Source organism: Cucumis melo, chromosome 4 (assembly GCF_025177605.1).
Source record: "Cucumis melo cultivar AY chromosome 4, USDA_Cmelo_AY_1.0, whole genome shotgun sequence".
Lineage (NCBI taxonomy): Eukaryota > Viridiplantae > Streptophyta > Magnoliopsida > Cucurbitales > Cucurbitaceae > Cucumis > Cucumis melo.
In genome coordinates this window covers 26,209,557-26,281,645 of record NC_066860.1, presented here as the reverse complement: position 1 = coordinate 26,281,645, position 72,089 = coordinate 26,209,557, and the positions used below count along the sequence as shown (strand labels likewise).

Genomic DNA, 72,089 nt, shown 5'->3' with positions numbered 1-72,089 from the left:
ATAGTTTATATGGGTTAGATTAGTAACATGCATCTTCACAACTAACTAGATTATATTTAGATTTATATCCATGTAAACTAATTCTCAAATAAAACATGACATATGTTTTTATCTATTTCACTGGAGGAATATTATATTGATATGTAACAAAATTATTAAAAATGCTACAATTGGTAACATATAAACTAGTAAAAATATATATAGGTACATTTATGTCTTAAAAATTATATAGTTATTCGAAAGTTCTTTATTATCTTTATGATATCATATTATATAACTTTTTCGCATCGAGAACTACCATAAAAGTATTCGATAATGCAAGTAATTCATATAAGATTTTATATGTATAAATTGATGCATTTCCATCTTCTTTATTCTTTCTTTGCAAACTAAGACAAAACTTATCATGATCTCTTATATATTTGTTAGGAAATTTATCTATTTGCTTCTAAAATCTGTTCAAGGTTTTTGCTCAAATCAACATATATATATATATATATATATATATATATATATATATATATAAATAATACGTAGTAAATCTCAGGTTGTAATTTCTCTACAAAATCAAATAGACAAATAGAGGTTATTTTTATACTCTTATATCAATAAATATTTAATAAAATAGTATCTTCAATCCTTACATGACATGAAGTAAAGTATACAATACAATTATATTGTATCCACCCAACAAAAAATAGAAACCTTAGGATATTTTTATATTTAATAGATACATTAAGATATTTTTGTAATCTCTAGTCTATTTAATAATTAGGATATATATATATATATATATATATATATATATATATATATGAAGAAAGCTAAAAAAAAAAGAAAAAGAAAAAGAAAAAGAAAAAGAAAAAGAAAAAAGATTTGGAATGAATGAGAAAGTGTTGGGCAAAATTTTATTGTGCTTTTGATGAGAGATAGGGGCGGGAGAGTGAGAAAAAGAAAAAACCAACTTACTTCTTTTTCAATGATTTCTCATCGTCTTTCTTTCATTTCTGTAATCCATCTTTACTATTAACTGTTTTTTTTTTTACATCATTTTGTTGCCAATTATGTATTTTGTTAATCATTGCTTTATTTTATTGTATCTTCTAATTATCACTATATAAGAAACTATTGTAACTCAATATTATACTTATTCGGGAGGCTTTTACTACTGATCCACTCTTCTTTTTTTTTTCTCCTTATGTGCATGTGCTTTATCTTCAAGAAATAAATAGGTATTTTAGTTGTAAGTTACACCTTCTATTTTCAACTTATCTTATAGCACGAATAAACATTTACAACTAACAAAGAGAATTTTTCACAATAAAAATAGTGTCATGCTATTTACGGGAAAAAAGTAAATTAAAAACCGGTAATAAATATTAATAGACATCTATCAACCTAGCTCTTAGTAATAGATTTGTGTCCGTTTCTATTGACAATATTAATAATAGACTTTTATATTTAGTTTCTATTATTGATAGATATTAATATACTTCTATCCAATGTTTACCAGTAATAGACTCATATCAATTCCTATATTGATAAACTTCAATCAACGTTACCGTAAGGAATGTAGAAATTTTTGCTATAACTTGAGGCATATGGAGCACCGACTAGACTAAGACTATAATGTCTATATTTTGCTACAGTCAACACTATTTCAAAACTCTCGCTTGCTATAATATTTATTATTTGTTTCAGTTTTTAACATTCACAATTTTTCTATTATTTGCTACAATGTTTACTATTTTCTTATCAAACAAAAATAGTTTACAATTCAAACACATACTATTATAAATCCAAACTAAAACAATCTATATTACAAACAAAAAATATTATAGCCAAACTATAATAACCTAAACCCATTATAACCAACTCCTTGTCCATACGCCCAACTAAAAAGTTTTAACCCATTTTCCTATATTTAAAAAGTTCCTATTAAAATATAGGGAATTTTTTTAATTTATATCCTTAAACTTTGGAGTTCATATGAATTTAAACCTTAAACTAATAATTGTATCCATTTAAATATTGAACTTTAAGAGATATAATATAAATCTCAAAGTAATAATTGTATCAATTTAAACTCTAAGGGGACGTTTGGGGGAAGGGTTAGGGTCATGTAATCCAACCCTCGTTTGAGGGAAGGGTTATGTAACCCTAGTTTTAGCCCCTTAACCCTTCCTCAACCCTTCTTTAACCCTTCCTCAACCCTTCCTCAACCCTTCCTTAACCCTTCTTCAACACTTCTTAACCCTTTTTCAACTTTTCCTTAACTCTTATTCAACTCTTCCTTAATCCATTTTGTTTTCATTTATAATTTTTATATTTATGAGTTTTGTTAATTTTAATCTTTTTATTTTAAAATCATAGCTTATTTTTAAGTTATGAATTTCACTACAAGAAATCGGAATTTTCCCGACGCCGAAAAACGTCGGGAGAAGTGAAAAATACGTCGGGAAAGGAGCTCCCGACGCAGTCCTCAACGTCGGGACAAACGTCGAGTCGGGATAGGCTTTCCCGACGCTGTGTTGGTCACGCGTCGGACAAGCCTCTCCCAAAGCAGTCTTTCCCGACGCAATCCACGACGCCCGACGCCATGTACTGCATCGGGAAAGCCTCCCCCGACAAGCTTTACCGTACAGCTTTGTTAAGGAACATTTTTGCCGACACTATACTGAAAGCTCGAGAAAAGCACTTGAAAAGGTTTGTTAAACTTGAGATTTTTCTTGTTTGTCCAATGTTAGGCCAACCCTATGATGCACAGACGCACACATATTATTCAATGAAAGTTGTTTCAATAAAAAAAAATTCATTTAAGATATATTTGTTTTGAAAGTTATTGACTGACTTAGCTACAGGGTGACAAACGCGATCCTGAAAAAGTGAGAATGGAGAGAGAAGAACTTGAAAGACAGCAAAGAGAACGTTGGCGGCGAGCTACGGATGGAGGAAGGCTGAAGCTGAAGTTGCAGTCACTGCGACGGACCACAATGACGATGGAAGAGACGACGGCGAGCTACGGACAGCGACGAATGTTTCTCTCTTCTCCGAACTCTTTTCCTTTCGTTTTCAGTTCTGTGTAAAACAGAAACGAAATAAATAATCAGGAGATCTCCCGACGCACTACATACGGCGTCGGGAAAACCTAGACCTTTCCTGACGGACACTTACGGCGTCGGGAAAACCTTACCCCTTATTTCCCACGTGAGGCTTTTCCCGACGCACACTTACGACGTCGGGAAAACCTAGGCCGTGGGAATACCCCTTATTTCCCATGTGAGGCTTTTCCCGACCATTACTTGCGGCGTCGGGAATACCCCTTATTTCTCGACGTCTTCTGCCCGACGCATGAATTGTACGTCGGGAAAACCTCTTATTTTCGACATCTTACTTTATGCGTCGAGAATAGCTTTTTCTCCCGACGTCTTACTTTATGCGTCAGGAGAACCTCTTATTCCCGATGTCTTTTATGCCGACGTCTTTTTTGACGTCGGGAAAAGTCTGATTTCTTGTAGTGTTTGGTACAATTACATTATTAAAATTTTAATTTCACAAGAAATTAAAATTTTAATATCAATCTCAACCTCAATGTATTTTGTTAATTAGCGTAAATATCTAAGGAATGTCAATTCAATAAAAAAAAATGGTAACATTTTAACAAACTACCATAAATTTATTACAACAATTAAAAAATTATGAGGACTATTTGATTAAATTAACAATTAGTGGTAATTTCAACAATCCTATTATTTAGAGGCGATTTATCTATATTTGTTATAGAGGCAGTAGGATCATGAATTTTTTACCCAATAATTGTTGCAGAATGACTGAAATAAATATTTTGAAAGTATATAAATCACCGTTAAAAAAATAAAAATTTAATTTAATATTTTAAAATTAGACTAAAATAAATTGAAGAGAAACCTAAAACTAGATTTATTGTAATTTTCACTAGAAAACAAAATTATAGTTGGTAAAAGCGTTGATTGTTATTTTTCGTTTCCAATATTTCGTATTTCCAATTGTTATTTTCACTTATTTACATGTTTACGGGTTGCGTGCGTGTCATATTCATAAAAATCAATTTATTGAAACGTAACGTATACTTAAAAAAGGTTGAAAATGAACATTGTAGTTAAATAAATTAAAGCAAATTGTTTTATGAAAATTAGGACGATTTGGTAAATTAAATATACGAAATTCGTGTATTGGATTTAGAATATGAATTTTAAAAACAAAAAAAGAATATTCGCACGTAACGATTACTTGAAAGATGTTAAAAATGAACGTCGTATTTAAAGACATTAAGGCAAATTGTTATAGGAAAACTATGACAATTTGGTAAGTTAATATATGAAATTTGTGTATTGGATTTATAATATGAATTAAGTATATATATTTAAAAAAAAAATTCATAACACTACTTACCTAACTCTTCCCCCAAACTCATCTTATTATAATACTATCATAACCCTACCCACATAACACTTTCCCTAAACACATCTTATCATAACACTTCCTCAATAACTCTTCTCCCAAACACATCTTATCATAATCCTATGTTTATCATAACACTATCATAACCCTAACCCCCCATAACCCAACCCTTCCCCCAAACGGCTCCTAAACTTTTACAAATGTATCAATTTATACTCTGAACTTGTACGTATATTTTTACTTGCATAACTTTATAAAAGTTAAAAGTTTAAATTGATACATATATGAAAGTTCAAGGTTTAAATTAATACATTAAAAAATTTTAAGATTTAAATTAATATATTTATTAATGTATGATTTAAATTGAGACAACTCCCAGAAATTCAGAATTCAAATGGATAGAATTGCTACAATTACTTGCTAGGTAAAGGAAAAATTGTGGAAATAACATATTTATGGATAGAAAAAAGAAAAATAGCAAACGGTTAAATTATTTTGATTTATGGCAAAACTAACTGACATAATAGTTTTTCCATTTTTTTTACTCGAAATTACCCCTCCACAGATGAAAATTATCCATATACAAATACTTGTATTTGTTCATATCAAAAAATCAAACAAAATATCATATATCTCGAATATACACTCATTTATGATAATTATTAACTAAATCAAAAAATTATTATATATTAGTAACGATATGTCATTAGTTTCAACATCCTCTAATTATCAGGATAAAAATCAAGAAATTAACAACAAATAACTTAAAAGATTCAATTTTTTATTTTTTGAATAATAGATTCAAAATTAAATCACTTCCTAAAATCATGTCAAAGATAATGCAATATCATTAATTTTATTATTTTTATTTTTTAAATTATTTACGGAAAAAACATACATAAATTAAGTGATTTTAGATTCAAAATTGACATTTTTTCTTTTTTAAATTATTTACGAAAAATATACATAAATTAATTAATTTTAGATTCAAATTTGAATCTCTCACTAAAATCACGACAAAGATAATGCAATATCCATTAATTTCACCACTTTCTATTTTCTAAACTATTCCTAAAATAATGGATATCTGCTTAATAACCAACCGCTACATCAAACTAAAACCCGAGATCTACAAAAAATGCATAGCAGAGTAAAAAGAAAAACAAATAACTATTATTGAATCTATAGAACAACCATAAGTCACGGAAGATATAGTTCCCATCATAATTTTACTCCATACAAATTGTATGGAGTAAAATAGAAATATAATGTTTGAAGTTGTAAAATACAAATTATACACCTTAATTTAATTAAGATTATTGCTTTGAATCCCTAAAATTATGCCAATAGTATTTGTTATGTATCACACCAAAATTACAAATTGGTTTTAACTTAGTTTGAATCTTTAAAATTATATCAAATATAATGTTTGAATCCCTATATTTAGTTTGTATCTTATATGAAATAATAATTTAATATACATCTTTCATATACCACGGATGAAAATTGTTCAATATATTTATCGAGGTAAAAAGATCATTTAAGGCATTTAAGATATTGCTCTCATTTATCGTTTAAAAATGACGTGCTTTACTATTTTTATCAATTTAAAAACAAAATTATGATTTATGAAAGTCTAAGTTCTAATTTCGCTATTGTTGTTGAGAATTAGACGTGAAATGGGCCGTGTTGGACTTATAAAGCCCAAACTCTATCTTCCTAAACTCTCTCTCTCACCGGAATTAATAGGAAAGTAGCATTAATTAAAACTAAAATTAGATGACAGAAATAATACATACAAATACGAATCAGAACTCAACTTTATGTTACGGTTCATGTCACGGTCCTACTTAATTTAATGGCTAACGTAAACTTTCAATAGATAACTACATTAAAAAAATCTACGTCCTTTCAGTTCGTCTTAGACTACTTTATAATTAATATTTTAAACCACAAATTTTGAAATTACGAACAATCATATTCTTATTCATCTCAAAATAATTTATTTATTTATTTATATATTTTTTTATAATTCTTTGTATTGGTTTAACCATTATTTTATTTTAAAATATCTTAATCAATTAATTCTCTTACAATTGTTTGTATTTTATAATTATTTGTATTTTATAAGAATATTATGCGAAGCTATAATAACAATTTTCAAATATAATAAATTTCTTTTAATTATAATAAACATTATTTATATTAATTATTCGATCTAGAATAATTTACCTTTAAACACATACTATTATAAATCAATTAATATTAGATAAATCAATTAATATTAGATAAAAGTGAAAACAAATGATTAAATAATTTGTTATTTATTTTTTCTGGTCAAACTCTCATCCTTGTTAAATAGGATTAACACATGTTAAAGTTTGAATTGAGAGACAAAAGACTTTGACTTTTTCAACTTACTCTGTTTTGAAAATTTTGCTCATGATAAATTAAATAATATCCACCAACTCGAAAGCAAATAATATTATTAAACAAAGAAAATTCCTACCAAAATAAAAAGGATGAATACACAAGAACTCAAATAAGGTAAAAAAAAAAAAAAAAAAAAAAGGGAAAAAATCAATCAATCCAATTTTCTCATAAATTTGAAAATCTTTGTCATCAAGATTGATTTCAAATAATTAAAAAAACGTTTCCTAAAAATGTCAATTTCAGAGTATTCCGGAAGGCAATTCCTTTCCATTAAAATAAAACTGAACAAAGGTAATAGTCATTCCTATCCCCACCTTTTTAATTTTATTCAAGAAACGGATAATATTGGACAGAAACGAGTAGACAAAAAAGCACCACGTCCAATCGGGCAAACAACAAGATAAAGAGAGTTAAAAGATAAAAACACTAATGTCCCACCACAACTTTGATAGGCCATTCTTCAAAGCCTTTTCATATTATTAAAAGACCCAAAAGGCTCTGTTCTTGACCATATGTACAACAAACACCTCTTGAAAAAAGGGTACACACAATAATGAATTAATACCAATTTTCAACCTCCCCTCTTTTCCCACCATATATACAAGCCAAACCAAATCATCACAACCGTTGGTTGTTGCTGATGTTGATAGATTAAAGACCAATTCTATGAACAACTCATAACTGATTTTTAACTTTTTGTTTTTGGGTTTTAAATATAGGGATTAATATGAGATGAATAATCACGAATTCCTGCTCCTTCCCATCCCATCCATTCTTCCCATAAGTCCCAATCTGGATCCCCCATTCCTCTCATCGGTTCATCAATCCCTTCATCATATATTGTTTCATATGTCTCTATTGGCGTTGATATACCTCTTAAGTTATTCATCACAATCTGTTTCACCAAATCAAAAATTACCTCGTTAGCAAAATTCAAACTAATCTTCATAGCTCAGAACTGTTGCAAGAATTCATTTAACATACAAATTTGATCCATTTACTTCAAGAAAAAGTTAGAATTTAGTCCTTTGCCAACAGTAGAAATTATGTATAAGACAAACACGGTGGAGGTGTTTGGGACCCAACTTCATATCACCCAAGCTGTGATAACTAACACAGCGCTAGGATCAAATTTGCAATTTACACAAAAAGGATAAACCAATTTTGGGTCAATCTGGGACCCAACAAAAGCAAAAGACAAAGTCCAAGTGTGTGTATATATATAATTTAACCTAACATGATATACGACAAATAGGTATAGGAAATTCAATATTAGAATGATCGAAAACACTATGAAACCGACATAAACCTAACCAAACACTCAATTTCACACGCTAAATATAGTGAAATTCAAACTATTCCCTCTAAATATGCATATATTTAATTCGTACTTATGTGCGGAAGAAAAGAAAATTAGTAATTGCAATAGCTGCACAATTATTATTATTTTAAGAGAGAGAGAGAGAGAAAAAAAAAAACAATTCATCGTTTCAATAATTGATCCTAATTTTAGTAAAAAATTGAAAAAAAAGGGTATGATCACGTACATCGTAAGCTTCGTTGATTTGATGAAACTGTACGCCACAATTACTCCCTCTACAAACATCAGGATGATACTGGAAAAAAAGAAGTATCAACGAAATCGTAAGAACCAGGCGATCGAACAAACCCTGTAATATAAAGAAATGGAAAGAAAGAATAGACCAAACCTGAAGAGCGAGATGTCGGAAGGCTTTTTTGACTTCGGATTCAGAGGCACCGGGTTGAATCCGAAGAGTTCGATAAGGATCGGCGACGGAAGAAGAAGAAGAACAAGAAACCCTAAGTTGATTAGAGGAAGTCCGATTCTTCTTCGGACGATTCGTATTGCGAATACAGGAAGAGGAAGAGGAAGAAGAGGAAGATCGTGCGATGAATCCAGCAGTAGCGACGGACGCCATTAAAGAGGAGGAGAAGAGGGAAGTGTAGTTAAATTTTGGAATGAGTAAGGGGGAAATGGAATGGGAAAGGGAAGGGAAATAAATAGAAGATTCGGAATTGGGAGGGTGTGGAGGGCCGAGATCGTCGGTCCTTATCCAGTGGGCCAATTTTAGAGAGAGAAGGATGACGTGTCCCTTCCATCAGACAATACTTATCTTCTTATCTGTTATCTTCTTTTCTATTATTGCTATTCTTTACTTACCTTTTTTCCCTTTTCCCTTTTCCCTTTTTCTACCTTATCCTTTTCACTTTTTACCGCGGTTGGTGCCACCTATTTGACTTACCCAATTTATCATATTTACCGCTGTCATTCTTTTCTTTATTTCTAATTTTATTTTACTTTTCTACTCCTCCTTCTCCTTTTCTTTTCTTTTCTTTTCTTTTTCTTTTTCTTTTTCTTTTTCTTTTTCTTTTTCTTTTTTAGTTATTTTTTTAACTATACATTTAATATTACTTCCATTGAAATTGTTTTTATTAGTATTTAATCAATTTTGATAATAATTACGTTTGGGAGATTCAATTTAAATTTTGCTGAGAATCACACCGATCATTTTACTTTTTTCTTTTTTATTTTAATCTCATCTACAATTTTTTATTTTCATAAAGTAATAATATAAGAGAACAATCATACCTCTAGATTTGAAGTATTTGAGGTTAATACTTCGTATGAGTTGAGCTTTATCCATTTTAAGGTTGTTTCTACGTAATGTTCCATGTCAATTTTTTTTTCTCTTGATTTTATATATAATATATGTTACTTTTATGATAAGTAATAAATAAAAGTGACATCGTTCACACAAAATTTCAGAAAAAATGTAATTCGTGAAATTGAATTTTGTATTGATTTATATGGTGTTGTAGATACATTCTCTAGTATTTACTCATTTGATGCTTTCTTTCAAACTTAGAACTTTTTTATCTTATTCGTCAATCAGAAGATTTTCTTTGATTACAATTTCACTTTTTGGTGGCTTTGAAAATTGTTCCTAAATATTCTTTGCAACCTCAAAGGGTGTCATATCCTCATATGATTGAGTCTCCCTTGAGTGGCTGTGAGTATTTGGCCGCTTGCTGATGTCGCTCAGAGCTTTGAAAGTGTTACCTTGAGATGTCATAATTTCTTTAAATGTTTTTCAAAGAGAGAAAGAGATGAAAGGTAGAGATTGTCCCACTGGGCGTGCCAAACTGTTCACACGAGATTTCAGGAGAAATGTAATTCGTGCAATTGAACTTTATATTGATTTATATGGTGTTGTGGAAACCATCTTTAGTATTTACTCATTTGATGCTTTTTTTCAAATACAATTTAAACTTATAACTTTTTATCTTCGATCTTCGTGAAGTTAGAGGTGTAAATCAATTTGAACTTCAATCTTCTAGAATCCAAGGAAAGTTTAATCTTCCAAGTGTTCATCTTTCAAAGATGATCTCGAGGTTGATAAGAACTCGCACGTCTTGAGAGCTTTTTAAAATTTGAATCTTCAATTCTTCAGAGCTTCAGCTATTCAGATATTCAATTCTTCATTCAACTAAAGATCTCAAAATGAACGGCAAAGGTCTCTATTTATAGAGAAATTTCATGGGTTTTATGTGGGTTTGGGCTCATGTGCCTGGTGGGCTCAGGCTCGAGTCCACTTGCTTGACGAGTTCGAACCTATTATTTCTTTGGCCCAATTTTTCATCAGGAGCTTGAATTGGGTTGGATATGAGAAATTTTGACTATCAAAATCCAATCAAAATATAATCATCAGATATAATGACGTGACACGATTTAATTGCCAAAATTTCTTATTCAATAGGCACGTTAGAGATTTTTTCGTCTATTCTTATCCAACTTTACTAATTTTATGGAATAATTAATTAGAATATTCTTTAGTATAACCTAAATAAGTGACAACAACATGAATGTTTGAAAGTGTGTCTAATTTTTATTGACGAGCCAAATAGGAGTCTAGGCTTTGATAGGCAATATTTTGATTTCTTTCTTTCTTACTTTTTTTTTTCCTTAAAATTATGTGTATTGACACTACTTTTCTTTTTAATTTTTTTTCTTTAATATCCACCTTTTACTAGGAGTTTAAATAACCAAGCTAGAATTTTAAAACTAAAAAAAAAAAAACTTTTAAAAACTTACTTTTGTTTTTTAAATTTAGACGGCCAAGAACTGGGTAAATGATTGACACATTAGCAATTTTATGTGTAAATATAGACTTGACACAAAATGAGTTGATATTTTTGTTAAAATTTGAATTTTCACCTTTTAGTTTACAATTGGATTTAGTAGATGTTTTATCTATTAATTTGTGCTAGAGTGTAAAATGGTTTGTGTTAATTTGAATATTTGTGTGATGTTTTTTTATTTATTTATATAATTTATTTAGAAAGATTTATTGATGTTTCGTTTAATTTATATTTTTTAGAAAGTAGAACAACTATTAGACATTAGAGATTTAAAAATTTATGATTTTCGCAAAAATGAAAATTATATTAATGCAGTTCCTAATCAATTGCAAAAGTAAATGTCTCTATTTTGACCTTTATTAGGATGAGAGATAAAACGGTTGACTATTAAAAAATAGAGGATTTACACCATGTAGAAAAAAAAAAAAAAAAAGAAGAAAAGAAATTTAAAAAAGGAGATTGGATATTACAGTCGTCTATATCATCCAACTTTTCAATATCATAAATCTACAAAAAAAAAAAAAAAAAAAAAAATAGAAATCTAAATCACTTTAATCTATTTTTCAAAATTTCAAATTTAACCTCTCCTTCTCAATTTCCCTTTTCTTTCCTTTTCGTAGCTTTTTATAGAAAAATAGCTTAATGGTGGAGGATTGCACCTTCCATCATAAAAGTGTGCTTTTTTATTTATTTATTTATTTTATTTTTATAGGTATACTGTGTTTGTTTGTTTGTTTTTTTTTTTAATTTTTAAATTAAAATTAATAAATTACCTCTCTTTATCATTAAATTGCTTAGATACTTTTGTGGTTAATTTTTGTGTTTGGTGTTTAGTTTACAACTAAAGCAATCTTTTTTGCTTTATTGAAAGTGAGATAGTTTTGATTTGACTCTAGTTCTCGTGTATTTTTTAATATCAATCAATTTTTATTTAAAGTATTAGATAGTAATTCGAGAACAATCGAACGAGAATTAGTATCATAGATCAATATGTATTACAATCATTACCATCTAATACATTCAATTTTTATTCTATATTTTATAAGTGTGAGTGATTCATTAAAATATGATAATTAATGATTAATCATGTAAGGTGGGTTGACAATTGACATCCTAGCCTAATCATCTTAAATTTTCCTTTTATTAGGAAATACAATTAGTACATAAATTTATGCGATTGGATGAAAGTTTAAACCAAATATAAAATTAGAATCAAAATATATATAAAGACTAAATGTGTAGTCCATATATACCCAGAATTGTTTAGTTATTTATTAGAGTTTAGCAACATTCGAATTTTGGATGCAAATTATCAAAATCCAAACGCCATTAAATTCTTCAAAGTTATATTTGAAAAATAGAATGAAAAGAAAACAAGAATGCAGATTTTATCCATTTATGTTAATTGGATTTATATGGATGAGTCGAATTTTTATTGAAAATAAGGAAATTGGATAAATTCAAGAGGTTGTCGGTTGGTGGAATTATCAAATGAAGGTAGCTGATTATGAGATCTTATCATTGTCGTATCTCCTAAATACAATTACCCTTTCTAAGCTTTTATTTCTATTTTTAAAAATGCCCCTATTCAATATATGAATTTTAATTTTAAATATCTAAGTATTACATTTTAATTTCGCCTTTAATGTGTAGATTTGTTTCATTAATTTTGTATAATAGGTATATAAACTTTAATTGTTTAATTATTGTTTCACACTTTTCAAAAATTTAATGATAGGTTGTTTCATTAAATAATATACAATATTTGTCATCTGTTATAATATTTAAAATTAAAAGAAATTTACAAATGACTGACTAAATTTGATATTCATTTTGGGAGCGAATAACCGAGAATCACAAAAAAAAAAAAAAAAAAAAATAATAATAATTTATGCCAAATACCATCTATAAATGGAAAAGTAATTTTAACAAGGAAAAAAAAATTAATTTTAATTCAATCAAATTCGATTTCAAAACATTAGTATTAATGTTTGAGGATGAAACCTCGGACGATAATGTAATCTAGTCAAGGAAGAAATTTACATAAATATAATAAAACACCAAACTATTTATAGATCGTATAATTCATCTTCCTCCTGTTATTTTCTTTTATCGTATTCCTCCTACAATTTAGTTTTTCTTCTTTCCTATTTTTTTTTCTGCAATTTCTTTTCATCATTTTTCTTATTTTTCAATTATTTATTTACGTTGTTTAATCTTTCCATCGTTTTTTTTCTTTTCCTATTTTTTTCGCTTTTCCATCGTCTTTCTACTTTTTCTCTTTTCTTTGCTACGATTTCTTTCCATCATCTTTATTTTTTTCTTTTTTTTTACGTCGTGTACAAAAAATAGCAAAATCTAAAAGATAGTGTATAAAGAATCTCGAAAAAAAAATCATTTAGATTGGAGTAGCCAAATTTAAACGATGGTGTAAAAAAAATAGTGTAGAAAGAATCTTAAAAAAAATCATTTAGATTTGAGTAACTAAATGTAAACTATCATTTAAAAACAAAGTAAACGGTTGTGTAAAAAAAATAAATGATCAAATGTAAATGATCGTTTAAACCAAGTAAACTACCGTGTAAAGCAATCTAAACGATCGTGTACCAAAAGAATTAAAAACATTATGTACCAAATTTTGAAAAAAAAAATCATTTAGATTTGGGTGTAATCAAATTAAAACAAAATGAAACGATGGAATTGAAAAAATAAATTGTATTATTATCTAAACGATCGCGTAAAAATTGTAACTATATCTGAACGATCGCGTATATATTGAACCATATCTAAACGATTGCATATTAAACCTAAATGATCGCAAATATATTATGGGCGTGTTATTGACGGCATGGTTGACGGGTCATTTGGGTGTCTAGCCTTTTTTTGTTTTTAGAATTGTTAATATTTTGTAGATTTTTTATATTTTTGAAAAGATTCCTAATTATTTGGTAGTAGAGGAATTATCATAACAGCATAAAACTGCTAAAAAGAATTTAATAATTTTATTATAAATTATAAATAATTTTAATTTTTTGTTATATTTAAAAAAAGGTCTCATTAATATTCAAATCTTAAAATACTAAAATTTATGTAACCACTGAAACATTATGTATGCATATATTTATTTTTCATTAGAAAGAAATTAAATATTCCATAAAACAAGGCAAGAGTCCTTTTTACTATTTGTTTTCCCTTTTGGGAGCAGAAAGTATTTATTTTGAGGTTAAATTTGAAATTTAATCCATTAACATGTTTGAGTATTATGTCTATTTAGTTTTCCAATTTTTAAAAGTGTCTAATACATTTTTAAATATTTAATATAGATACTAAAAGTTATAAAAATTAATTGATCTATTTTAAATAAATTTAAAATTTTGTCTTTAATACAAACTATTAAAATTTCAATTTTGCGTTGATAAATTTTGCTAATTTTTCTTTAAGGAAAATGAATTGCAACTCTAATTTTAAAAGCAAAAAGGTTCAAATTTATTCATTAAAAAAGAGGAAAAGAAAGATAAAAAGAAAAAGAAATATTTCGTTAAAACATTATTATTATTAAAAAAAAATTAACATTCTAATTTTTATCTTGACACTTTTAATAAATTTTAAATTTAGTGTTATGAAATTGAATACATACAAAGAGTTGTAAATGATGTGATGCAAGAAATATTTATAACTTATAAGAAGTGTTTTTTAAATGTCGAAAGGGAAGTAATGCATTAAAATTTATTGGAAGTGTAGAATTAAAATAGAAAGAAAAGTGATAAGGTTGAATATTTATTTTCAGACGTGGAAATTGTTAGGCAGCTACGAATTTTATACCAATTAAATAATGGCGACTACATGGTATTTTGTTTGAACCAAATAATTTTACCAGAAAAAAAAAAAAAAACAGAAACAAATTTGTTTGTTTCTTTGTGAGAAAGAAAAGGAAAAGTAGACTTTATGGTAGAAAGGATAAACGTGGCGGTCATTAAGACACGTGGCGTACGACACATCTTTTAATCGCCCTGAAAGGAAAAGCCTAACACGTCAGCACGCATTAAATAATGTACCAAAAATAATTAAATTTTACCTTATCTTACGAAAGAAATCCACGTCCATAACACACTATCCAAACTACTGACCCCAAATATAACAAAAACAATATTAAAATAAATTTATACAAAATTTTATAAAAACTTGTTTGTTATATTTTGTAAATGAAAATCAACTGCCTTCCCACGCTAAAGTGAGATTCTAATATAACTTTTTATTTCAATGCGTATTCACATGTTTTTTAGGGGAAAGATCAAAGTGAACATGTAAAACTTTTTATTTTATAGAAGAAAAAGTAAATACGGATAAAAACAAGTCTTTCTTAAAAGTTTTTTTTTTCAATTTCTTCCTATTATATTTAGAAATGTCTTTTATATGTTTAGATTGTAACATATTTTAATTTAGGTTATAATAATTTATAATATTTGATTTTCTTTAAATTAATATTTGTGGTACATGCTATTTTAGTATGCAACAATTAAGAAAAGAGATGATGTAAGAAAAATAGTTAATATAGTTAAAAATAGAGTATGAATTATAAATTATAAATAGTTGTACTCATTACTTTGTAATGCTTTACGCTCACGATTAGAAATTATAGGTACCAAACTTAACCTTCAATGGTCACAATGTCTCAGTAAACAATTTGTAAACAAAATGTGGACAGCAAATCAGTTTTTGAAAAAGAAAAGCAAATTGCAGAAGTAATTTCAAAATTTATTGAAAAAATAGAAGAGTGGATCAAAATAGTATTTAAATTTTAATATAAAAAAAAGGATACTGTATTTTTCTTTTTTTCTCTCTTTTGGAAGCAATTACAAAATGTCAAAACTGTTGAGATGTGAAACTGAAAGGGTCAGACAAAGATTCCCTCTTTTCTTTGAAAATGCAGATGAATCGTACGGTTTTGAAGAAGTAAACGAGATCCAGCCTCATGATAGGAGAGTCTAGATTAACATAAATAACATGTGTATCATATGCAACAGATAATTTGAATTGATAATTATCCATGTGGGAAATAAACTCGATAAAGTACAAAGTTCGAGATGGATATTTCTTTTTATTTTTCCTTTAATCCACACACACGCGCACACACACATATATATATATTTGTAATTTTTCAAGTGATAATAATTTATAAAGTTTTGAGGTTAAAACAGAATACGAAGAAGTGTACGCTACAAGGAAATAATTAAAATAAATGTGTCAAAATTAAAATGGGATAAGATCTACCTTCAAAATTGACCAAATTCTTTACTGATTTTTTATTTACTAAAAAATAAAATTGGAGTCCCAAATAAATGGTGACTTGGATTGGTTGGAAAATAATATTCTTACAAAATTTACTTTTATGTAAATTATTTTGATAAAAAAATGTTTTAAAATATTCATTCAAAATAGTCTATTTATACTCAATGTTTTTCCAAATTGATTCATTTTTAAATTAAACTTCAAGGTGACTCCTTCAAGTTCTTATTAACAACACTCCTATGACAAATTCAACCATGCACAAATATGGAATAAAATAAGAACATATTTTCCCTAATATTGGCTAAAAGAGTATGTTGTATTTTCCTAATAAGAAGTTAGACAAATAATTAATTTAATTATCTGTTTTTGTAAATGGTTGTATTTTATGCATGTGAACGAAAGGATTTGAATATTTAATTTTCGTTAATTAATTCGATTAAGTTTGACATGCATTTTAAATTCGAACGACACGATTAAAAGAACGAGTTTAAACATAAACCAAACAATTTTTAAAAACCATTGGAAAGTTAGATGGGATCCAAAAAAACCAAAAATATAAAATTATTAATTTATTTTAGTTAAAAATATCGGACCAAGTTGCATTAAAAATATATTTTTTAAGAACTTTATAATCACAAATAAAAACTGAAGAAAACAAGATATCTGGCAGAAGATATTTTTTTTTAAATAAAAAAGGGTGGATTAAATGGATTAGATTTAAGTCCACTTGATGATGTATAATTTTTTTGTTTTTAGTTTATGATTTTTGAAAGTTATGATTATAAGCAATATTCTTTTATTATTAATTTTATAACTAAAAATTATAATATTTTGAGATGAAAATATTACAAAAATAGAGTTAAAAAAGAAAAAGAAAAAGAAAGAAAGATCAATGGGGCTTTGTTTTTTGTGAATTTAATTTGAAATAAGGGGATGTACCAATCAAGAAAGGAATGGGTGTCATAGTCAACAAGTCAATTTGGAATAGGCAATTCGAAAATTAGATATTTATTACGTGGTAATGACATTTAAATTATTGGATATATTCACAACGTTGACGTTTAATACTTTAATATCTTTTCTTTAATTGGCTGTACCACACAAGTATGTTCTTTTATTTTATGTGATTGCTCATTTTTATTATTTTCCTAAATATTGTACTTTTAACAACGTGATGAAAATATGCTTCTAAAATCTAATCCACCCTACGAGTTTTTCGATTGTTTTACATGTTCACAAAAAATAGGGTTGTCATTGAAGATCTTACTAAGAGTTGGTTTTTGTTGGAGTTGGTCCCTTAAGGTAAATGTTGGTGTTGGTCGTCAAAGAATGTCTACTAGTGGAGTTGTTCATCTAAGACGGTCTTCATCAAAGTTTTGGTTAGAAGTGGTTGCCCACATCTAAAGTTCATTAGTCGAAGGTGGTTGCGTAAAGGATTTTCAACATAGTATAATTTTTCATCGTTTTCAAATAATGTCGTTTCTTCTTTATCACACTTTAACTTTTTTGAGAAGAAACAACGCGTGCGTATACTTAATTGTTAAAAACATTTTAAGGAATAATTATATAGTTACTCAAGTAAAACTTTGGGCATAAAATGAAATATATCTCACAACTCTTTAAAATCTAATTTACTTACTTTTACTCGATGAAATTACCAAAACAATATTATCGTATAGGTGCATGTTCTCTCGCTGCTATGAAGCTTTGAGAGAACAGAGTGATGGTTGAACAAAAAATCTCACCCAAAAAAATGAGAGAAGCAACTGCAAGAGAAGAGTGAGAGAAATTAACATAGGAAATACATGAGGAGCATAAAATTCTAAACCCAAACGAGTGTAAGAACTAAGCAAGAGGAGTGAGATCGGGTTAAAATAGGGAGTAGCAAGTAGCAAAAGAAATATCTAAATCTAAATAAATGTGAGGAGACCAAGGCATGCACGTTGAGTGGAAAAACCTAAACATAAAAAGGAGTTAGGAGAAAATGAGATCCTAATTTCACATCCTTCATATGATAATAGGCAAATAGCAAAGAGAAAAAAAAAACTACATTTTTTGGAACATTTGTATGGCCCTTCCATTTTCATGGGTGTTCAAATAACTCGATTGATAGGAATATTAGGCAAGCGCAACACAAAATCGATCGAATTTTACCCTAATTGTTTAAAAATTAAAATGAAACCCTAAATAAATAAATAAATTAGGGTTAAAGTACATTCTTATCTTCCTAGTTTTGATTTCTTGAAATTCTTCGTACAAACTTAGCCGGACCACTACTAGAATTGACCTACCTATTCTCCAGACGATGAAGATCCAACTACAGAAATTTAATGAATGCAAAAACTAGTCCAATATCTCTAATGGCGCAAAAGTTCTTGCAACCCTTACAAAACCTTATTTTGTAGAGGAATAACATCCAATGTTTCATGAAAGTTTCACCAAAAGCCCAACAACTCAAACTCCACTCAATTTTAGTGGCTTGTTGTCATTATCATGATCAAACCATCTAACCCACTAAGTGTTAGTGGGATTACCCAAAAAATATGAGATTTTTCCACTCACTTAAGTCAAGGGGCATATTGGTCTTTTTCTAAATTTAGTCAAAGTCAAACTTTGACCATAAATTCAACATTGTGACTTTTTCCATTTTGTCAATATTGACTAATTTCGACCTCTTAAGCACGAATTCACATTCATTTTTCCAAAATTCAAATCATATTTGAATATATTATCGATCAAAGTTTGACTTACAAACCAAAAGTCAACCCTTTGACTTTTATCAACTTTATCCATTCTCATCATTTTCGAGCTTCCAAATATGAATCCACATTTATATTTTATTATACTTAAATCATATTTAAATATAAAGCTCAATCTCTAAATTGATAACCTATATACTTGCCGATTTTTCTCCTTACCTAATAGATCATGAGATTCAACGATTCGAGATTATCTAGCTAAATTCTTTTAAATCGAGCTAATCAACATTCGTCAACTAATTAAAGGATCATTCCACTAAATTTCTGTAGTTGCATGCACTTCCCTTATTATAGATATATTTGTGTCCATTTGATATAACCATAATCAGTGAGTTAATCCTTCACTAGTTGTTTGCAATCTCAGTTGGGTCAAAAATATCATTTTACCCTCGAGATTACATCTTGTTTCTTAAGTCCCACTGATCCAACTCTAATGAACAATTGATTTAAGGACCAACCTATAAACTGAATCCTTCTCGAGCCAATGAGAGGGCGGGGCCCCTTATTCAAGACCTGAATTCAGTGCTTAAGGAAACAACATATCTACTAACCTTATAGTGAGTAGGAGTGAATTCTGTCTTGCACCCTATGTCCCTAGTTATCCACCCGATCTTATCCTTGAAACGGGGGGCATATTGGGTTAGCGCTAATGAGTTGCCCTTACCAATGCTATATACTTGAACTTGATCCATATTTATGCCCTTACATAAAGTTAAGTTTATTCAAGATATCCTCAGGATCATAGTTTATTGGATTCAAGATTATAGTATTAAATTTCACTAATAATTCATCAACAACAACTTTATTGAATAGAATATGATTTTAAGTTACAAATTACAACTTTTAGGATATAAATTCCAACAATGACAACTTGAACAACTTGAAATACCCAACCCAAATTATAAGAGTTGGGTTAGTTTTTTTTTTTTTTTTGGATTAGGTTGGGTTCGATCGAGTTACATTTTTAAAAATTTGGGTTGACCCAATCCAAATTTCTAATATTATTAAAATATATATATTATAACTTATAAACATTATAATTCATAAATATTATTATGAAGTTTGTAATAGATATTACGTTTGATTTTGATATTTAACAAAAAGTATATTTGAAAAAAGAAAAGAAAATAACTAAATAACCCAATAACCCAACAATCCAACAACAACCCAACTCAACATGAATTTGACCAACCCAAAAATTCAAGTTGATCCAAAAAATCTCCATAGCCTAACCAATTTACACTCCTATCCATTTTAAACTTTTCGAGTATATTCAAACCTACGTCACACATGTACATACCTTTTATTTAGAGGAGAGATCACAAAACTCAAAATTCGATAGAAAAGATGAACAGGGCTCCACTTTCTCATTGTGCTTGGTTGCCATTCTTTGCTATATATATATATATATATATATATATATGGTGCCCTTTATATGTATAATTTATTTATTTATCATGTTTATGTGTTAGGTCATTCCTAAAACCACCCTTTTGCCTCTAATTTATATATAAGAGGAAAGTTCTTTTCTTCACGGAAGAAATGATTCTATTTTTTAGAAACAATATTAAAAGCAACTCATGTCCCTCCAATCTTATTCAACATCTTGAGCAAACGATGCAACAATTAGAGAGAATTTAAAACAAAAACTTACTATATATCAACTTTTTTTTTTTTTTTTTCTGAATTAGCCCAACAAAGCATACACCAAAACAAAAAGGCTACCCTGCAAACCACTCGAGGAGTGAGGATACTCAACTAGAAGCAAATCCAATCCAAAATAAGAATAAGTTAGTATTATATTTATGGTTAATTTTTATAAATATAACAAACCACTAAAATATTTATTACCAGTAAATACTATGAAGTTAATTAGCCATTTTTTAAATATTTTAGGTTTGTCTTTCCATTTTTCTTCTCCCTCTTCTCTACCATTTTTTTCTATCGTCTTTCTTTTTTTCCTTTTCTTTTTTTACGTCGTTGGTCTAAATGATCGTATAAAAAATAGTTAAATATAAAGGTTTCGTGTAAAAAAAAAAACAATCGTTTAGCTAAATTTAAACGATCTTGTACCAAAAAATCTTGAAAAAATAAACGATCCTGTAAACAAATGTAAATGATCATGTACCAAAAGAATCTTGAAAAAAATTCGTTTAGCTCAATCTAAACAATTGTGTACCAAATTAGACTATTGTGTAACCAAATTAAATGATAGAATTGAAAAAAAAATAAGTTGTTTAGATTTGGATAGCCAAATCTAAACGATCGTGTAGCAAAGAATAGTCAAATCTAAACGATCGTGTACCAAATATATTACTAGATTGTTGACGGTGTGGTTGACAAGATATTTTTGGTATTTTTCATTGTGGGCTTGTGAGTTTTTTTCGTTTTTGGAATTGTTCTATACACGGTAAATATTTTGAAACTTTGTTATATTTTTTAAAAGACCCCTATATTTATAAAGTAATTTCATATTCTATTTTTCATCTAACATATTTGATACTATGAAGTCTTATCTCAAACCTAATTGATGAGGAGTGGAGTAGCTTATCTATCTTTTAAAAGAGTGTGAATTCTCTTCGTTTTTCCAATGTGAGATTCTCAACATTACAACTCTACAACTCATACATCAACTTATTAAGCACCGAGGTACATTAACTCCAAACCAAAATAAGAAACCATTTAACCTAGTGGGTCGAATGAACTCTTAAAGCTATAAGGAAACTTATATCTAAAATGGTATACATAATATTATATATGGTAAAAGATCATACATGGAGATTCTAATGCCCTTTACCACGCATAACTCACATTTTAAACATTCTACACAAAATCACATTAAATAAGAATCTTCGAAAAGAATAAAACAATAATCAAAATTAATCGTTCAAAGAAACATAAAAACAAAGACAATTCGTATGATATAATATAAGTTGTCTTCCCCAAGTGTGTTTCTTAAAAAACGGTTGAGAATTGCTCCAAATGATCAACAATAAAATAAACCCTAAAGAGAAATAAGCTTTTATAATATCAAACTCAAAACTACATCTTCAAACAACGCAAGCGTGGGAATAAGTACTTAATATAACCAGTAATTAATTTCCTTAATTATATACCATAACCAATATATAAATTTATAAATAAAAATTTCTACTACAACTAAAATTATGTACACTTATTCCATTTTAAAGTAGAAATATGTTTTCACAACAACAATTTTTGAAATATTACAAATATAACAAAATTTATTAATAATATGGAGTCTATCGTCGATAAACTCTTATTGGTAGTAGACTTAATTATCAATCAAAGTTCATATCAAACAATAAAATTGAAAATATAAAGGGACAATTAATGGTACAATATTAGAATCAGGCTTATCGATAAAACCAAATCTTAGTTAATTCAACTAACATTTGAGTGTATTGATAACATGAAATTTGTTATGTGTTTTTCGTATCTTATTACTCCAATTGTTGTATAACTAAAACAAGATCCATATATGTATATATATACACGTGTATATTGATAAATTGAGGTAGTTTGGGATTACAAAAATTTACTCAAACAAAAAGATGTATGTGTGTGTGTATATATAAATAGGTTTTGATATTATTCCATATAGAAATGAACGAAAAAAAGAAAATTTAAAACAAGTATAAAAAGGAAGAGAGGAGGAAAGTGGTAATTATCATTATGTTATTATTTGAGTTCATCAAAGTGGAAGCTGCGTTCTTCGCCTTTCCCGGCCGGTGGTTGTTGGCTCCTGCCCCGCCGGCGCCGGACCTTCCCCCTTTAGCCTTTAAAACAGTCCAACTCTCCGCCGTCTTATTATTCTCTTCTTTGCCGCGGCCTTCTTTCACTCCAAACCCAAAAGAAAAGAAAAAATTAAATAATTAAGGAACAAATTAATCCATTAATTAATTAGTTATTAGGATTCCTCATCATTCACGGATTTCATAATCTTAAATAACAAAAGTAAATGTTTGAAATAATTTTATTTTAATTTTGCAGAACTTTCTGAAAAAATAAATAAACAAAATAGTTATTGAATGGAACCTTAATTTTAAACCTCTACAAAAAAATTGTTAGTTAGTATCAAAGTCAAGACATATATGATGAAATAAAAAATAATATCAAATTCCATATGTTATTTTTGTATAGTTACATGACATAATGTATTTTTAATTATCGGATTTTGATCATTTTATTTTCTAAAAATCTTATCAAAATTAGTTAAATAATAACTATAATAGAAAAGACACAGTATGTAAATATATTCGATTGATTTATAAAGAAAATATCAACAAAATCCCCCCCTTTATTTTAATAAACAATAATAAACTCATATTAAATATTAATAATTTTAAAAGTTAATAAACCAAAATTATTATAAATATATTAAAAGATTCAAAATATTTGATCAAAATGATATTTTAATCAAAAAAAGAATATTAATCTTCCATGGAGATAAAGAAGAGTACTCTTTCTATATATTTTCGGACAAAGAGACAACAAGCACGATTTTAAACCATTTGAAATCGTGTAGTTGTAAACAAAACTTAGAAACCAATAAATAAAAAAACAAAAATGAAAAGGAAATAAAGAGGTTTTAAATAAGTATAATCTCACCTAAAAGTAGTTGTTGTTGATGATGGGTTTGAAGAGGAGGGTTGGAAAGAGATTCATATTGAAAAGAATTATTGGAAGCATTAGAAAGGGATGAAATCCAAACAGTTTGAAGAATTAATAAGAGGGAAATTAGGAGGCATGCATATACTCCCATTTTTATGATATGATATGATATTAGCTGGGCACAACCCTAATTCACCAACCCTTTTTCTTCACTAGGGAATAGCCATAGCCATAGCCATAGCTCTCATGTATACTGCCTTATATTATAGAGGGAGCTAAAGCTAGGGTTATGTATAAGTGTTTGGGAAGAATATTTTATGCTTGTATTTTAGTTTTCAATGTAATTAATTAACCAAAATAATAATAATAATAATAATGCTATTAATTAAAAAAGATTATTCTCTCTTTTTTCTCCCTCTAATGAAATGGAACAGCTTTTGAGGGTGTTAGTGGTAGAAAGTATAAATTCCTTTCTTGTTTGTTAACAGTGTGGGATCAGATTGATATATTTTTTATATTCTCCCCTTGTGCTTTTCTGAGTTGTATATGTTTTTTGGTCCTTGGTGTAAAGGAACCCTAACTAGCTAGTGGGTGTTTTCGTCACACTTTTTAATTTATTAGTTTTTTCCCATGTGGGTGGTAATTGTAAACTTAGGGTTTAGGGTTTTTTTTTTTATTTTTTATTTTTTTAATTTTATTTTTAAATTTAATATTAGAGTTCAAATTTAAGAAACTCCAACCAATTACAACTTGATGGGTAAAATTAGCGAGGTTTAATATATGGTATCAAAGTTGAAGTTTTGTTTTCTCAAATTAATACAAAATGATAATCTCACTGATTGTTTTGGATTATATTCAATGCTCTTGAGTTTGTAGTCTTTTTTTTTTATAGTATAATTGAGAATGAGGGAGATTTGAATCATAGACATCTTCGTCCCCAGTACATACAAACATTAGGTGAATTAAAGCCCTTGTTCACATTGAAATCGAATTTGTAGTTTCTACACCCTAAGGGACAGTTTGGGATATAAATTACCTATGACTATAATAACCACATTTTGTTACAGTAAACACTATTTCAAAACTTCAAATTTGTTACAACATTTACTATTTGCTACGGTATTTATTATTTACTACAATTTTTACTATTTTACGTTTATCATCTTTTTATTTTTTGCTAGAGTGTTTACTATTTCCTTATCAAACTAAAATAATCTACACATTAAACACATATTATTATAACCAAAACTAAAATAATCTACTCTCAAACGCAAGCTATTCTAATCAAACTATAATAACCAGGGCTACAGTGACTCACTACTTGCCCCAACCATTCAATAAATATTTGGAATTTGATGACTATCTCTTCGTCCTCGGTATATATATTTAGCTTTATGTAGTTTTGAAGCTAAATACTTTAATTATGTTTGACATTTGAAGATTCCATTTCTTTCTTCTTCAATTTAGGGTTTGACTAGATCTTCTTGACAAAAAATTGTTTATTGATCGATAGTGCGTAGAAATTCCAAATATGCATGATAAAGCAAAGATATGTGGCTCAAAATCTAAGCTTTTAGATTACCTGTCGAGGACATTCAACCTCTCCTAATTGTCTCTTAAGTATACGATAGCCTCTAGATTTAAAACTCATAGAAATACTATATATTTTGAAAGGATTTCAAATTAGCTTACTTTATAATGTATAATCAAGATGTTCTTAATTTTAAGGCTGGTTCCAAGACTTTCTAAAAAAAATGTTTTTAAGATCATTTTCATAATCAAGATATGATGTAAGATTATTATATTCACATTATATTTCTCCCAAGATTGTCACACATTGACTCGAATAATGGTGAATTATATAAACAACGACTTGTGAAGAATAGTATCTTTAAAACTTTAAAAAAGGTTAAGTAATTCTTAGACACGATTATGATTCATAGTTTTCCTATATGAAAATAGGCAAGTTCACATCTATACCTATTACACATAATCTACAAATTATATATAATCCTAAATATATTTGAAAACAAATAAAACATGTGTAGAAAGTTGAATAGACTTGACACATGAATGGAATATGTGTGTATATATAGAATAGTACTGCTAAAGAAAACAATCGGTCATTTTTGTCCAACAAGTTTATTTTATAAATGAAGAAAAAGTTAAAGGTGGAATAAAGGAAAAAGGGTATAATAGAACAATAGCTAAACCACTTATTGAGAGATCCAAGATTTATATATTGTGGGCTATCAAGAATCTGATTCCTATACTTTGTTTGGTCACCATATCTTTCAGTTCAAAACCAAAAATTATTTGTGCCAAAGTATGTGTTCACAATAAATAATTTAAAATCACTATTGGATGTAAAGTTACAAAAGTAAAGTATGTGTTCACAATAAATAATTTAAAATCACTATTGGATGTAAAGTTACAAAAGTAAACTAAGTATGAATGCATCAGTAATTATTTATCAGGAGCATGTAGATTTGCAAATTCATGTAAAATAGTTATTTATAATATTATAGATGCTATGATAGTCTCATTGAATAATTTATTTCTTTTATTTTAATATTGTACTGGTCTTCTATATATTCTCATTAATTATTGTTCGCATGATGTCGATTTCAAAGAAACATGTTTCATAGAGTTGAACTTGTGTTGATTTGATGTGATATGGTTTAATCTCTAGTACTTGATCTTCAGTTGAATGTGTATACTTGATGTATGAACGCGAAGTTGATCATTCGTTAAATGTGTTCACTGTTGTCTTTTGAAGATATTTTTTGGTACCCTCTCTCTCACCTAAACATATAGTTTAAATTATTACAATTCTTTTTACAAGAGTAAGTATGTTAAACCCTAAAAGTTGTTACAATTATTGTCTACCCTCAAACAATAGATAAAAACCACAAATAAAAAGACATAATAATAAAAAAAAAATATTATCGATCCATGGAAGACTCAAGAGACAAATCGAGAGGGATCTTGAAATTGTCAGCATCACACGACCTTTAATACAAAACAAATCCAGAGGGTTCGGAATACATTTTTTAATATTTTATTTTAACAAAAATACTTGAATTGTCGTGCATTTTAAATAATTTTCATCTTCAAAAATTTAAATAAAAACGAGATTTTTTTTTGAAAAGATATGAGTGAAGGGAGCTAGAGAGCAGCCACCCAATCACTAATTTTATTCCATTAAGATGTAACGATATAGATTGTTACAAAGAAGGGCAACAAAAAGCTTTAATGTTAAGGGAGATTGTGGCCTGGCTGTAAAGCTTGAACAAATTGCTTTTTGTGGACCATAAACCAGTGATGGTACAAATGTCTTCCCAAGAGTTCCGAAGGTTTGTTTCTTTATCGAAGAAAATTTGTTTGTTTCTTCCCAACCAAATTGTCCACAGGGTAGCTGTGGCGGCGTTGAAGCTAATGATATTTCTTGCATTGCTTATTTTGATCTTGCACAGGCTGAGGGAAAGATCTTTTGTGTTTGTGCAGGTCATTGGAATGCCCGATATTTGTGCTCCAAAGACGCCATAGGTTTTGTGCTTTGGGGCAGAGGATGAAAAGGTGATCCAAGTCTTCATTTGAGGATTTGCACGAGATGCACCGGCTAGGACTGAGGTAGATGTGCGGATTCTTCTTTTGTATTTGATCCATCATGTTGATTTTCTGATGTAAGATAGACCATATGAAGAACTTACATTTAGGGGGGATGTAAGATTTTCAAAGCGTTTTGAATTCGTTAACTGATGTAGCCCCCCTGTGGTTATGGTTATCTTTGAAAATCATGTCTTTTGCTGATGCAACTGTGAAATGGTCCTTGTCTTGAGAACCCCAATAGGTTTGCTTTGGCCTCTGTCGCTTTGTAAAAGGGGCATTGAGTTTTTTAAGTTTTGCCAATATTGAGCCTCCCTGTCATTGAACGGCCTTCTAGGATAGATATTCCAATCTCCTATGCTTTGATCCCATACCTCTTTAACTGTTGCGTTTTGTAAATTTGAGAGAGCGAAAAGTCTAGGAGCTATATGGGATAGAGGAAGGTTGTTGCACCACTTGCTATGCTAGAAGGAAAGACTAGAACCATCGTTGAGAGCCCATTTGATTTTTGAATCAAACCAAATCTTCCACTTTTTTATATGATGCCATGGGGATTTAGCACTGCTGAACTTACCCACAGTAGGGATATCTCCTTGATGATCTTTCGAATACTTTGCATCAATACATTTTTTCCATAGGGGATTGGGTTCAGTATGGTATCTCCACAACCATTTGCATAGAAGGGCTTTATTTGTGTCCTTTAATTTAGTTATTCCCAATCCGCTCCACTCTTTTGGTGATGTGCAAGTATTCCAGTTAATAAGGTTAGAGCTCTGTCTTTCTTGGTTGCCTTTCCAGAGGAAGTCTCTCCAAAGTTTCTCTATTTCTTTATAAACTGAGGCAAGAGCTCTAAAGGTGGATAGTTGGTATGTGGGTAGACTAGTTAGAGAGGATTTGATGAGAGTAAGTCTACCTCCTTTTGATATTTGGTTGTACCTCAAACTATTTAGTTTTTTGTGAACACTCTCAATAGTTTGTTTCCAGAAAGACTTTGAGTTAGGATTGCCACCTAAAGGAACTCCCAGATAGTTCACAGGAAGGAATTGGGTAGTGAAACCTAGCTTATTGGAAATGTAAGTTGTTCTATTTGCAGGGATGTTTACTGGACTAATTATGGACTTTGAGTGGTTGAATTTAAGTCCAGATGCTTTTTCAAAGAGAGAGAGAGGGCCATTTGAAGGTTGTCAATGTAGGTATCGTTGTCCTCCAGAAAAATTAAGATGTCGTCTGCAAATAGAAGGTGGGAGATATGGCAGCTGTTATTGAAAGTAACTCCTTTTATTGCTCCTCTAGCCTCAAGGTGCAGCAGCAGTCTGCTAAGGTAATCCATGGCCAGAACAAAAATGAAAGGGGATAGAGGGTCACCCTGTCTAATGCCTCTGCGAGCTAGCTTTAAATCTGCCTTTCGGATTGCCATTGATGAGGATTGAGTAATGCACATTGCTTATGCAAGCTTTTATCCAACTTCTCCACTTGTCAGGGAAGTTCTTCTTTTCAAGGATGAAATCAATGAATCTCCAACTGATTTTATCAAAAGTTTTCTCTAAGTCTAACTTGAGGACAAAGCCTTTCGTTTTCTTATTCTTCCACTAGTCAATAGCTTCATTTGCAATGAGGATTGCATCACTGATTTGTCTTCCCTTGACAAAAGCCATTTGATTTTCAACAATAGTTTCAGTGAGGGTAAGTTTGAGTCTATTTGCAAGTGATTTTGCCATTATCTTGTATAGGGAAGTGGTTAAACTGATAGGCCTGTAGTCGGATGGGAGAGCACACTTTTCCTTTTTGCTGATAAGAGCAATATAGGTGTTGTTGACAATACCTTTATTGTAAAAATCCTGAAAGACTCTTGATAAGTCTCTCTTAGTCTATTTGCATTGTAAATGGAGCAGGGATGAAATTGGCTTCAAATCTAGGTTATCAATGAGGAACTCCTCCTTGTGCTTTTTGGAGAATGTGTTTTGGTAGTAGGATTGGAAGACATATGTGATGGCCTTTTTTGTGTGTACCAGGCTTCCATTTATGTCACAAATAGAGTTGATCATGTTTTTTCTTTAATTGATAGTACACACACTCTATGAAAATATGCACTATGTTCATCCCCTAGGAGGTTCCACTTCTGTCTTGATTTTTGGTACTAATTCTGCACTTGTTTTGTTTCAATGCTCAACAAGTCGGATTTGAGGGAGATTCTTTTCATGTGATGAGCTTCAGAGAGTAGACCTTGGAATTCCAACTTGTCAATTAATTCAATTTCTACCGTGAGAAGTTTTTTGTTTGCCTCAATTTCTACCGTCTTGACATTAGAATTAGTCAAGACGGGAAAATTAGTAAAAAGTCAAAAAGTTGACTTTTGACTAAGAAAAGTCAAAGTTTGACTTTGACTTAAGTTGGTCAAATGACCAAAATGCCCTTTGACTAATTACTATATTAATTAACGTTAATGGGAAATGTGGCAGCCGATTATGAATTGAAGGCCACTAAATTCATTAAAGATTTAATGAATTGATTAGGTGTTGATTAGATATGAAATAATTTAAATGCAATTTACATGTAAAATTCATATAAAACTTCTCATTACCGAATGAGAAATGGATGAGTTTTTTACTCTAAAAAAACACTTAAACGATTGACTTCCATCTCTCTCAAAATTCTCTTCACATAGTCGAGTCCCACAACTCAGTCCATGGTCCTGAGCGTAGTAGGTCAGCTTGGTGGTTGTCCTTGCTCGTGATTTTCAAAAAGAGAAGAAACTTTGGATCAGAAAAGAAGTTGAGAACTACAAAGGTAAGTTCATCGTTTACCTTTCTCTCTCTTCGTTTAGGTCCATCGCATGGTAGTAGCATGTTAACTTCTAAATCATTTAGATGCATATAGAGTAAAGCATGATCTTTATCTTCCGCTGCAACATGTCTTTTGTTTGTTTTGTCCTTCACTTGCCATTCTTTAATGTGCTTTGACAGCGCTTTGAGGCTTTGTATAAAGGCATAGCCAGGGTAACCTTCTTGCTTAGAATTGATCCACCAGCCTTGTAGGTTTTTCTTGAAATCTTCGTCTTGTAAGGAGTTGTCATAAAGTCTGAAAGGGCAGGGGCCCCATGTAATATGTGGAGTTTCCAGAACAATTGGAAAATGATTCGAGACAACTCTCTGAAGTGTTCTTAAAGAGTGAATATTGAAAAGGTTTTCCCAGCCTTTTGTGTAAAAGAAGCGATCCAGACGGGAAAAAGTAGGGCTGATTCTGAGGTTAGACCAAGTAAAATTGTTGTTTGTTAAGGGTGGATCAATGAGTTCATTTGTTTGAATAAAGTCATTGAAGAAGACCATATTCTTGGTTGTCCAAGTTCTTTGCATTTGTTTCAGTTTCCCATCTAAAGATGTTGAAATCGCCAGCTAATAACCAATTGGGGAGACAATGTTGTTGTAGGAGGGTGAGTTCATTCCAAAAAATTGATCTATCAATGCTTTTTGAGGGCCCATACACAGAGGTTAGCCACCATTGGTCTGTTGAGTTGGAAAAGTTGATTGAAATAGAGTGAAGACCCAATTTGGTGTTGATAACTTTGTATTTGAAGTCATTCCATATGACAATGATACCCCATGAAGAGCCAATTGAAGGAAGGAAGAGCCACTTTATTCCTTTCTTACTCCATAAAGTTTGCGCATTGAATAATTGCATATTGCTGATTTTAGATTCAGTTAGGATAACTACATCAGGGTCATAGAAGGAAATTAGATATTTTATTGATGCTCTTTTTGAGGGGGAGCCTAGCCCTCTAATGTTCCAACTAAGAACCTTCATGTGTTACCCATTTCCCCTAAAGGCCCATGGCCTGATACAAGCAAATTTTGATCAATTAACACTAGAGGATTTGTAGATGAACTAGGAGCTTCTGAAGCATATTTTGGAGACAATTTAAGCTCGTTATCTCTTAGCCAATTCACCAATTTCAACTTGAAAGCCTTGTCTTCATCTTGATCATTATCTGTGCTTGTGGTTTTTGGTATTTCAATAGTGAGATTGTTGTTGGAGCTGTCAACTTGTGGAAGTGGTCTTTCTTTACTAGCTTTCATTTGACTGGCCTTATAGTGATTCACCTCTTCTAGTTCTGTCATGTTATTGTTGATTGCATCTATTGTTTGATTGTTTTCTATTTTGTGTTGGGGATCTAAAGGGGAGATGGCTCCCGTGTCAATCATTAGATGCAGTGGCTTGTTTTCGTCTTCACTTACTTTTGAGATATTCAAATTGTCTTCATTTAAGGCTTGAGAATCCTTCTTTATTCTCTAATAACTCTTCATTTTGGGTTTCCTTCGGTAACTATCTTTAGAAACGGATTCCTCATTAATGGCCGAGATTTCCACAGATTTTCTTTCGAGATTTTTATTCAAATCTGAGTTGAAGGAGGTGTTGCATCCAGGGGACAAAAAGGAGACTTTTCTCTTGGAGATTCTTTTTGATTTTTTGGAGTGATGACTGGGATCCTGATCATTAATGACTAGGATAGCCTTTCAATTTTTGTTCAAGAGGATTATATTCTGAATCTGATGAAGTGTCATTCTTGGCCTTTGTGGGATTTGAGTATGAATGCTTGTCAGAGTTGTTATGGTGGTGGCTGCCGAACTATTTGGATGATTTCGGTGGGATTGCTTGGAAGCCATTGTATGTGTATGCCTCAGCCAGGGGATTGTGTTCATCAAATTCTTCTGTAGCTTTTGTTTTGAAGGACCCGTGTACTCTGAAACTTCTTTCAACCAACCATCTAGCTTCAGGATGTTGAACAGTGTTGATTATGAAATTATCTCTAAATTCATCCGAGATCACAATATTGGCTGGTACAAAGCCTGTGTAATTGTATCTAACCTTGATCTTTGCATCAATCAATTTTTCTTGCTCCAAGGTTTCTTTGGCTACTGCAAGGAAGCCTCCACATGTCATTCCAATATAGTGGAAGGTGTTGTAATTTCAAAGATGAAGAGAGATGCCTCTGAACTGTAACCAACCGCCATAACTAGGAATGACAGAATGGAAAGAGTGTGTGTTTGTGTTCCAACTTTCGAATTTGACTTGGTAGTTACCAACTGTGGACCATCCATTTGCATTTTTGTTACTACATAAAAGCTTAGCATGTTCTGGAGCGAGGAAAAGAATGGCTTTGTCAACTTGAAATGGCTTGTAAGAGAATTCGATTTCAGATTGCTTTTTAAGGGAGAACATGATTCGACTCCAATCGTCGTGTAAACATCTTCTGGTGATGATAACATTACTATCAAATGAATTCCCGGATAGAGAAAAGGCCAAATGGTTGTAGTTTGAACTTCTTTTGTTTGAGCTGCCTTCAGATGATGATTTGTATCTCTTTCTGTTGTCGTCATCACTGCCTTTTGATAAGGCCTTAGCGTATGATTTTTTAGTCGAGTCTGAGTTTGATGATGAGGAGGAGTAACGTGGAATGTACTCCTTTTTTATTTCAGAGCGAAGTCTTTTAGAAGGAGTGTCATTTCTGAAAGAAATGAGGGCTATGAAAGATTTCCACCCAAATTTGTCTGGCCCCTTGGATACTAGAATGCTTCATTTCCTTCCTTTGCTATCAATTCTAAAGATTTTTGCTGTGATACCTGTTTTACTTTTGTTTTTTGTCTTTCTTACCCACATGCAATTGTCTTCTTGTCTTCTTTCAGTGAAAAAGTGCTTTGTTGTTGAGGTGTCTAGTAGTGTTTTGAAGCAACTTCTAATCCAGTCCAGCGTGTTAGGGGTGATGTTCATTGAGAAGGACTTGTGGTGGCACACCTCGGTCAACCACATTTGGATGAAGCTTGTTTTACTATCCAAAGATAGTATGAACTCTTTTTGCTCGATTTGGACAGATTTTGGGAGTTGTTTAAGAAAAGCCATGGAACCAGAAGGTAACAAAAGTAAAAAGAGTAACTGAGAGGGAGTTGAGTGGTACCTTTTTGAAAAGTGACTGCTTACTTAAAAAGGAAGGGGAGTGACTTGGAATTGAATGGATCAGGGGATGTTAGGTGAAGAAATGAAGTTTGCAATGATAGCTAGTGTAAGAGATTAGTGATCGGCGGCGGAAGTGACTTTGAAGAGCACCAAGTGGTAGTATCTTCAATGCACTTTCAGTTGATAAGCCTTTGTGAGCTCCAGGTGTTGCTTGTGTTGCAAAGAGAGCTTGTTAAGAGAAAAAGTTACTGTAGCAAAAGCCATCTTCTCTCCTCTTCATTCAAATTAAAAAAAAAAACGAGATTTTTAAATTTTTTTAAACCAATTAAAATATACTTTAAATTCTTTCGAAAACATTTATAATTGGGGTCTTTTCATTAATATAACAAAGCGGCAAATTATTTACACTCTATTGAACAATTTCAAAAACGGAAAAAGTCCACAGGTCCACAATGTAAAATACTGAAAATACCCTAATAAACGCCCGATTAATCGTCCGCGCGTGCCCGATTAATGTTATTAATTGATTATTAGACGCCATTCTGTAGAATAATATATAATTGATACACTATCTTATAAATTAACAAATATATAAACGATAAAAAAAAATAAACGTTAAACAATAAAGAAAGACTTTAGATATAAACGATCGTGTAGATTATCTTTAACGATTATCTCATATGTGTGTCTGATCATGTATGAAAGTATAAACGATCAAATGCGATCATCATATACATGATCTTGTACATTACCATATATATAAACGATAAGGTAATAAACAGTAAAAGATGGCGAAAAAGTTTAGATGTAGACGATCATGTAGAGTAGCTTCAACGATCCTATGTGTAAGTATAAACGATCATTTAGAGAAACTAGCTCCAATAACTCATAATTAAAAAAATACCATTAAAACCAAGGGCTATAAAAAGGTGAAGGAACTTGCTCAGACTTTTCATCTTCTTTACAATCCTTTATCTTTCTTCACTACTTTTTCGTCGTTTTTTTTTCTTCGTCAATCATTTATATCCTTGTAACTACTTCAACAAAACTACAGAAGATCTTCTTCGTCAATCGTTCTTCACCTTCGATTGTTCGAGAATTTGTTTTCAACATTAATCTATATTTTGTTTCCACAACCAAATCTATCTCCATCATCTATCTCTATCTATCATGATCTGTCTCGCATACAAAGAGGTCTGAATCTATATTCATTTCAACCTATCTCTATCTACCACGATTTATCTCGCATTCAAAGAGGTTTGAACCTATATTCATTTCGATCTATCTCTATCAATCACAATCTATCCCACATATAAGGACATCCGAGTCTATATTCATTCTATATATTTCATTGAATAATTTATATTAATTTTTTTTATAAATAGATGGTGAGCAAGAAGCAACAAGCATCAAGTAACAAATCAATAAAGTCTAAAGTAAAGATAGAAGAAAGAAAAATTAAGAAAGAAAAAGAAATAAAGGTAACAAACTAGAATGTGAATATCTGTCTGTATAGTATTGTATATTTGTGTATCTTTGTCTGAATAGCGCTTTGTATTTGTAAATTTGTTAAAACTAGCCCTTGTTTGAAACATACTATTTATTATATCTTTCAACAAGTGAAACACTATCCAAATGACATTATTATGGAAGATGAACAGAAAAATCTTAGAATTACTGTATACTATAGTTTAGAAACACTATATCGGATCAAGTCGAAAATAAACCAAAGAATTCTTTCTCGAGTTTTGATGAACAAGAATTCTTTCTCGAGTTTTGATGAACAACCCTTTTGGCCAGTTCCTTAACATTAAAATGGCCAAAATACCAACACAATTACTGAATTTTCTATAAAGAAAGTAATACCGTACAAAAAAAAAAAAAACTAATGTCTTTTCCTTCAACTTTTATGGACATATAGCATAATTTGGGCTAAAAGAATTTTGTTTCGTGATTGAATTAAAAGGTCACAAATTCTCAGAGTTAATGTAACGACCCGAACTTTTAAACTAAGTTAAGGTCATTACTCAAAAGATAAACATCAAAAGACACTTTTTTTAAAAGAGGATAACTAAAATCTTTATAAAATTAATATCAAGACATTCACAAAAACATAAGATTATCAAAATTAACAAAAATAATTTGAAAATGCGACCTGCGGGTTCTAACAATTTTAAAAAACAAAAAACAAATAAATAGGATAAAATATTCAAGTATAATGGTTAAAATTTAAAAATATTGGAAGACATATAAATGAGTGCGGAAGCTGAACTATGTCCCCATATGGCATGCCACGGATCCCTCGCTGTCGCTCGCCAGCTTCTTAAGTTCTTTACCTTAGCCTGAAATATTAAACATAGGAAAGAGTGAGTATATAAATATACTCAGTAAGGGACCCACTACTAGTCCCGCTAGGTAATCTGTTAACTTTCCGTTAGAAATATAATCATAACGTTGTGTGTCTAATGGAGCACACCTAAGTGAGTGAGACCGTACGAACACCCCTAAATCGTGCAAGTGATTCTGTAGGAACACCCCTAGTCGTGCGAGTGATCGCATGTACACACTCCATAAACATATATGTAATACGTAGGTACACCCTTAAACGTGCGAGTGGTCCCGTTGGAACATCCCTAGTTGTGCGAATGACCCCGTATACACAATATAATTGTCCCTTAACCGTGTATGTGATCTGTAGGTACACCCCTAGTCGTACGAGTGACCCCATAGATAGGACCACAATACAGGTGGGGTAAAAAGCTTAACATACAAAGTTAACAGACACACCACAATCCAAAGCATGTAACATCATCATAAACATCATAACATGACATGAATATTAATCATAACGTCCTTATTCATGTGATTAATATATCATGTATCATAAACATCATAAACATACCAGTCATCATCGTCATTAATAAAATCAGTCATCATTATCAATTATAATACCAATCATCATCAACACAATATCAATCATCATCTATAGCATCGCATTATGCATCTTAGCTACCATCAATGCATAATCGTAAATACATGCAGTCTCTTAAATTCAGTTCGAAGGTCTAGTAGTAGAATCTCTTACCTGGAGATTATCTAAATATTTCTTTGCTGACAGTAATCTCCCAATTAAAGCAGATCCAAACTTAACCAAATGGAGGTTGAAAAATTGTCTAAACCTTGATGAGAAAATTCATCGATTCTTCAAGCCTTGCCAAAAGGACCAATCATAACTAAAATTGGTAAAGCGACGGCGACAGAAGGTTATCTTAGTGAAGAAGATGAAGAACCTTTCTCTTTTTCCTTTTCTTTTTAACTTGAGCATTCCAATTCTATTTATAAACCCAAATAATAACAATAATATTTATTATTATTATTTCCTTTTCCTTTTAGGATATATATAATACCAAAATATACATATATCTTTATTCCAATTATCTTTTCCCAAAATAATTAATTGTCTTCTACAATAATTAATTATTATTTCTCTTTTTCCAAAATAATTAATTATCTTCCACAATAATTAATTATTATTTATTTTCCTCTAAAATAATTAATTATCTTCAACAATAATTAATTATTATTTATCTTTCTTCCAAATAATTAATTATCTTCCACAATAATGAATTATTATTTATCTTTCTTCCAAAAAAATAATTAATTATCTTCCACAATAATTAATTATTATTTATCTTTCTCGAAAATAAATATCCTTTTATAAATAATTATATTTACCCAAAATATAATTATTTTCCTTTTTCTCCCTTAAAAATATCTTTTCTCTAAAATCAAATTATCATTTCCTTAAATAATTATATTTCAACAAATATAATTATCTTTTCCTTTCCCATATTAATTATATATATATTTCCACATATACATATAATTATCAAATCTCCAACAAAATTTCCACTCTACAAATTAATTAAATAACATCTATAATTATTTAATTTAACTTCAACAACACTAAAAGTCCATAACTTTACTTAATCCTCTTAACCTACCATTTAATCAAAATCTCAACAAACAACACATGTCAAAACCTCAACAAACAACACATGTCAAAACCTCTAAATTAATTAAATATTCATCCAACAAATATTTAATTAATTTCAATTCCCACAAAATCAAATAATTCTTATTAAATGAATTCAAAATAACCCCCCAATAAATTAAATCTAATTAAACAAAAATAGGATAATTAACTCCAAAATTATCTTATTTTTTCGGGGTGTTACAGTTAAATCTAGGAGAAAGAAAAGAAAATGGTCTGAAAAATGCCATTTTCTGTCATGACGACTTTATAACAATAAGAGATATCGAAAGAACTTTCAAACCATGCATAACGAGGAAGACTCATCGAAAGAAAAACTAGTTAACCTCTATATCTTAGAAGTGTTTTTAATTCCCAAGTAACAACACAACAACATAAATATCCAACATCTAGACATATTTGATCATGAAGAAACCTTCAAAGACTATCCATGGGAAAAGTTATCATACATCATAACATATCAATTCTTGAAAAAAGCATCCTACAATGACAAGGATGTTACACCTTCAAGGATTTCCCCTAGCTTTAGTCTATTGGGCTTTTGAGACAATACCAAGACTTTTCAATTTAAATGTTGGGTTTGGAAGAAAGCTTGCAATTGAAGGGCCAACAATTGTGACATGGGAATGTTTGGAAACAAGTGACTGAAGGACTCTAAACATCGACATTTTTTAATCTGAAAATGTAAGTAAATTTAGAGTATGCTTTATATATGTCTATCTAGATAGACAATGAAAGATTTCTATATATGTCTATATGGAATAGATGATGATATAAATCTATCACTGTTTATCAATACGTTTGCTACTTTTTCGCTAATAATCTAATATCATTTTATTTGTAGTTCTCTATCACACCACTAGACTTAACAGAAGAAGAGTCTCAAATAATTTTGAAATATTTCAAAGACATTGAGAACCAGAATCGAAAAGAAAAGGTAGAGCAATAGAAAAAAAGAGAGAGAAAGAAATGAAAAAAAAACATAGAAACAAACAAAATCTTAAATGAAATAAGAGAAATCAGAAAAAATAAAATAAAAAATAGAAATAGAACAAATATTGTTAAGACAAGGAATAAAAGAAATAAAAAGCATGTTGACAATGGTTATGAGAAGCTTGAATGTTCCACCACCATCAGCTAAACTTCAACAACAACAAAATGAGAAAGAAAGTGCATATACAAAAGTCGTAGAGAAAAATAGACCACCTACTTATAGCCTTGGCCTTCTTGATGAAGATGAAGAAGTTGATACAATGGTGAAGTATGCAACAACACATTACTCTACGGTTAATGCTTTATTCATTATCTACTCATTTGTTTTGTTTAATATTGCTTAATTTCCAAATAGAAGATAATTATGTTGTTTCTTTCTCTATACAGGAAACTGTCATTTTGGAAACACAAAGTAGTTTGGAAACAATAACAACTATAGATTTAGAAACACCAAAAACACAAATATTATCGTAGGTTAATTCTTTTCCAAACAATAAATATAATTTATATCATATAGAGACAAAGATAGGAGTCTAACTCTGTCTAGATGTGACAGTAAAAGATAGCTTTCTTCATGATGTCTTCTGAACATTCTTACTTTATATACTTGCAGATAGATGAAGAAGAAGAAAACAACGGAATCATAAATTTATAAGCACAAAAAACACAAGTATTGACACAAGTTTTAATTTGTTTAATATACAACTGGTTTCACGATTGTTTATTTATGTTAAACGGTCATTTATATATTTTACACAATCATTTGTATATTTCACACGATCGTTCGTTTATTTTACACATGTTTTAATTTCTTTACTAACAACTCATTTCACGATCGCGTATTTATGTTATATGATCGTTTATATATTTTACACAATCGTGTATACATATTTAAACGATCTTTATATTGCACAATGGTTTACATTTTCTTGCACAATCATTTTGACAACACATTCTCTTTTTACGTTCAGACAATTGAAGTTGAAGATGGACAAAAAGAAGAAGAAGCTGAAAATGAACATGAAGATAATCAAACATCAGATGAAATTGATAAAGAAGAAAATAGAAGGTAGGAAGCAAAACAAAATAAAGCCAGATTCAATTGAAAAATATCGTAATCGTTGAAGAAAAGAAAATATAAAAACAAGATGACAAAGTCAAAAGGGAAGAAAATAAAAAGTTACAGCAAAAGGAAAACAAAAGTTGATTAAAGATGATGATATTGATAATAATAAAACTGAAGAAGAAATTGACACCGATAATAGTGAAGAACATGCAACACAACTGGAAACAAAAGGAAACAAAACAAAAATTAAAGAAAAGCAAAAAGAAAATAATGGTGGTGACAAAAAAAAGACAAGTTTAAAAAATGATATGGAGACAACCAATCTCAACATAAGAAGAAAACTACAAGAAAAACAAAAGAAGATTATTAACTCAAGAATACATTGATTCCGCTCCATCCTTTGACCTAAAAATTTCTCAATATTTTTTAGATGATTTATAGTGTTAGTAAAGCTTCAAATCTTTAAATTTACGTTTTGATTTTTTTTTTATTTTATACTCGAGTAATTTATATTCCACTTCACTCTTTATATCCTACACTATCATGTAAAACGTATAATATGATCAATTACATTTATTACCAAGATCGTTTATATTCAACAACACTATTGTTTAAACGTATAAGTAAACCATACTACACAGTTGTTTAAATAATATCTTTCATAATCGCGTAACTTGTATAGCAGCATCGTTGATATGTAAAATGTATAACAACATCCTGTAAATAATATTCTACACGATCGTCTAATTGTACAACATGATCGTTTAACATTATATCCTTTTGCAATCATGTAAAATGTATTACAACGCCGTTTACATGTAAAATATATAACAACATTGTTTACGTATAACATGTAATTAATGAATATACAACAGTACTGTTGGTTAAAAATTAGTGATCATTTACATCTATCATCTAATTAATGAATGTGATTTCAGTTATAAAATTAGAGGATTAAGGCCACGGGGCGACCATGTGTAAAATTTAGAGTTTGTGGGTGAAAATTGTCAATACGTGTGTTGTAGATTCTCAACTTTTCGCTTCAAACTTTTTCTCTCAAACTTTTCCTCTTTTTGACGAAATAAAAGTCAAAATGTTTTAAAATGCTGCTATTTGGACAAAGAACGATAAGATCAAGAAAAAAAGGAAACGATGTGCAAGGTCCTTCAAAAAATGTCTACAAAAGTCTATGATATGCTCTTAATAACTTCCTAGATTCAGAAACATATTTAAACCCAAGTTGGAAGATGACATGATTCACAAAGGAAGATAACGTCGGTATTTCATGCATGATTTTCATGAAGTTGTCTAGCCTTTAAAGCTGTACAAACATTACAAACATCGACGAAGGCCTTTTTGAAGCCTTTGAGTTTCTTGAGAAGAGAAAGAATGCCAAAATGTTTATTACAATTAATGAAAACTTATAAAGCAGGTGGTTGAGGACAAATTTTTGCAAAAATAATATAGATGGCGATACAATTGCATTAAACATTTTTCCATTTTCATCACTTTATGTGCATGAACATGTTCTATAAAATTTACATACAATGGAAACATGTAATAACATTTATAATTAATGTATAACAACTTTACAGAATTTTCTATTTTATACTCGTTAATCATTTACACTTATGATTAACAGACCAATCGTTTAGACGTTATATAACGATCGTTTACATTTAATGATAACATCGTTTGGATATACTCAAATATCGTTTTAACATAAATGCACGATCGCTTAATAAATATTTCAATTATGAAAAACATATAAAAAGGATCATTTAGATTCACTAGCACGATCGTGTAGGTTTAATAACACGATCGTTTACATGTAAATCAACGATAGTTTAAATTTTATTATCGATTGTTTATTTGCATGTTTTTAATCGATCGTTTACCCTTATCATGCAATTAGAGAAAGTTATTTCAGTTAAAAGATTAAGGCCACGTGGAGACAATGAGAAAAGTTTGATACTTTATTATTAGATCATTTATTAGCCTTTATTTAAATTTGTAGTTTTGAATTAACTACGAGATCGTTTACGTCTGTCGTAGTGACGATTTAAATTATTAGCAGCACGATCGTTTAAAGCCACGTGCAGACCATGTTAATAGTTTACATGTTGTAAATAATCAATTAATTTCTATTTATTAGCCTTATAGAAAAACTCTTCATTTTTGGATCCTTCATCTTCTTTTTAAACCCGTTTTGTCAAACCATTAGGTTTAACGTTTCCAAAGTTTTCCTCTCGAACATTTCCCTCTCTTAAAATGTGTGTCAAGATGCTGCTATTTCAACCAAGAACAATGGCATCGAAAAGAAGATGGAAAAAGCGTGCAAGATGCAGATGGAAAGGAATAGAGGGTAGGTCCGAAAAAGTCTATAAAAGACTATGATAAGCTCTTACGTACCTCTTGAGCTTAAATCCTCTTCCAATGAGTTACAAGCTTCCAGAGCCAGATGGAAATGGATTGAAAGTTGAATATGGATTTGACAAATAACAAGTAAACTTTCTTGCATGGTGCGATGTATGGACATATTTTATTCTGTAACATTTACATACAAATGGAAAGTTGGTTCAAGGAAGACAGATAACATTTACATGTACAAACGTTTACAATCAATGTATAAGAACTTTTCATAACTTTTTTGTTTTATACTTGCTAAAAATTTACATTTAATTGTTTTGCATTAACTACGAGATCGTTTAAATTGTATAAAATCATAGCTTAAATGTTATAAAATGATCATTTAATATAATTAACATTAACGAGTAAATATTGTTAAATGGCCGTTTGAAAAAATTAACATTATAGCTTGAATGTTGTAAACGATCGTTTAAAATAATTAACTTTTTTTGTTTCGTTGTTATTAATCGATCGTTCAATCAAATTTATAATTTTGAAGATCGATTATACTTTGAAAATCGTTTGGATTTATTATCAAATCGTTTAGTCACATAAAGGATATAGAGTACTACAAGATCGTTTATGACTAACAACCTAATCATTTATAGTTTATTTTGTAATATCAAGTTCGTTTAGACGTACTCAAAGATGGTTTGAAATAAGTACACAATCATTTAGCATATTACCATCACGTAAAACGAATAACAGGATCATTTAAATAAACTAGCACGATCGTGTAGGTTTAACAAAACGATTATTTACATTTAAATCAGATATCGTTTTGATTACAGTACCGTTTAGATTATTGCATGATCTTAACCAATCATTTACACCTATCGTGTAATTAAAAAAATGTGATTTCAGTTACAAAATTAGTATATTATGGCCACGTGTTGACTATGTGTATAGTTTTAGGGTTTATGGGTAAAAATAGTCAAAACGCGTGTTGTCAATAATCACTTCGCATTTACTAACCTGTCAGCGAGTACAATGCAAGAAGACGCTTCCTTTTTTGTCCCTTCATCTTCATCTTCCTTTAAAACCCTTCTTAACTTTTCAATTCAAATTTTTTGTCTCAAACTTTTCCTTATTCATTAAAAACCATTAGATGCTGCTATTTGAAGATCGTTTGGGTTTATTATCAAATAATTTAGTCACATAAACAATCGTTTATAGAGTAATACAAGATTGTTTATGACTAACAACCTAATCATTTATAGTTTATTTGTAACAATAAGATCGTTTAGACGAAGCCAACGATCATTTGAAATAAGTACACGATTGTTTAGCATATATTACCATCACGTAAAACATATAACTGGATTATTTAGATAAACTAGCACGATTACGTAGCTTTAACAAAACGATCGTTTGCATCTTCATTTTATAACTGATATCGTTTTGATTACAAAACCATCAAGATTATTGCATGATCTTAAACAATCGTTTATACCTATCGTGTAAATAAAAAAAATGTGATTTCAGTTATAAAATTAGTGTATTATGGTCACGAGGCGACCATGCGTAGAGTTTTAGGGTTTGTGGGTAAAAATGACCAAAACGCGTTTTGTCAATAATCACTTTGCATTTATTAACGTGTCAGCGAGTACAACGCAAAAAGACACTTCATTTTCCGTCACTTCATTTTCATTTAAAACCCTTCTTAAAGACCATTATATTTTAAGTTTCTTAGCTTTTCAATTCAAAATTTGTCTCAAACTTTTCCTGTCAAACTTTTCCTCATTCATTAAAAACCATTAGATGCTGTTATTTGGACAAAAAACTATGAGATCAAGGAGAAAAAGGAAGCGATGTGCAAGGTGCTTGAGAAAGTGCATGTAAAAGACTATGGTATGCTCTTAACTACTTCCTAGATTCCAAACACTCTTCCGGCCCAAATTGAAAGAGTAGTGAATTCTCAAAGGTAGATATCCTTGGTGTTTGGTGCACGGCTCCACCCAGACAAGCTAAAGAAGAAAATCCGACCCTGGATACCCTGAAACTGGAACAGGAATAAGAGATGGAGAGTGAGATTCAACAACTCAAAGAATTGTACACCGTTTGGATATTTCTCTATATTACACTTGTTAAACAATAACATGTGGCAATGTATTGTAAAACAATCGTTTATAATAAAAAATATAAACACTCAATTAGATCAGATCACTTAGTTGTATAGACATTAGTCTATAGAATACAATATGATCGTTTATGATTAACAAACCAATCATTCACACGTTATGTAACGATCGTTTAAGTTTAATGAAAAAATCGTTTAGACCTACTCAAATTTTGTTTTAACATAAATGCACGATCGTTTTACAAATAATTCCATTACGTAAATTGAATAAAAAGATTGTTTATATTTCTTAACACCGATCGTGTAGCTTTAAGGACACGATCGTTTACATGGTTTTAAAAAAATCGTATAAACATTCATTTAGAACATTTGGATTTTATTATCAGATCGTTTACTTGCATAAACATTCATTTATAGAATACCATATGATTGTTTATGATTAATGATAACATCTTTTAAACCTACTCAAATATTGTTTTTACATAAATACATGATCGTTTAACAAATATTTTCATTATGTAAAATATATAGAAGCTTCGTTGACATTTACTAGCACGATTGGGTAGGTTTAAATACACGATCGTTTAATAAATATTTTCATTATGTAAAATGTATAGAAGCTTCGTTTACATTTACTAGCATGATCAGGTAGGTTTAAATACACGATTGTTTACATTCGTTTATAGAACAACATTTAGATGACAGGGTTTGTGGTGTCATTATTCTTCATTTTCGCAACATATATTTTTCTATCATATATTTCTTCTTTCAAAAAAATTAAATACTAAATTTCAGCATTACATACATATGTTTGGAAAGATATTTATATTGATAATAAAAAATATAACTTACATTATCGGTAAAGATTTTACAATAATCCAAAAGATAAATTTACTGTAATATTACATGTATGTGTGACCTAATATAATCAAACTGACGCATAAATGAGAACTTGATCAATACCATGGTCCATGGATTCTTCAACTACCTGCAAATTTGAAGAAAATGAACCTTAGCCAACATTCATTACGGAAAATGCATAAGCATAAGCATAAACATTAAGTACACACTACAAGAAAAGTGGTCTTCTACGACACTTCATTGCAAGAAAAGTTGAGAGGAGAGAAGAAACAATTTTCATAATATGTCAAAATGCGCTTTTTTGACGGAAAAAGGCGTTGTTTTTGGAAATTATTTTTCGTGACAATTATTTACTGTCATAAAAGGGTTTAGGATTTATTAAAATAATTTATTAAAATAAAAAATCCTAAAATTGATTAAATTAATTTATTAAAATAGAAAATCCCTAATTTCTCATCCCTCCCATTTGCGCCCGTTTTCATTCGTAACCTCATACGTCTTCTTCTTCCTCGTCTGGCGACCTATGGCTAACACTCCACCACAGACGGCTGCACGACAACTTCTCGCTCTACCACCCAAGCTCCATACCTTCCCGCTCCGCCACGGAAACCTTATCCAACACTAGAACACGCAACCTTCTAAAAAATGCCAATAATCCTAGAATACGCAGCAGCACCAACAATCAGCCTTCGAACCGGCCTCTCGGATCGACTCCTTTTCCCCACAGTCTTGCGCCGGAGGTACTTTATTTCCTGTTTCACTCCGTGTTTCCTGTTGGTCTTAGATTTCCAATTTACTGTATTTGCAAATTTTGGTTTATGTCGGAGGAAGATGAAGAATATTATTCTCATTGTTTTAGTACTCTCATCTCCACTATTTATTATTCCCATTGTTGAACTTTTAGATAGGATGAAAAAGAAAAAGATGACAGAGGAGGGAAAGCCATACCTATGGTATTCATCATAGTCAAAGTCATAGCCAATGGCCTGTAAAATAGAAACCAAAACGAACACAAACTTGAGTAACGTTTTATAATCTTTCCATTTCTTGTTTAGGTTTCAAGGATTTCTAGATAGGATGAAAAAAACATACTCTGAGACAGCCATTGTTGTTCCATAATTCTTGTAAAGTAAGTTGTTCAATTCTGGGATTTTGTTGGTTTCTACCCCAAGTTTTTCAGCCATATAAGCTAACAAATGAAAAAAAAACCATATTTCTTATGAGAAAAATGAAAAAATATATACATATATATTGAGACAGAAAAGTTCAATCCGTTTCAATGAATGTTATCAAAATCATGAGAGAAAAAGGGTAGAAAATCTATTCCAATACGGACCTTGCATTGCAAGTTTTTCGAGTCAGATTAGTAAATTGTGTGTTCGGAGTTTGAAAATATGATGACTGTAGTGAAGGTTCTTATGGAGAAGATGGATCTTAATTGGAATCGCGTGTGATGAACATTGTATCCTGGAAAATACTAATGCCTCTTCTGTCCCAAGGTTATTGCTTCTCTTCTCTTGTTTCTATTTTTTTTTCACTTTCTTCATTTTTTATCGAGATTGATTGGGGAGTAAATTGTTGGTAATTACATTCTGTCATTTGAAATGTACTTCATATCCCATGACGCCAATCGGTACTATCTAATCATCCTTCACTACTAGATTAGTTTTTTTGTTGCATTATGTGGTAGTTGAAACATTAATTTTTGGGTTTTTTTCTCATTGTTCTGTTCACAAAACTTATGTCAGAAATGGATATGTGTGAGCCATATTCTTCAGTTAGCTGTAAAAATCGAACAATCAATAACCATTTTTTGGGAGGTTTTCTTTTTAGGAATGGGACTCCAAGGCAATCTTTGCTCGTACCTCTTGCAAGGGCACGATTGGTGTTTTCTGCTCGCATTCCTCCAGCTTCCATTGAAGGTATTGGAGAATATTCCCATTACTGGGTCATATATGTCTTTCATTTGAACACAGATCTTGACAAGTAGTGGAAGGATCGCTTGAAATCAAAATTCAAGGCAAAAGTATGTTTTCTTCATTAGTTGATGCTCCTTCAATGTGGGACTCATATTTTTATTATTCTTATAATTTCCTAAAATCCCATAAAAGGACAGCTCAATGGTAGGTTAGAGAACCAAGGTTGAAAGGCAAAAGAGTAGGAGTCTTTGCTACTAGATCTCCTCATAGACCATGCCCAATCGGACTTACCGTTGCAAAGGTAAGATAAAATTTTTGAGTGTTGTCGATGTATGTTGCAAGTTTTTGGAGAAGCCCGTCGTAGATCACAGACATGGATGAAATGTGTCTTCCCCCTACGAGTTCTAGATAGTTTTTGCCGTCACACATTGTCAAACATGTTTTGTATGGTTAGGCTGAAATGTCATTTAATTTAGTATTAGAAAATTCATTGTTTCAAGCTTGCAGCTGTTGTAACTTGCAAGTGTTAGACAACATTCATATGCAATAGATAAATGGGGAAATATTAAATCTAAGATTAAAATATCTGCTATGTTACCACTTCAGGTGGAGGCTGTCCAAGGACATGAAATTCTACTCTCTGGTGCCGACCTTGTTGATGGAATTGTAAGAGTTTGTTTTCAATTTTTTTGACCATCGAAAAATGTTTAATTCAATTTATTCGTTACTTCTTGGGGTAATGATTGTTATGATTTCTTGCTTTGTTTGAATTTTGATACAGCCAGTACTTGATGTTAAACCTTATCTACCATACTGTGACAGTGTCCAAGATGCAACAATCCCAAAGTGGTTACTGGTACGTCTTCAAGTATTAATTTCTATGACTAAATGTTATTTTAGAATTTCCTCAATGCTTATGTTATTGCTATTCATATTTTAAATTGTTGTTTATGTTGTAACTTTTAGCAACCATTCTGTCAGCTTGTCCCAACGAAGATTTATTCTGAATCTTGTGATTTTCAAACTCGAAAATGTGGAAAATCTATTCTCTTATGCATGCCAGGATGTGATATGACTAGTCGTGTGCAAATAACTTGAGAAATTCAGCTTTTCATATACTATTAGGTTCTTCTGCTACTCTCATAGTTGGAGTTATACTCTATGACCATGTAATATGTTTATGTACTTCTGTCATTTTGTTTTGTTTAATACAGCTGTACCTTAATTTTTTGACAAAGAAGGAGATTTATAACATGCCAAATTGTGGTTGGACGACATGGTGGATAGTCTGCAAAATGATCAACGAAACTTTAAGGTTGACATCTTTTAACGAGGAGGTATTCGATCTTGTAGTTGACTGCCTTCCTACTTCTATCAAGGTTTACTAATATTATTTGCCTTCGTTCTACTAATACATTGAGTCTCGCATTTGAGTTTCAGAACGAAAAACATCTAACTGATTAAGAGCTTGACTTTCTTGTTGCAATTTTGGGTCTTCTTGTGAACTTAGTGGAGAAGGATGGTCATAACAATTTTTAATGCAGCAGTTTGTTGTTTTGCTACGTAAGGATTTCAGAAAAATCCATTGGGTTCTCAATCATTTTTCCACTCTCTCTATCTCCGTTTGTTTTATGTTCAAATTTATCCTACATTACTATTAACTAGGACAACTGTGATTCCTCTCATCATAAGCACTTGTATTGAATTACTTAATAGTTCCTACATTTAGGCATAAGCAAAACGGAAAAGAATTTAATTTCTTGCTAATGCATTTGCTCGCGATAATTGTTTTCTATATCACGAGGGCCGTCTCTTTATTTCCTTCCATGCTTATGCTGTAACTTTGCTTTTACAGGATTGATAATGGGAACGAGTATTATCCTTACACCAACAAGAAAAGATCCCACATCGAGTGCATTAGGGAACTTTGTAGCAATTGGAAAAGAAGAGTTGGTTAGCTTTCTCTTTTGGTTTTCGAGAGATGTAATTATACTCGGTTTCTCTTTGAGTAAGCTTAACAGGGGGATTGTTGTATCAATTAAAAATAGGGCAAGAACGGTAGGCGAAATGATGACAATTAATAAAAGTCATAAATGATAAATATTGACATTTAATATCTGTCAATCATGATTAATAATGACACTTATTCTCTGTCATAAAATATAAGCAGTGACAGTTATTCTCTGTCATAAAATATAAGCAATGACAATTATTATTTGTCATAAAATCTAAATAATGACATTTATAATCTGTCATAAAATAAAGAATTCGTGATATTTATTCTTTGTCATGAAAAACACGTTTCGTGATAGTTTTGTAGAACTGTCATAAAATACTTTCCATGACTGCCGCATCAATGACTGCAAAAACTGTCACGAAATCTTTTTATGACAACATTTAACTGTCATCGTAGGTCCTTTTTCTACTAGTGACATGCCAAACAAAATTCACCTCTTAATAAGTAGACCAATAAACTTTTCAAAATAAGTGTCCAAAGTTCATACAACCAATGTTTTTAATAAAAGACCCATAAGGAATGCAAAAGATTAAAAGAAAAAACATCGACTACATAAGCATAGTATATAAATGTTGCAAATGTAAGTCTCGATTCAATCTTTACAGACCAAGCAATGTTGTAGTTTGCATCAAGTTGAAACTTAGCATAAACTTACTCTTAGCCCCCCCTTCTCTAAATTAATTACAAAACAACATGATTTCTATAACATATGTCTAAGCAGATTAAATAAAATAGCTTTTCAATGACTACCATAACTGCAAAATAGTCAAAGCAACATTCCCAAGTACATGTTAACATGATTTCTAAAATAAAATAGTTAAGTTACGTTACAAAACATAAAGCACGCTTACCTCTTTCTTTTACTAAATCCTCACGCTTACCAACTTCTTGCAAGTTTGGAAACCCTAATAATGAATAGCAAACAACGTAAGTTATACAATTATTGTTTCATATGCAATATATTAACTCATTATTTGATCCCTAATGAAGTTCATGATAAATTAAGTTAACATCATTCTTAAAGTTATTCCAAGAACAAAAGTTGCAACCAATGTTATGAGAAAACAATGTAACAAATAACAAACACTTTAAAATTTTACATACTCCAAAAATCCAAACAATATATAAAATCTAATTGCAAAATAAGTAGGTCTCAAAACTTTCTTACCATGAGGATTGGGAAGTTTGCTATCAAAGATCTCTTGTAGTTCCTCTTCTATCAAATTCAACTCAAAAAATCGAGTAGATAATATATTGATCTAAATAATCCTTGTTTTTTTCATGGGAACAACAACATAAGAAAACATCATCATTGACATACAACACATAAGCAAAACTTTAATGGCTTAAATTGAGAAGTCCTAGTTTTGTATCTTATCCTCTTATAGTTTTTAATTTAGTCTATCACTATTCGTAAATGCTAAAATTAGATGATAATGAAACTTACATAGCATGATACTTCATAGATTGGCAGAAGTTTGAAAAAGCAATAAAAGTGAAGAATAATGAATTTTTTTTACTAATTGGAAAATTGCAAGCCAAGAACCATAAAATCCATAAATGAACATTACTTCTTTCCCCTCTCGAATTTTTATATCCATATGACAAAAAACAAATGAATTTTTCATGCATTTTGCAGTTATAGAAATTGAAAAATAAATAATAATAATAATAATAATAATAATAATAATAATAATATATTGTTATTGTTATTGTTATTGTTATTGTTATTGTTATTGTTATTGTTATTGTTATTGTTATTGTTATTGTTATTGTTATTGTTATTGTTATTGTTATTGTTATTGTTTCAAAACAATGTGAAATATAACAAACATGTAATACAGTTGACAAATAATACACGTTGGAAATAATATACAGGTTGAGAAATAATATAATATACAGGTTGAGAAATAATATAATATACAGGTTGAGAAATACTATATTGGAAACAATATACAGATTGAGAATAAATATATTGAAAATAAATAAAATAATATATTGAAAATAATATAAAATAATATATCAGATATAATATATAGATTGAGAAATAATACATGTTTGTGAAATAAATATCAAACCTAACAAAATATTCTGTCTTTTACAAGTCTAATCAATTAATAAACAGTAAACAAAAAAAAAAAAAAAATAACAACAGCCAAATTAAATCAATTGACTTAAACCTTTAAAGAATATAGAATAAAATGGCCTAAATCTAACAAATTTGAAGCAAATCAATTGGCCTGCAAAATTTGATTCACCTATAAATTCAATTGACCTAAACCTAACAAAATTAAAGCAAATAATGACATTAAGCTCAAATTACCTAAATCTAATAAATTCAAAGCACATTGAAATTAATTGGCCTAAATCTGCTAAATTTGATGCTAACAATAAATTTAATTGACCTAACCAACAATAAATTCGATTGACCTAAATTTGAAGTACCAATTAGAGCACAGTAAACCCAATTGGCCTAAGGATAACAAGCCTAACCTAACAAAATTAAAGTCACCTTAAAATTAATTAACGAAATTACAACAAAAACAAATTTGAAAAACTACATTGTTATAATTGATCACTCTCAAAAGAGAAAGGGAAAGAGAGGAAATAAAAAAAAAAGTTACCAATTTGACATAATAGTTTTCCTTAGTTTTTTTTCAAAACCCACAAAAGGGAAGAGAAAGAGAGGAAATAAAAAAAAATACCTTGAATAGTTTCATTAGCTTTTTTTTCCAATTGATACTCCTTTGTTTTTATAGGCATTGAGGACAGAATCGTGTTTTGAGAGTGCAGAAGGTGGGAGTGAGAGAGAAAATTGGGTTAGTTGAGGGAAAATAGAGAGGAGAGTGGAGAAGGTGGGAGTGGGAGAGAAAATTGGGTGAGTTGAGGGAAAATAGGGAAAGACAATTTTTTTTTTAAAAAAGAAAAAATTAAATTCAAATTCAAATCCAACTTTTAAAATAAAATAAAATAAAGTAAAATAAGGTAAATAAATAAATAAATGGCAAAATGTTGTATCTATATTCTCCTAGAAGATTACTCCTCCATTTGATTAAAAAATATTTTTTGTACACAAAGATAATCAATTGAATTTTGCACTTTAATTTTCTAAACAAAATGTATCTTGCATACTAATTAAACAATCAAGAGCAAATTAAAAAATTGTTTCATAGAGATCACATGGAATTGAATTACAAAAATTAAAGAATCAACATGCTAAATTAGAAGAAAAATGGAAGAAACTCTCAGAGAAATTGAATACCCATGATTTTCTTAGAAGATTACCCCTCTATTGGAATAAAAGATTGATGGAATATCTTGCTTGAATTTTTTCTCCATTGAAATAAAAGATTGTCGGAATATTTTTTAGAGAAAAAAATGAGAGCATGAGATGGAAGAGTTCTAAAAAATGATATTTAAAGAAAATTTGGATGAAAATTGAAGTTGAATTTATGAATGGATCAAATATAACTGAAAACTGATTAATATTTACGGAAAAATGAGTTATATATAGAAAAGAAATGAAAATAACCACTTCATGGGTTTCAAACTCATAACTTCATGGCTAGGCGCATGTCAATTTGACGGAAATGAGAGGATTTTCAAAAAGTTGTTATATATTTACAAGATTACCATTGAAAATATGTGAGAAAAAATGATTTGCAAGCTATGAGATTCGAACACTGGACATTAAAGGTGCGCGTGAGGAGAAGACGACATGTGCCATGCATAGATTCGTTGAAGAGTGTAGAAGGTGCGCGCGTGAAGTTTTTCAAAAATGGTGATTAAAGGAATACATTTGGCTAGGATTCGAACTCGCGACCTTGCATTGCATTGGGTTTTATGCGCGTGGAAGTATTGAATCTTTTTGGTTATTTACCAATTGGTCTCTGATCTTCGATTTTCCCGTTTTTCTTTGTTCAGACTTTGTTTTAAGTGTTTTTCATTGCATTGGGTTCGTAATAAAGTCTAGATTCTAATTCTGTACAAAATTATAAAAATAATGAATATATGCATGATATAGGTAGAGAGAGCCTAGGCTTTCGCGTTTTCGGTAGAGAGAGAAAATATTGAGAGAAAATATGCTATTGTCATATAATTTTAATTGCGTGAGAGAGGGAATTAACAAATTTTGAAATTTGAGGTTTTTTTATTTCGAAATTTTTTAAATGACACAAAAAATTTGTTGATAATTAACGACGCTTTAAATGTGTCAAGAAAAATTAAATTGTGTCAATAGAATTGTGTTAATAAATAATTTTCAACGACCAAATTGTACCTCACCCCATCTTTTTTGTTTTCAGTGACACAATATCTTGATTAGTAGTGTCATTAAAACTCATTTTTCTAGTAGCTGGGGAAGAAGAGAAATCAGAGCGGTCAAGATTCTTCGAAGGCAATCTCTTAGATTGGTGGGTTCGACGGCAGTCCCTTAGACGATGTTTGCTTGTTCGATGGGGTTTGCTTGTTCGACACTGTGAGCTTGTTTGACGAGGTTTGCTTGTTCGACGGTGTGAGATTAATGGGTTTGACGACAGTCTCTTAGATTTGGAAATGCGTTACGTTGTTTCCTGTTTTTTGGTAGGGAGAGAAAGAAAATGTTGAGCAAATTGTAAAACTCTTTTTGAATGTCGCACGAAGAGGGAATTGGAAATTTTTGAATTTTTAGTTTTTTTATTTCAAATTTTATTTAATGACACAAAGAATTTATCGTTAATTAACGATACTTTAAATGTGTCAAGAAAAACTAAATTGTGACAATAGAATTGTGTCAAGAAATAGTGCGTCACTTCTATTTTCAACGACATATTTTACTCCCACCCTACCCCTTTTTTATTTTTAACGACACAATGTTTTGATTTGTAGTGTCGTTAAAACCCAAATTTATACTAGGGAGGCATTACCGAGCATCGACGAAGACCTTCTTTTTTAAGGCTTTTGAATTTCTTAAGAAGGATAACAACGCCACAATGCTTATTAGTAAGTAGGTGCTTCGGAATGCAAACTTACAAAGAAGGTGGTTAAGGACAAAGTGATTTGTTGTAGAACTGGTAGACAGAAGCGGCAAAAACTCCTATGTTTTTTAATGAAGTGATTGTACGATTTTTGGATGGTTCAAATTATAAAAACATTCTGTGCATGAAAATTTACATTTTACGAATGTCTATTTTACTTGTTCTATATCATACATATACAACGGAAATAACCTTTACAATCAATGTATAAGAACTTTTCAGAACTTTTTAGAACTTCTCTGTTTTGGATTAACTACTTTATCGTTTAATTTGTATACGATCGTTTAAGGTTCGTATCGTTCTCGAATATATGTTATGAACGATTGTTTAAATCAAGTATATCGTCCTGGTACATTTGAAACGATCGTTTACACTAACGACAATATCGTTTAGGATTTAAGATCTAATGTTTATCGTGTTCGCTTATTCAAAGATTTTTTTTGACTTAAATCAGCAATCGTGTAGATTAATTACTATAATCCATTTGAAATTATTCGGTTTACGTAATTAATGATCGTTTACTTTTAGTGTTTAGACTAATCGATTACGGACAATAAGCACATCTTTTACACTTATTGTTGAAAAAGACACGCTAACATATGAATGAAAGTGATTTACGATGTGAAAAGTTTGTGAAAAGGATGATTATGGGTGAAAATGCCATGTGGCGACTATGTGAAAAGTTTAGTGTTTGCGTGTGAAAAGGATAAATACGCGTGTTGTACGATTACGTAACTGCACGATTGTTTAACATTGATTACACTCATGTAAAGTGTATAACAAAACCGTTTACCTTTATAAGCACAATTGTGTAGGTATTTCAACACGACCGTTTATATTTAAATCAGATATCGCGTAGATTGTAGATAATTGCATAATCTCATCATGTAACTAATGAAGATATTAGCACCACGTGGCGAGCATCTTTGAGTTAAGGCTTTGTGGGTGATAATGGTCAATAAGCATGTTCAAAACAATCAATTCGCATATATTATCACAAAAAAAAATCTTCATTTTTCGTCCTTTCATCTTCCTTTAAAATCCTTCCCACATACCATTACATTTAGGATTTATGAACTTTTCGTCTCAAACGTTTTTCTCTCAAACTTTTTTCATTATGAGAAAATAAGTGTCTAAATGCTACAATTAAAGATGCTGCTATTTGGAGAAAGAAGGATAAAATCAAGAAGAAAAAGGAAAAGACGTGCAACGTGCTTTCGAAAATGTCTACAAAAGACTATGATATGCTCTTAACTTTCATAAATTCCGAAGCATCGTCCCACCCAAGTTGAAAGTGGGAAAAATTCAAAAAGGAAGATATTGACGTTGTTTAGCTCAAGAAGGGTTAGGATGTTCAAATCCTCGTACCCATTATTTTGTAGTGCCTTCAGTAGACAATCCTTTATCTTTGGCTGTTAAAGACGTCCAGCCATTGAAAAAAAGGAAGAAGAAGAAGAAGCATCTATAAAAAAAAGAAGAAGAAGAAGAAGAAGAAGCCATTGAAGCAAAATGGTGTATGTTTGTATGCCACAAGTGGCAGCTTCTAGTAATCTTAGATATGTTCAATAAAATTTGCAAATATTTAATATGAAAAGAATTGTTAAGTGTGAAGACTTGTTAAATGTAAATACCTTTTTTTTTTAAGCTTTTCAGTTTCTTAAGAAGGGAATAAATGCCTAAATGTTTATTGCAATGAATGCAAGCTTACAGAGCTTTGTGAAAATAATGTATAAGAGTTTTTCATAATTTTTCCGTTTTATACTTGTTTAACTTGTATAACATTATCACTTACGTGTTGTAAAACAATCGTTTAAAAGAATTAGGGCTTATATGTTTTGAACGATAGTTTAAAACAATTAACATTATCCCTTGGATGTTATTAAACAAATGTTTACATCAAATTACTACATCGTGCACCTTAATGAACAGCAATCGTTTACGGAAGGACAAGACAATTTACGGTTGAGGGTCTAATATTAATCTTTTACACGTATTCAAAGATTGTTTTGACTTAAATAAACAATCACGTAGATTAATTAGTATGATCGTTTTGATATTATTGGGAGATCTTACCTGACATTGTTTAGAGTGTATCGTTTACATTGAACAATGCAATCATTTACATCTTTTAGAAGATCGTTTTGACTTAATTATACGATCGTTTACACACACACACACACACACACACACACACAATATATATATATATTAAATAGTAAGTGTAAATGATCGTTTACACATATCATTTAAAAAAACGCGTTGAAATGTTAATGAATGTGATTCGACATTTTAAAAAAGTACGTGAATTTACAATATTGGCCCTATGGTAAAAACCAACAATATACGTACCGTCTTCTTCATTTTTAGTCACTTCATTTCAAACACACTATTCACTTAGGTTTTCATCTGAAACATTTCCTATTCCCTTACTCCTTTCCTCTCAAACGTCCATTTTTCTCTTCAACGTCAAAAGGTATGTTTCAGTATAACTCTAAATTTTTGTTGCTGAACTATGTTATCATTGTCATACTATAATATTACGTTTCATCTTCTTTATATTTCAAATGTTTTAACTTCTGTCTTGAACACGATCGTTTTATTGTTAAATTCTTACTCTCAAACGTTTCTAATTCGGTTAAACTTTTATTCTCAAGATTGTTAAACGTTTTCATTTATCATTACTTGTCGATTAATTGTATTACGATTGTCTTTCTGTTTGGATTAAACGATATGTTACGTCAAGTAAACGATACTTTAACCTAGACTAGAGGATCGTGTATATTGGCCTGAACGATACTATATATAGTCTAAACGATGTTTAGCACTTAAATATTAATTTTAGGGTTCAGGGTTTAGTGTTTTATAAACGATCGTGTACATAATGAAAATATATTATTATCATTATTTTTATGATGGTTGTACCTGGGGACAAATACTTTCCCACCACTATTTCATGCCAAGTGCATAAGATTGACACTCTTATTAAGGATAAATTGACCAAGAAACAGTTGCAGATGTTCCATAAAACAATTTTTGGTCCATTATTAAATGTCAACATAGTATTCAATGGCCAGTTTATCAATCATTTTTTGCTCAGGCAGATACCTGAAGAAGCCAATGCAAATGGAATCTGTTTTTTTTAAGGAAAAATGTTTGTTTCACCCAAAACGAACTCAACATCATAATCGTGGCTAACCAATGTAACATTGGATAAAAATTATGACAATGAACACCTACAAAACCTCCTATTTGGATCAAAAAACAAGAAGATAGTAATGTGCTTGAAAATTGAGGAAGTTTTCAAAAATTTTGACTTTACGAATGATGACAATGCTGTGAAGGTTGCCTTAACCCTCTTTATTGAAACTGTAATGGTGGGGAAGGATAAAAAAACGCAGTTCAATATGGATGTTTTGGGAAGAGTAGATGATGAAAAAGTTTTTAAGAACTTTGATTGGTTAACTTTCTTCTACACCCATTTGCTCAACAATTTGAAAACAATTCTACAAGGAAAAAAAGAAGCATACGAGTTAAAGATGGCAAGAAGTTCAAAAGCAGTGGCATACTACAACATCAAAGGCTACGTACTTGCTTTTCAAGTGATTTTTACTTCTTTATATACTTTAGTTAAATACAAACTGAACATCAGAGATTAACATATTTGTTTGATTGTTTTAGGAGTAGACTTATGAAACATTCTCAACTGCAAGTGAGCACTTGGCCACAAAAAAAAAATAAGGGATCGATCCCTAGAATATTAAGATGGAATTGTACACAAGCTCCATCGTACAACATGTTACAGAAAAACATATTCGAGAACAAAAATGTATGTACAATTTGTCAGCGATCGTTTACATTTGAAACGTTATCGATCTTGTATCTTTTTATAGGCGATCGTTTAGCTTAATGGAAGATCATTTACATTGGGTACCATATCGTGTATCATATCACTCTCAATGATTGTTTACCTTATATTAAAGCTAGCTTAGTTTGATATACAACGTATTAACAATTCTTTGATTATAACATTGCAGACTATTGTTCAACCTAAACCGAAGCTATCAACCCAAGAGAAAGCTTTCATGGAGAGTCGAATTCGAGGGAATGATAACATGGATATTGAGGACAATGAATCCATGCCAGATATTAACAGCAGTGGTACCAATACTCCTACTAATACTATGAACAATCAATCATCGGATCACAATGACTTGAATAAGTTGCGATCAACCTTATCTCCACTACTTCAGTCCAATGAAAATGTTGGTGGGCGTAATTCTGCTGTGCAACCATCACCACGAACAAAGGAAAGACAAACAGTGGTTGACCAGCCTGAAATCCTACTAAAAACTAAAAATAAACATTCCAGATGAAATGACAAACTAGAACAAAGTCATTCAAAATCCTACAAAAAACTAAAAAATGACATCAACGAACTTCATAAGGATTTATCCACATTAAGTTCCATAGTCTGTAGGATGAAATTAGAAAGCAGTCATTGGAGCTGTCTGAAATGAAGCACATGCTCGAGAGATTGATCCAGGTAAAATTTGATTTCAAAAAGTATTTCGTTTATCAGTTGTTTAAATAAACGATCATTTTATTGCAATGTCTGATCGCCTATCACATTTCAAAAGATCGCTTATCGCATTTACATGATCGTTTAGATAGGATACACGATCATTTGCTTTTGTATACCTGATTGTTTAGCAATCGATTTTTTATAAATTTTATTTTCCTTTTTTTATTTATTTATTAGAATTAGAATCAGAATCAAGGAAATGATGATACTAATCACTTCCAAGATGAACTTCATGATGATTTGGATCATGACAATGTGGACAAAAATAATGACCATTAGAATATAGAAGATATGATTAGCAATAAGCAACCATATGCTGATGAGCAACATACTCAAGAACTTACCGTGGAAACTCAAAGGTTAACATTTCATTCAGTATTTACTGCTTTATATTATTGAAAATTGCTTACATTCTAAATAAATAACAATTGTATTTTTTTTTCTTTTTCTCATTTTATTTAGGGAACAAAAAACAATATCACCTGAAAATCAAGAAGAATCAGACAATGATACTAGTATAGACGGCATAGATGCAAACTTGTTATTAACTATAAGCAATATATCAGATAATATGAATGCTCAAAGTCAAAAAGAAAAAGACCTGCCAAAAATGATTACTTTGGGCCCGTTTGGTAACGTTCTTGTTTCCTATTTCGGTTTTCATTTTTTTAAGAAACGGAGGTGTTTGGTGATGTTCCTTGTTTCTCGTTCTAAAAAAAAAGCAAAAACGTTTCTCATTTTACAAGGAATTATTGGAAAAAAATAGTTTTTTATGTTTAGTTTCTCAATTATTTCTATTGGTTTCCTTTTTCTCAATTTATTTCTATTTGTTTCCTTTTCCTTTTCTCAATTATTTTTATTGGTTTTCCTTTCATTTTTCTCAATTATTTTTATTGGTTTTCTTTGTTGGGGTTAATGTCCTAAATCTCGTGGTCTTGTAGTTTGTAATTGTATATATTATACAAACTTTTATTTATTTAATAAAATAAAGTATTTTATTTTATTTGACATTTAGTTGCATTAACCCACAAAACCAATAAACCAACATCCAATGTTATCTTCTGTAACCTAAACATGTATGTGGAGACATACAAGTGGATCATGTTTAAGTGATAACCTAAATGGTCTGTAGTAAATGGATAAGGTTGGATACTTTATCATGGTGACACTACAAATACGGCCTGCTTTGTAGTTGTTACAATTGTTTTAAAGTGCTACAAATGATTTGATCCTAATCATTCATCATTCATGTCGAGACATTAGAGAGAAGATATTCTATACAAAGAGTTTGTATAAGACCAGACTATGAAATGAATAGTCTCTCTTATTAACACCTTTACTAGTTGAGACTACATTTCACCAGGATGACCATAGGTGACTTGACCTGAATCCTGGGTGAGTTGTGAACTCCTGCCTATGAAGACGGTCCTTTGATTTATATAGGTGAGAGTGGCCTATATCGTCGACTCAATATGCCTACCATTTTAGGGATTCGTCTGATTGGAGAGTTGGGAACACAACTACATAAGAAGGAATTCACTCCTTCTTTATAGATAGAGAAAGTAGAGAAATTACTCTCTTAAGGATTGATTCCATGGCTTGAACAATGTGGCGCCACACCCTCTCTTGGCTTGAGAGAAGTTCAGTTATAGTAGGACTATAATTGTTGTTCATTAGAGGAATCGGTGGTACTTAAGTAGTTAGATGTAATTACAGGGGCAAAACGATAATTTTTGGCCTTGCTGTACTTACGAGCAATTTGTGAATGGTCATTGAACTGTTGATTGATTTTATCTAATGGACACAAAAATATATTTACAGTAAGAAGAGTGCAACTATTAGTTTTTAGTGGAATGACTAATAGTTAATGAATAGAGATTAATTTAATTAAAAAGTTTAATTAATTAATCCCATTTCATTGGAGCTTCAATCTGTAGGTCCATAAGGTTCCCTTGTTAGCTCAATAAGAATAAATGAGAATCAAATTTATTTTTGTTTAATTTGAATTGTTCAAATTGATTATAAGGAATAAATTGTATATAATAAAATTAATATAAAGTTTTTATGAGAGAAGTTAATATTTGAATATGATTCAAATAATAATAATAATAATATGAATAAGATTCATAAATAAACTATAGGTTAAAATTAATATGGATTCGATTCATATTAGAACTATAGATCATATGAGAGATCTAAACCATATCTTCTAAAACCAAGTTGTGTACCTATATGATATAATATAAAGTTTATATTATATGAGATATAATATAGATTAAATTTATTTTATATTAGTTAATATAGTTTTTTAAATAAATATGTGGGAGTTATTTTACGTGGAAAAGATGGAGGAAGTTATTTTGATAACTTCTCACTCCATATCTATGGTTAATATATATCTTAAAAAGAAAGAGCCAGATTCATTTAAAAAAAATGCTCTCTCTTTTTTTTTTAATTAATCGATCTCTCCGCAAATTCTCTAAAATTTCCCTAACCAAAATTACAGAAGCCCACAACTTTATGTGATTCTTTACCTGGAGAATAACGAGGAAGACTTCGTGGTGCTCTTGAAAGCTTGGAAGAAGAGTTCTTTAAGGTTAGTTTCTTTACGCCTTTTTCTTCATAGAAGCATGCTTAGCTTTTTGTTTTTCTTTGAATTTGTTCGTTTTACTAATTGAATTTCACTTGCACTGCGTTCATATGCTTTCGCATTGGGAATTCCATTCCTTTATCCTTTTCATTTTTCTCAATTATTTTTTATTTGTTTTCTTTTCCTTTTTCTCAATTATTTTTATTGGTTTCCTTTTTCTTTTTCTCAATTATTTTTATTGGTTCTTTTTCTTATTTTTTTAATTATTTATATTGGTTTTCTTTTTCTTTTTCTCAATTATTATTATTTGTTTCCTTTTCCTTTTTTTAATTATTTTTCATTTTCCTCTTATCTCCATCGTCTTCCCCAAATAATCATCATCTTCCTCTTTCACTCATCGTCTTCCTCTGCACATCGTCTTCCTATTCGCCTCTCATCGTCTTCCTCAACCCGGACTCTTCCTCTTCGCTAGACTGTTCTTCTTCGTCGAATCCATAGTTTTTGCCTGATTGTTCCTCTTCGTCAGATCTAATAGAGATTAAACGAGCAGGGCGGAAGAAAGACCGAAAATTTACCCTAATTGCAACTAATTAACAAACAAAACCCTAAACCGAAATAAGACTAAAATTAGGGTTTTTAAGAAAAACTTACGTTCGAAGTCTCGATTAATGCTTGAACCACCACTAGGGTTGACCTACTATCCTCCGGACTCATAATCGGGTTGTGGGACCCGTTGGATGAAGGAAACTGAGAGAGAGGGAAAAAATAGAAAAATATGGATAAGGATTTTGATTTTAATATTTGATTTTTTGGAAAACCAAATAGAAAAACACAGCTCAATGTTGTTTTAGAAAATAATGCAAAGCCCTTTTCATGAAGCCCTAAGAGCCCAATTTATAGAGAACTTACATGCAAGGTTGCATGTGCATGCAAACACATGAGCCAACAACACATAACCCACTAACCATTAGTGAGCTTAATATCTTCATAGTTTGCTAACACCTAGTCCACTATAGTTAGTGGGTTTATCCAACAAAATGTTGGATTTTTCCATTAACTTTGGTCAAAGGGTAAAATTGTCTTTTAGTCAAATTCAAATTTTGACTTTTCAAACCAAAAAGTCAACATTTTAATTTTTTATTATTTTGTCCATCTTGACTAATTTTGACCTCCCGAGCATGAATCACATTTATTTTCTCAAGAATCAAATCACATTTGAATATATTATCGATCAAAGTTTGACTTTTTACAACTATGACTATTTCCATCTTTTTCGAGCTTTCGAGTATGAATCCACATTCATATCTTTAATATTTAAGTCCTATTTAAGCATAAAGCTCTATTAGTAATTTAACACCGATGGCTATATCACATATACTTGTCGATTTCTCTCTCGTCTCCTATTTCAAACAATTGGACTCATTCCATCATATTGTTCTAAGTTTATTTCATATGAGCTAGCAAGGGAACCTAATTGACCTATAGATCACGAGCTCCAACGATTCGAGATTAATAGGCTAAACTCTTTTATACCAAGCTAATCAACATTCGTTAACTAACGGGTCATTCCACTAAAGTTTCGTAGTTGCACTCCCCTCACTATAGATATATTTGTGTCAATTTGATATAACCATAAACAGTAAGTTAATCCTTCACAGGTTGTTCATAAGCTTGGCTGGGTCGAAAAGTATCGTTTTGCCCCTAAGACTACATCTTTTTTCTTAAGTCCCACTGATCCACTATTGAACAATTGGTTTTAAGTTACAACCTATAAAATGAATCCCTCTTAGGTTAATGAGAGGGTGGAGCCCCATTGTTCGAGACTTGGATTCAGTTCTTAAGGAAACAACTTATCTACTAACCCTAAAGCGAGTAGAAGTGAATTCCGTCTTGCACCCTATGTTTCCAACTATCCACCCGATCTTACCCCTGAAATGGGAGGCTTATTGGGCCAACGCTAATGAGTTGCCCTCACCTATGCAGATCTAAATATAATCTCGTGTGAACAGGAGTTCACAGTTAGCTCAAGATTAAGATTAAGTTACCTAGGTAATCAATAATCGAGATAGTCAATTTTAAATAGTAAACGACATTATAACGTAAAAGTGACTATTTCATGGTTCTGTCTTATGTAAACCTTTTACATAGGATGCCCCCATTTTCATGTCTCTACATGAACGATTCAGGATTATATCATTTATATTAACTACAAAGCGGGTCGCATCCATAGTATCTCTAAATAAGGCACCCAACCTTTATTTATATACTCTAGACTATTTAGGCTATTTACTCGAACTTAATCCATATTTATGTCTCTACATAAAGTTTAAGTTTACTCAAAATAGCCTTGGGATCTTAGTTTATTGGATTTAAGATTATAGTATTCAATTTCTCAATAACGACTTTATTGAATAGAATATGATTACAAACTATGAGTTTTAGGACATAAATTCCAACAAGATCCATAGTTTTTGTCTGACTCTTCCTCTTCGTCAAATCCATAGTTTTTGTCTTTCTTTTTGCGCGAATATGGGTTTTTGTTGTGGGTTTTTCTCTAAAGCATCATAGGTAGCAGAGTTAAAGATTAAATTTTGTTTTGTTTCTTTCAATTCTGAGTACTAAAGATAAAATAATTTAAAATTAATATTACATTTCAGATGTCACAAAATATCGATGAGGTTGTTGAAATTGGTGGTTTAAGAAGTGAGTTGACATCATCTAGGAAAAATGACCCGAGTGAGAGATGATATTGCCAATCAAATTTGGCAAGATTTGAATGATAGATACAATTTTATGTTTATGTTATTATTTTTATTCGTGCATCAGTACTTCTTCGTATTAAATGCATAAACGTTTAATAATTTTTTTTTATGTTTGATGGATGACCTATATTTTTGTTTAATGTTTAACTGAAGTAGATGTAAAAAATAAATTTAGAAGAAAATCAGGAAACAAGAAACAGTTATCAAGCACATTCCTGTTTCTTATTCTAAAAAAAAAAGAAAAAACAGGAAACAGGAAACAAGAACAAGAAACAAGAAACATAGAATAGGAACGTTACCAAACGGGCCCTAAGATGCCTATCAGAAACAATGACTAAATTAATCTGCTCTGAAAAACTTCCTCGTATCTTCTAAAAAAAACCATGTTCACGATACATCATTTTCAGAATCTACAATGGCAAAAGCAAGAGGGAAGATTTGATTATTACCATCTTGTGATGAGGTTGTTAATAGGATGCCACCAAACTTACACTTCAAAAATGTCCCCATCAACAGAAATAATAGGTCTACAATATTTCCACCCCTCAATTGATGCATCAAAAGTCCTAAAACAAAACTTGAAATTACTATTATTATCCATTTCTAAAGCAATGCATGTACCTATAATAATTACAAACACATTTCTATCAGCACAAACAAAAAAGAACATAAAGAATATGATAGATGCTAATATTTGTCTATCTATATAAATGTGATATTAGTCTATCCACATCTATCTGCAAATGAATTTAAATTTGATATACAAAACTGATCATATATGGGTTAGATTCAACCAATTTATCAAAGAAGCTTTGGAATCAATGCATATGATTCAACTACATCACCTTGTAATATCGTTACTAAATGTTCTTTCGCCCTCCAAGCTTTTTGGTAACTTATATTAACTCCAAGATGTGTATGAGTCTTATACACAATTTCTTTACGAATGGAACGATCAGTAGACATGAATCTAAAATCATCTATCAAACAACTACCAATTACTGTTGAAGAAGCTTACATGTGAGAACTTTAGACAGTACTTAATGAACAATCATGGTCAGAAGAAGTGTATTTTCATAGCACCCACAAATCACTCTTCTTATAACGAGATGTCTGAACATACCATTTGCAATCTTCTTGCAGACATCTAAATTCAAGATACCTCAAATTTGATACTATAGTCCTAAATTGAAAGCTGGTCTTCACTGCTATTATACAAAAATACTTTGAAAGCACTTCTTTACTTTCAAATAAACATTTTCTCTTCAAATCAGAATAATAAGAGATGTCTCTCATAACTTCATCATTTGAAACAAAAGAAAAAGAACCTATATTCAGGGAATTATCAATATTCTCCTCTACATTACTAGATGAAAAAAAACATTCCCAAACAATTAACACTTACATAGGCAACTAATGAATGTCTACTAGTTGAATCTTTAGCAAAAGCTAAATACCAAACAACATCATTGTCTTTCTTTATTGGCACCACAGTTTGAACATTAGTTTTACCAAAATCAAGTAAAACAGATAATTCTATTGATTCATCCAATTCAATTTGTTCACGTGTCAAATCAACCAAAGAATTAAAGCTGACTCAGGTATCTACCAAAATTTCGGACACTAAGTAATTCTCGTATACATTGCAGCCATTCCATTGACCTCCATTCCATTGTAATCTGAAAAAAAAAATATAACTAAATATTTAATGGTGAAAGAAAGATTAGATATATATCTATCACAGAATAAAAGAATAAAATGTACTAAATAATAAAAATAAACACAATGCAAAAAGTAATTAGACGATCGTGCAAAAAAGATAATAAATACTAAACAATCCTTTAACAACAATAGACGATCGTATAAAATAAAGTAAATCATCGTACAGAATAAACTAAACGATAGTGTTGACTTAGATACACAATCGTTTAAAGATGCTGATCATACAAAATATTGAAAATGTTCGTGTTCATAAAGATGAACGATCATGTTTATATAGCAAAACAATCGTCTCTATATAGATAAACGATGATGTTGATAGAGCTAAACGATCAAATAATTCAATGAAAATTATTGTGAAAAACTTCAAACTATCCATCTTCATAATGAAATACACAATTCTTACACTAATTCTTAAAAGTTCTAAACGAAAAGAAAAAAATCTTTAAAATTCTTACAAACACCAAAAAACAAAAAACGACATTCATACTGAAATATAAATTCTTAGTTCAATGAAAACGATCATCAAAATCTTCGAACTAACAATCTTCATAACGAAACACAAGATGTCTTACATTAATACCTACATATTCTAACATTCTATCTAGGCGTCGAAATATATAATTCTGAATGAAATTTTATAATTAAGGAGTTCATACAAAAACAATATTTAGAATACTCACCGAAACCAAAATCACTGAAACGATACTAACAGAGCAATATAGACGATCTTGATTGTCCAAGATGACAAGAAGAGAAATGATGTTATGGAAGATGATGAATATAAGAAAGAATGTTGTACAAAATTACGAACAAGAGAAAGAGTGATCGAGATGAAATATATATAAAAGACGAGATAAATAACTCGAAAACGATAGTGAAAAAATCGGAAAGAAAAAGAACTATAAGATTTGAAAAATCGTTATAAAAGAGTAGGGCAAATAAGGAATTCTAAAAAAATAGTCTTAATCAGCTTGTTATACGGGCCGTAAATAGCTTACAGTTTTGTTATATTCATGAAAATTTTTCTTTTATAATATCATCAATCATATTTTTAATTAATATAATCGATTCTAATTCTAAAAAAAGAAAAAAGAAATATCCAAATTTTTGCCTTATTTCCGATGGAAATTCGTAATCTTCGATTCCAAATACCAATTTAAATTTCACAACTATAATGAGATTATGATATATTATGAGATACATCAATTCAATTTTTAAATTTCACAAATTCATATTATGAGATGATGAAGATTGCAAAGAAATTTTGGTTGTGTTTGGCCTTGTGTTTGCTGCACGAACTTATGTAGATATTTTAATATTAAATAGCAATGTCAATTTGCATGTGTTACTGCGTTTAAGATTTCATTAAAAAAAAACTTACCAATCTTCATTATAGTAAAAAAAATATAACTTAACTTACAAATGTCTAAATTCTAATAAATCCTAAAAATGAAGGAAAAATAGCTATTGGATCGAGAAACAGAATTCTTTATCCCCTCCAATAACTCATTCTTTACTCATTGATTTTGGATATCAGTAAAAACCTTATGTTATTATGAAAATTAAAATAAAATAAAATCAAACATCCTTAACATGTCCATTTATGTAACGTTTTGATGTTTTGATGTTTTGATTTTTAGTACGTAAAAACATTTCTAGCTCTTTATAAATGTGTGAATCTTGCCCTGATCTTGACATAATATTTGTTATTTTTTTTAACATTCACTTCCTATATATTACCCCCCAAAAAAAACACACACACACAGATATATTAGATTATGTTTACATATTTCAATACAAGTGAAAGGTGGACTTAATGAAGGAGGGTCATAGCTTTATGAAGTACTACACCTACTTTATTTATGCAATTTTTCTTCAATCAAATCAACACTAGGAAACAAAAAGAATGTTGTCGTTTGAGATAGCCTATATACACAAACATCGTCATCAAAATTTTATACATAAATTTGCTTCACTGTTGTCATTTCATATATATTCATCACTAATATTCAAGGATTAATCTCTTTCCCAACCAAACGTACCTTTATTTCTTGTACTTGCTACAAATCGCTCCAATTTCTATATAATTATCAAAATGTTATTTTCAAAACATTTGACAAGGAAATGAGTGATAAAATACTAAAAGATTGGAAGATGCATAAATAAATATTAGCTTCTAATCTATGGGTCGTACCCATTGTGAAGAGTTGCATGCTTGAAATTTGGAAATCCAAATCCATTCTCATCTTTAATACGTTTATTGGAGTTTCTTGTATAAAATCGAAAGGTTAGTTGCGGACGAATTTGGATTACTTATGTAAAAATTTATGTCTTTTTTTTTTTTTTTTTTTTATTTTGAGAACTTGTTTCTTCTTTTATTTTCAAACATCTTTTCAATTAGGTTGTTTATCAATTTGATGTTGGAGGTTATTTTTATATTTGTTGTGGGGACTTGCCTAGGGTAATAGGTGTTATCAAACATATAATTGAGGTACGTTTTCTTGGTCAAGATTCAAGACGTAATTGAGTGTAACATTTTCTTCATTATCCTTTTAAGCAGTACTTTTGTTTCCACAAATTTAACTAAAAACAAAACAAAAATGTAGTCCACCGTTATAAAAACTTTTTAGTTTTGGGAAAGAAGATGAAAGAAACTTAGTTAATTTTATCATTGACCCATTTAACAAATTTTATGGGAAATTTGATGTTTCTTTTAAGGTTATTTTTTTCTACCAATTGAACAGTCGATGAAATAGTTTTTCAATCAATTTTACTCTAGATACACTACCCAACTTTACATAAGAATTTAATTCTTTTTTTCATCTTATCAATTGTTGTGGACTTTTTCTGCAAAATCTGAGTTAGTAAACATTGAGATTCTTACTTAAATTTTCAAATCTTTAGCCAATCTTTCACCCAAAATAAAATTAAAAAAAAAAAAAAAAAAAAAAAGGAAAAAAAATCAAAGCTTCAAAATTAAGGAAGATTAGGTTCTATATATTTAGATTTTAATATCGAAATTTTCTTCATATTTCTCGGATGTTACCTTCTTTTCACAAAATTTGATATTTTTTTTCAAATTTAAAAGTCAATTGCACTTGAGATCGATTTAAAAAAATCATAATCAGTAAATTTACATTTGGAAATTCATATAATTGTGAAACATAAATTATGCAAAAAAAAAAAAAAATTGAAAGATCATGTAAAAGTTTGACAGAAGATTTAGTAAAAGTGATGGAATTTGGAGAAAATGTTAAAATATATATATATATATATATATATATATATAAGATTTGGTTTGGTAACATTATATAATATTTGAAAAAAATAGTAGAAGGTTGTTGTGAAATTTCATAAACCCAATAAAAGAAAAGAAAAAGGAAAATTAAAAGAAAATGGGGTTTTTTAAAAAATAGAAATTGTTTTAAAAAATGAAATCATTAGTCTGCTTTGCTTCTCAATTCTCAATTCTCAATTCTCAATTCTCAATTATACAAAATGTCACAATTCACAATCCCCTTCATTAGTTCTTTCTCTGATTGGCTTATGCAAGAAGACAACCAACAGACAATGCCCAGAAGCCGAAATTCAACAATTTTCCATCAAAAAATCAAAGTGTTTTTTAGTTTCAATTATACGTCTCTGTTTTTCAAACATGGCGTTTATGTATGAATTTCCTCCAATTTCTTCCAAAACCTCCATCACGTCAACAACTATGGGATCGAGTGGCCGCCAACGACGCACGCCACATACGCAAAATCTCCATTCAATTGGGCGCCGTACAAGCTTTGAACCACACAATCGTGATCATTGTCAACCCCCAATTACTGAGTGGAGCAAATGGGGATTTTCAGAAGTCAAAAGGCTATACGGTGGAAATGGGGATTTTTACATGTTTCTGTCAACGGTGATTTGTGGGGAGTAATTGGAGTCATCGCCAAGAGTGGAGGATGAAATTCCAAGTGATGAAGCAAATGTCGTTGTGGTGTCGCCACCATTAAGGTATCTCTTCAATCGATCCAAGTCATCAGCAGCATCCAGCATTGTGGGTCTTGTGGATGGAGATTCTTGAGTGCAGAGCAAACCCAATTCGATTAGCTCTCGGATTGCCACTTCCCACATTTTCTTCATTTCAGGTGATTCATCTCTCGAAGCTCTCTGTAGAGAATAATCCACCACTTTTTCTACTCTGCCGTAGTAATGACTCTTCACCCACTTATGTAAACTTAGCCCTTCAACAAACATGTCGTCTATTGGTCTTTTTCTTGTTACCATCTCTAGAACTAGCACGCCGAAGCTGTAAACGTCTCCTTTCATGGATGCTGTAGAACCAAATCCGTATTCTGCATGAAGAATAGGCGTAACTTAATTGATGCACTTATCATGTTTGATAAAAGTCCTACATGAAAAAGAGTAAAACAGTGGATGTTTGTTTTGCGCGCTCTCTCTCTCTCTCTCTATCATTAAATCCTTGGGAATATATTCAATGATTCAACTTCTTATAGCTTTATAGCTTTCTACTCAAGCTTTTAGACCTAGTGATGTTGATAACTTATCATGGTATGTAGGAGGGGACCTTAACTTAACTTAGAACTCTAGATATGATTCAAAAATGATGCAACTGAATTGGGCGAACTCTTATTAGGTCCCTCTCGCCCTCCTTTTTGTTTTGTAGGCATCTTTGTGGAGATATGGCCGATAGAGATGGAGATGGAGAAGCCTTTGTCAACTCTGCTATAACTCACTTGACACTCCTAATTTTCTACATTTGCTTGGTATGTAGATGAATTGAAAGTGAAATTCTTGGGTTCTTAAAAGCAGAGAATTGTACCTGGTGCAATATATCCAATTGATCCAGATAACATGTTTGCTGTTGACTTTCCCATGTTTTCAACAGTTGCACTGCTTCCAATTCCAGGGGTCATCAACTTTGAGATCCCAAAGTCAGAGACAAGGGCTGTCATGTCATCTTTTAGAAGTACATTGCTTGGCTTTAAATCACAGTGTATGACTCTGACTGGAGAATGATGATGCAGGTATGCCATTCCTTCAGCTATATCACTGCATATATTCACCCTCTCAATAAGGTTTAAATCTGAAGAACCCGAAGTTGAGCTGGTAGGTGAATGTGGATATAGATGGTTGTCCAAGCTTCCATTTGCCATATACGGTAGAACTATAGCTTTAAAATCCGGAAGACTACAAGCTGTTATAATTCTTATAAGGTTTCTGTGGCGAATTCGCTTCAAAACTTCGCATTCTCTGTTAAAACTCTTTGTGGAATTTCCAGATTGTGTATGCAAAACCTTAATAGCTACTGTTGTTCCATCTGGAAGAATGCCTTTATAGACTTGTCCATAGCTGCCTGAACCAATTAGTCTCTGTTCATCAAAACCACCAGTGGCTTCTGATAGTTGCCTGCTCGTTATTCTTGGAAAATTGTGCATAAACTCTGGCATCTTTGATCTTCTTGATGACTCGCTGTTTCGTGCTGAAATAATTGCTTTTAGACGTCGACAAGCAATCCCACAGCATATTGTTGTTAAGAAAGATGATATGCATATGATTAAAATGAATATAGTCAAGAATACAGGTGATTGAAACCGATTTCTCTTGCCCGGACAGGCTCGTATTCCAGGAATTGTCCCGCAAAGGAGTGGATTGTTCAAAAATGACAGAAGTGTGGATGATTTGAAAAACCCCTCTCTTGGAATCATTCCTTGGAAGTTATTGAATGAAAGATTCAGGTAAGTGAGAGATTGGAGCTTACCCAGACTGACTGGAATCGTGCCTGACAATTGGTTTTCTGAAATGTCCAAGGATTCAAGGTTCTCAAGTTCGCCCAGGGAATCTGGAAGACGACCTTGGAGGGAATTATTCGAAAAATTTATCAATCTCAGCGCAATGCAACTTGATATCTGAGGGAAGATGCTTCCAGTGAGGTTATTGGATGAAAGGTCCATCTCTTGAACATTTTTCAGCTTGCTAAGCTCAATGGGTAAGTTCCCTTGAAAATTGTTATGAGAAAGGTTGATAAAAATTCTTATCTCTTGCAAGCCTAATATCTCTCGAGGAATGCTTCCTGATAACATGTTGAAAGATAAGTCTAGCTTTTGTAGACCTGTGCACCTTACCAACGCTGTAGGTATTGTTCCAGTCAAGAGGTTGTTGTTGAGAAACAAATAGATCATCTGGGTCAAACTTCCAATACTTTCTGGGATCTCTCCTGAAAGTTGGTTATGAGATAGATCCAACAATCCGAGATGTGGCAACTCGCCTAATTCTTCTGGAATGTTAGAAGTGAAGAGGTTGTGTGATAAGAAAAGCTGTTCCAATTTTGACAACCTGCTTATCTCTGCAGGAATTGTTCCGTTAAGTAGATTTGATGTCAAATTCAGCCCTGCAAGTTTCGAAAGCTTGGCTAAACTTGGAGGAATTGATCCAAATATCTGGTTTTCCTGCAAAGACAGAACTGAAAAATTGACACCCAGATGACCAATAGAATCAGGCAGCCTGCCTCCAAGCCCCATCCCTGCCAATTCAAGCTCCTCTAAACTACTGCAGTTTCTAAGAGAAGTAATGAATGGTTCAAGATTGGTATTTCCATCGTGGCTTACCATATCATTATTTGATAAGTGAAGGAAGCTAAGTGCAGGAAGGTTTTCTACAAGCACTGCAGGTAGTTCGCCAGAAAGATGATTATATTCGACATCCAAGTTATAAAGCGAAGTGTTTGTTAAAGAA

General features: G+C 30.5%; 1 protein-coding gene, 2 long non-coding RNA genes and 1 pseudogene across 3 annotated transcripts in view; 2 read left to right on the top strand and 2 right to left on the bottom strand.

Moving 5' to 3' along the window:
- Nucleotides 1-7,305: 7,305 nt before the first annotated feature.
- On the bottom strand, nt 7,306-9,010 carry LOC103502812 (chaperone protein dnaJ 8, chloroplastic). The gene is made up of 3 exons (XM_008466913.3): nt 8,583-9,010; nt 8,421-8,489; nt 7,306-7,768 (listed from the first exon to the last, which is right to left on the bottom strand). The coding sequence occupies exons 1-3, from the start codon at nt 8,811-8,813 to the stop codon at nt 7,583-7,585; spliced, it is 486 nt and encodes a 161-aa protein (XP_008465135.1). The 5' UTR covers nt 8,814-9,010; the 3' UTR covers nt 7,306-7,582.
- A 13,576-nt stretch (nt 9,011-22,586) lies between these two features.
- LOC103502811 (uncharacterized) lies at nt 22,587-24,037 on the bottom strand. The gene is made up of 2 exons (XR_540655.3): nt 23,715-24,037; nt 22,587-22,944 (listed from the first exon to the last, which is right to left on the bottom strand). It is a non-coding gene; the product is annotated as an uncharacterized LOC103502811 (long non-coding RNA).
- A 21,150-nt stretch (nt 24,038-45,187) lies between these two features.
- On the top strand, nt 45,188-48,771 carry LOC103502810 (uncharacterized; annotated as a pseudogene).
- Nucleotides 48,772-69,331: 20,560 nt separating this feature from the next.
- Nucleotides 69,332-72,089, top strand: part of LOC103502807 (uncharacterized) — a 4,754-nt gene continuing 1,996 nt past the window's right edge. The window contains exons 1-4 of the long non-coding RNA XR_540654.3: nt 69,332-69,481; nt 70,021-70,120; nt 70,243-70,381; nt 70,971-72,089. The exon at nt 70,971-72,089 is cut by the window's right edge and continues 1,996 nt beyond it. This is a non-coding gene — a long non-coding RNA (uncharacterized LOC103502807). The remainder of the gene's footprint in view (nt 69,482-70,020; nt 70,121-70,242; nt 70,382-70,970) is intronic.

Bases quoted from the DNA above. Each gene is read 5' to 3' on its own strand.
- LOC103502812 (XM_008466913.3), bottom strand. From the start codon at position 8,813: ATGGCGTCCGTCGCTACTGCTGGATTCATCGCACGATCTTCCTCTTCT. The intron at 8,490-8,582 runs GTTTGGTCTATT...CTTTTTTTCCAG, and splicing joins TCCGACATCTCGCTCTTCAG to TATCATCCTGATGTTTGTAG. The intron at 7,769-8,420 runs GTACGTGATCAT...TTGGTGAAACAG, and splicing joins AAATCAACGAAGCTTACGAT to ATTGTGATGAATAACTTAAG.